Source organism: Cervus elaphus, chromosome 25 (genome assembly GCF_910594005.1).
Source record: "Cervus elaphus chromosome 25, mCerEla1.1, whole genome shotgun sequence".
Taxonomy (NCBI): Eukaryota; Metazoa; Chordata; class Mammalia; order Artiodactyla; family Cervidae; genus Cervus; species Cervus elaphus.
The window spans coordinates 40,842,873-40,914,961 of record NC_057839.1 but is presented as its reverse complement, the minus strand read 5'-3'; positions in this window follow the sequence as shown (position 1 = coordinate 40,914,961).

Genomic DNA, 72,089 nt, shown 5'->3' with positions numbered 1-72,089 from the left:
ATTTTTTAACAATAAAGTATTTTTCAAATTAAGATATGTACATTGTGTTTTAGACATAATGCTTTGTTATTGTTTAGTCAATAAGTTGTGCCTGACCCTTTTGTGACCTTAGGGACTGTAGCCCACCAGGCTCCTCCATCCACAGGATTTCCCAGGAAAGAACACTGGAGTGGGTAGTCATTTCCTTCTCCAGGGGATCTTCCTGACCCAAGGATCAAACCTAGTGGACTATAGTGTAGGGTAAATCACTTTTATATGGACTAGAAAACCAAAAACATTTGTGACTCATTTTATTGCAGTATTTGCTTTATCGCAATGGTCTGGAACTGAACCAACAATATCTCTGAATTCTGTCTTTATATCCTGTTCAAGCTACAGAAAAGAAACTCTTCACTGTAGGCAAACATCTACAGTCCGTGGCCAGCCATTTTCTAGAATATTTCTCCATTAGCCTGTTATGTGGCATTATCTCACCAATGCTGACCTTTTCTAGAGGATTTTTGAGGGAAGGAGGGTAAGGGTAACACACAAACCCGTAGAGAAACTCAAATGCAGGTCTGTGATACTCCAGGTCAGAGACTTCCTCTAACAACAGCAGAATCTGAATGTCCTTCCCTTTGGCATATGTCAAACCAATTGTATTTGTATTTCATTGACATAGTCAAGGACCAGTTTAGCTAGTGGACAACAGAAGCCAAAATGGCCTTCTGTGATGTCCTTGAAACAGCCCTTCTGGAAACTTGGATTGCATCTTGTTCAAGCTGTTACAAGCAAAAGGACAGAGAGGGGAAAACATTTATCACCACAAGAAGATGATTCATTTCATGATCTTTGCGACACAAAACCCTGGCTGTCTCCCAGGCTGATTTACAAAGTCCCAGAATGTCAAAGACACTGTCCTAGGAAATGACTTTTTGGTGAAAGCATATCTGAGTTTACAATGACCCTTTGGCAATAGGATGCTTGAAAGCTTGAGGTTTGTCTGGGTGAGGGAATGGGTCCTGGTGATGAAAGTAACCACTGAGTCTATTTCATATAATGGCATGATGTAGTGGGCTTTGAATGATCACCCACTCAGCAGAAAAATGAAGGTGGAGGAGGACACAGAGCGACCCCTTTTTCCTTGTTTACTGCTTCACTGAGTAACTGAGTTAGGAGACACTCCTGAGAAGGAGTCTGAGCCAAGAATACAGGAAAAGGTATATTAAGAAGAAGAAGGAACAATTCTCCATTCTATCTCTGTCAACTAATTAGTCTACAGAAGTGCTATTTGAAGGAAATACAATTCAAGTCACATATGTAATTTTAAGTTTTCTGCTGATCACATGAAAACAAATTTAAAAAGAAAGATAAAATTAATTTTAGTAACGTACTTCAGCTAAACCACTATGTCTAAAATACTATCATTCTAACGTACAGTCAATATAAAAACTCAAGAGATAGATATGTATTTTTTGGTATTAGGTTTTTGAAATCTGGGGTGTACTTTACGCTTACAGTGCATCTCAAATTTGCACATTTCTAGTGCTCAGTAGCCACATGGGGCGAGTGCTACTGCACTCGGCATGCAGGTTTAGACATGCTAACTGGAAATTGGGACATCAGACAGAAATCACTGCCAGCACTGAGCTACCTAATAAATGCTGGATATTTCTTGCTGCTAGCTCTTTCACTATCCCCGAGAAGAGATGATTTCAAAGGCCACATGCTGTGTTAGCAAAAAGTTTTGGGTTTTGGTGCAGGATAGACTGTGGGATTCAAATACCAGCTTTATAACCTTAGTCTGGTTGGTTACTCTCTGCAAGTCTTGGTTTCTTTAATTATCAAATCAAGACAGAAAAGCTAACTCACCAGACTGCTGAGAAGATTAAAAATTAAGATAGGTATAAAATACACAGAACAGGCTAGACTAGTACAATAGGCATTCAAACAATGATTTTCCCTTTATAAACCTCAACTTGATACCTTAGGGGCCATCTCATTGTATCTGGGGCCAAACTGCTTTATTTATTCACTTTCAGAACTTTCCCTTGAGGTTTCTTCTGCTAAGGCAATTCTTTCCCCAGATTTTCATGGGGCTGGTTTCTTCTTATTATGCAGGTTTAAGTTTAAGGGTGACCTTCTTTTTTTTTTTTTTTTTTTCTTCTTTTTTTTATTTATTTATTTATTTATTTTTTTTGGTCATACATTGATATGAATCAGCCATAGATTTACACGTATTCCCCATCCTGATCCCCCCTCCCACCACCCTCTCCACCCGATTCCTCTGGGTCTTCCCAGTGCACCAGGCCCGAGCACTTGTCTCATGCATCCCACCTGGGCTGGTGATCTGTTTCACCATAAATAGTATACATGCTGTTCTTTTGAAATATCCCACCCTCACCTTCTCCCACAGAGTTCAAAAGTCTGTTCTGTATTTCTGTGTCTCTTTTTCTGTTTTGCATATAGGGTTATCATTACCATCTTTCTAAATTCCATATATATGTGTTAGTATGCTGTAATGTTCTTTAACTTTCTGGCTTACTTCACTCTGTATAAGGGGCTCCAGTTTCATCCATCTCATTAGGACTGATTCAAATGAATTCTTTTTAACGGCTGAGTAATATTCCATGGTGTATATGTACCACAGCTTCCTTATCCATTCATCTGCTGATGGGCATCTAGGTTGCTTCCATGTCCTGGCTATTATAAACAGTGCTGCAATGAACATTGGGGTGCACGTGTCTCTTTCAGATCTGGTTTCCTCAGTGTGTATGCCCAGAAGTGGGATTGCTGGGTCATATGGCAGTTCTATTTCCAGTTTTTTAAGAAATCTCCACACTGTTTTCCATAGCGGCTGTACTAGTTTGCATTCCCACCAACAGTGTAAGAGGGTTCCCTTTTCTCCACACCCTCTCCAGCATTTATTGCTTGTAGACTTTTGGATAGCAGCCATCCTGACTGGCGTGTAATGGTACCTCATTGTGGTTTTGATTTGCATTTCTCTAATAATGAGTGATGTTGAGCATCTTTTCATGTGTTTGTTAGCCATCTGTATGTCTTCTTTGGAGAAATGTCTGTTTAGTTCTTTGGCCCATTTTTTGATTGGGTCATTTATTTTTCTGGAATTGAGCTGCAGGAGTTGCTTGGACCTAATGAAACTTAAAAGCTTTTGCACTACAAAGGAAACTATAAGTAAGGTGAAAAGACAGCCCTCAGATTGGGAGAAAATAATAGCAAATGAAGAAACAGACAAAGGATTAATCTCAAAAATAAGGGTGACCTTCTTAAGGAGATCTTCTCTGTTGTCTTACTTAAATGTGCCCCCAAGCCCTGTTACCCTCTAGGCCCCCAGCCTCTCTTTACTTTCTTTCTAATGTTTATGTACAGATGTGAGAGTTGGATCATAAAGAAGGCTGAGCACAGAATTGATACTTTCTAATTGTGGTGCTGGAGAAGATTCTTCAGAGTCCTTTGGACAGCAAGGAGATCAAACCAGTCCATCCTAAAGGAAATCAGTCCTGAATATTCACTGGAAGGACTGATGCTGAAGCTGAAGCTCCAATACTTTGGCCACCTGATGTGAAGAGCCGACTCATTGAAAAAGAGTCTGATGCTGGGAAAGATTGAGGGCAATAAGAGAAGGAATGACAGAGGATGAGATGGCTGGATAGCATCACTGACTCAATGGATATGAGTTTCAAAAAACTCCGAGAGACAGTGAAGGACAGGGAAGCCTGTGTCCTGGTGTGCTGCAGACCATGGGGTCACAAAGAGTAGGACACGACTTAGCAAATGAGCAACAATAACAAAACATTTATCAATATCTGAAATGATCTGATTTATATATGTGTTCACCTGCCTCTTATACATCTCTGTAGCATAGAAGCTTCACAAGGACTGAGGCCTTGTCTGTCATATTCAGAGCTCAGCAAGTATTCATGGAATGAATGAATGTTTAACACAGGAAGGCAAATGGCAAGGTGTCCTGATTCTAAAGGTAATGAAAACTAAGAATTTCAGAGCTCTTTCTGACATAAACGAATTGCTCAGGTAATCAGTGGCCTAGAGCCAGCGTCGCCTGCTGTGGGTAACTATTGACTTCACAGCTGGATTTGGGAAAGGGTGGGAAAATCACTCTCCATAGGTGATTTCACTGTTGTTGCCTATTGATGTGTTCACACGCAAAGTGTATGTTCATGCCACTGAAATCACCCAGTGGATTTGGTGATTCCTGCCCTTCAAAAGAACTAGGTTGGGACCCAATTAGCATGATGCAACTTTCTGACCCCAAGGAGCTTGGCAGTATGCGTTAGTGGAACAAGAGTGGGTATCAAGATCAGACAGACCTGGGCTTATGTCCCAGTTCAGTTCTACCTTTTACTTGCTGTGGAGACTGGGCAAGTCATGTAAATTTCCTTAATCCTCAGTCTCCTTATCTGTAAAGCTTTGTTTGATAATCCATACCCTGCAGTGAGAAAATTAATTGAAGAGAGAATTCATTGAATTACCATGAGAATTAACAGAAGGAACATAGGCAAGTGCTTAGTATATCTTGAAGGCTCAGTGACTAGTATGTATCAATACCGTCATCTTCGCATTCAAGAATGCCTTGCCAGAATATGCTCATCAGTCTTGGAATGGATACTTAGAGGGAATCCAATTTCCTTTTAAGATTCTGCTATTTCTTTCCCTTACATCTATGTCATTCAATTTCTTGCAACGGAGGGGCCAGGACTGCAGACAGAGGTGGGGGGGAGTGCTTGCTGAGTTTATTAAATCTATTCCAAGCTGTGAAAGATGGAAATGAAGACATTTCTCTTTACAGAGACAGTTTGTGTTGTACCTGAAGATAGATGCAGCCATCAGCCCTCTCCAGTTTCTATACTGAGATTCATGCAGCTACAGGCAAGATCTAGCTGTTTTCTATTCAAGATTATAGGCCAAAAGAGAACTCAGAGAAAGGGTCAAGACTTCATGCTAGTCTGGACACATTTCACTTGCTGGCAACACAGAAAACTGCTTGACAAAGGTGAAGCAATAAACCCAACATTGTATTCTGAACCCACCATTCATCTTCTAGAATAACTAGATCAGGGCTGACTGTACTCATTCTTTTGCTGACATAAGCCCCATAAGAGAGTAAACTGCTCTAAGAAAAGTAGGAGACTATTTAACACTGACTTATAAACTCACATTCATATCAATAATAGCAGTTTATTATAGACTAGGCATTTCATTTTCCTAATAACCGTGCAAGAAAGCAGTATTGTTCCCCATTTCACAACAGGAAAAGTGAGACTCAGAGAAGTTCAGTGACTTGCCTGAAGCAAGGGAGCCAAGATTTGAAGCCTGGTTTGTTGGGCTTCAAAGCTCCCTGTGTCCTCTGCTACACCTTGCTGGCACTGCCAATGGAAGACCCAGGTCCTCCAAGGCACGGGAACCTACTGCCTTAAAGGAAAAGTGCAGAGGTGCACAAGAAGACTATTACTATTCCTACTCAGCACTGGGGAGCAAACAGCACTTCATTTCAAAACCAGACCTCGGTCCCAGTGTCTGACATCCAACTGTGGGACCCGAAGAGCTCTTCTTAAGACAGCGACCCTCTGCAGGTGTTCTCCAATGCTGTCTGTAAGACTGAAAATTCCAGGGCTGAGGATGGTCACCTTAGGAAAGCCATTGCAAGAGCTTGTGAAGAGGGTTTCCCACAAGGCAGAGACCGGTGAAGCTCCTGGGAAACAGTGTCCCAGGAGCTCACTCATAAAAGCCAGGCTCTCTCCTTTGGCAGGGCTGACTCCAGACCCCCAGAGAAGGCTGCAGATGGCTCCCACAGCCAACCCATCGGCCACAGAGGTTTGGCTGGATCATTGATGCAGACCCTAGAGGGGAAGGTAAGGGATGTTCACTAGGGCCTCAGGCAAGGACTTCAGGGCATGTCCACAACCTTCCGGGACTGCTTGCAAAACTTTATGAACATTCCATAAAAATGCTTTCCCCACTTGGGAGAGGACTCACAGCTCATTCTCAAAAGGAGTTAATAAGCACCAATTTTTAAGAACCACTAAAATACACAATTTCATCAGTTTCTTTCTTACATGATTCAGCAGCACTTTTACTCCATTAGTCTTAAATATATTCATATACAAGTAGTAATCTAAATATATATATGTATGGATATGTACTTATAGCATATGTGTATGTATATACACATATGTACACATTTAGGGCAGAATATAGACACACACATATATTCATACATATATATACACACAACACATATATCCTTAAACGTTGCACACACACATGTACACACATGCAAAGTGCAACATGTGCAAAGAAAATCGAGGCCCACGGACCCCAAGAGTCTTGCCCAAGTTTGCACAGCAGGGTGGAATGAGCCACACTCCACTGACCAAGAAGCATGAAACTCAGGTGGGAAATCCTAACCAACCAACTTGATGAAAGAAAACAAGCGAATCCCTATAGTGTCATAATAATGTTTTGCAATCATTTTCAAGTCCAGTTACCGAAAATCCTAAAACGCTTGTTATTAGGGTAAGGTGGGCTGCTTCCGCAGAACACAGGGAGAGGCCATTACAAGGATGTTCTCCCACCCAAAGAGCTGCAACTCTGGCTCTGGTAGCGCCCTGGTTCCCGCCGTTACCTGTTTGCCCGACTGCCCCCTCCTCTCCTCGGTTCTCTCGTCCTCTCTCCTCCAGCGGTTCCCGAAGCTGTCTCTCCAGCTGGAATTCCTTCGCGGAGGTCAAGCCGCCTCCCTTCGGCTGAGCTCCGGGTGACAGCCGGAGGCTGCTTACCTGTCACTATCCCCAGGGCCTCTGAGGGGGCGGGGAGCCACACCTTTCGGGTCGGCGCGGCGATCGCTCAACTTTCCGCCGGATACCCCGAGGCGGCCGCGGCAGACGCTGGGAGAATCCTCAAGCCCGCCGTCCGCACATCACCTGTCTGAGCTCCTTCCCCTCCCCGCTATTTTTTCTTTTCAATTTGACGTGAATAATGTATCTTCTGAGAATCCCCTAGTCACGCCGAAACTCATTCTCAAGATGCTTTTTATAAAGACTGATGTGTGCCGTCGTAAAAGCGGCGAGGGTGGGGGCGGATAGAGAGAGTCTTTTTAGTTCCTCTGGGAGGGGACCTCCGTGCAGTCAGAGTCCCGGCTCTGCCCCAGGCTGCCCCCCGGCGGCTCCGGCGGGTTTCCGGCGTCTTCCGGAGCAGCCCGAGCCCAGCCGCCGGTGCGCGTCTGCCGGCACTTGGCCTCGAACCCGCGGCCCCGGCGCCGCCCCCGCGCCCTCGGCTCCACCCGCGGTGGGTACTCACTTTCCCCGGGGAGCGAGGTCTGCCATCTCAGTCCGTGAGCACTTCCTGCACGAGGATGTGGACCTCCATCGTGCGTAAAGCTGTTTCAGGAACAGCCGGTAGAATCCAGAAAGAGGGAGAGCAGCGAGTTAGACTTAAGAGAAAGGGCGGGGGTGGGGGCGGGGGCGGGGGTGGGAAGCCCAAGACCGGGAGGCTGGTGTCTGGGTATCCCAACCTGGACTCCAGCAGCCGGGCGGCTCTGGGACAAGAAGCCCAGTAAGTGCACTTGTTCACTCTTTTCTTTGTGAGAGGAGGAGTCCAGGTTGCAACATCTGTGTTCCTTGCCCGAGGCGAAACAGTGATTTTCTCAAGCCTGCAAAATGTCCAGAGTCGGCCAGCTTCACCAGGTGAAGGAAGGAGCAGGGGAAGCCGGAATGCAGCAAAGAAGTGGAGAACGAAGAACGGATTCACCCTAGATGGGTTTTATACGATAGATGGGGACCACAGGGCTTCCGATGAGACTGCATCACAAAACAGATTGGCAAAACAATAATAATAATAATAAACATAGCTTCATAAATGGAACGACCTCAAAGCTGGTATTTCTCCTGGCAGCCAAGACGTGGAGTGTCTCCGTGTCAAATTTCTTTCCTTATTTCCGAATAACAGCTTGAACAGCAGCTTGACAGCCCTGGAGTGAGGCTCTGGGGAATTGAATCTCACCTTCGCTTAGAAGAAGGAGGGGTCGGAGTGAAAGGGGCAAAAACAGTCAGTGACCCGAGAGAGCAGACAGAGCGAGAGAGCTGGTTTTGCTTTCTTTTTAGATACCCCTCTGCCTGTCTATTCTCTGCCGCATGAGTGCAACACAGAAGCATTGGTGGTGCTGAAATAATCCACACTTCTGTTCTTTTCCACAAATGCACAATTCATGTTTTCTATTGTCTTTTCTGTATGGGGGGGGGGTCTGACTTTTTTTTCCTCTTTTTCTGGCAAGACAAAACCATGCATAACCACCACCTTTTCTCTCTGGCAAAAGTACTGAAACAAAAGTAGTAGCTGCCTGAATGAAAGGAAATACTTATCCCTCAATTAGTAAGTTGTTAGTGTCTGTTTGCTGCTATTAATTAATATCTTATCTGCTTATTTAATTACCCAGAGGGGCACCATGGAGAATATTTTAAACAAAGACTATACATTCTCAACAAAATATTATTGGAATTCTAGGTGTATTCCCTTTTGAGTGATTGACTCTGGAATTACTGGCAAATGACATTCAGTGGTAGCCGCCTGCTGAGTCTCCAGAAGCCACTGAATATTAGAAGATGGTTTGGTGATCTTTTTGGACTGGAAGCCCAGAGGCACCTGTATAGGCATGACCGCCTGATGCTTCATGTTCAGTAAGGTGATTTTGTACAATTAAACCGTAAACCCCATCTGGTTGTCTTTGTTGTTGTTCGGTGGCGCAGTTGTCTGACTCTTTGCGACCCAGTGGACTGTAGCATGCCAGGCTTTCCTGTCCTTCACCATCCCCCAGAGTTCTCTTAGCTGATGGGAGAAGCTTCTTTCTTGCACACTTACCTTGCTCATGGGGGCGCCGTAAAGGTATGCAACCCCTGTTTATTTTCAAAACCACTGAGTGACCTGGTATTGTCAATGGCAGAGTGTTTCTACATGGCCTTTGCAAAGCAAGGCATCATCAGTTTTTTTTTTTTTTTTGAATGTTCTAATCAGATGATTTTAATAGTTGGTGGCAAAAACCTCACCAAAGTAACCCTAGACTGCCAGGTCTTGGAAGGTAGGGCCCTTGTTCTTCCTCTTTGTAGTTCCCAGTTAGCTACAGACAGCTCAATTCATCAATGCTCCTGGTTGCCAGATTGACAGACGGGTTGTTGAGTGACTAACCCACATCTCGTTGGAAGGGAAGGGCGAGGCTGCCTTTCCACTCTCTTGTGTAGCACATAGGCACCGTCCATGAACCACCAGCGTCAGCTCTCATGGAATTAATTACTTTGCCCTGGCTCTACTGAGATGATGTAGGAAGTCAACTGTGAACCTCAACCCCATTCCAAACTGTCTCCCTGGCCCTTTTCTCTACAGACTCACAAGCCCTGCCCCTTCACTTGTGTTCCCTTCTTACTTGTCTTCTGTCTTGTTTCATCGGGTGTATTCCTCCGTTTTCCTAAGCTACTCCTCCAACTGAATCCTAGACCCCAGCCCTACCCGCTGCCTCCAAGATTCTACTGTACAGCCAATACAGAGGAAAGAGCCCAGTTCTTTGTTGGCTTGGATTTGGATCTTCAGTATTTACTTGGCTTCCCTAAACCTCACTTGCCACATTGTAAATCTGATGCAGTAATATAGGCCTCAAAAATAACAATAGTGATTATTAATTATCAGCAAAAGGAGCCATAATGGTGATAACATAAGTAAAATGCCTGACGAATAACATTCAGTTTCCCTCCTCCACTGCCCCCTTCCTCTTCTCCCTACCTTCAGCTCACAGTTAATGTTTTCTGCCTTATCAGCTTCTTTTTTCAGCCTACAATATCCTTGCATCTTCCTTGACCTTGCTAACCCTTTTGGGACTTTATGATTTAATTCACTCCTTTCTTCATCTGTCAAGCTTGGTGAAAGAATGATCTATACGTCTCAGTTGTCCCTGACTCAGTAAGCTCTCAACGCCTTCTCTCGGTGGTTCTTAACCCTGGCTGTACCCTGGTCATCTGAGGATGGTTTCAAACACACTGTATCTGGGTGTCACTTGCAGAGCTTCTGATTCAGACAGTTTGGGGGGAGGGCCCCGATTTGTCTGTTTCTATGAAGATGCCCCAGCAGAGTGGACAAAAACTGCCTTAATCCCCCTGCACCCTGGCTTCCACTACTACTATTCAGCTGCTTTCTTTCTCAGGGCTGCGCCTTCCCAGGGCTCACAGCACCCCTTCACTCCCTCCTCTTGAGATCCTCATTGCGTTGCTCTCAGGCCCTGACCTCCTCCCCTGACTGTCCTCCTCTGTTGCCTCATGCCATGGCCCCTCTTCTTTCTCCTCCCCCCTGAATGGGAACAGTTTTATCTTTGGCCCATTACACACGCTCCCTCTTTCATCTGATCCCACCTCCAGAGGTGACCACCATTAACTTATTAGTATGTAACTAGCCTTGGCTTCCCAGGTGGTGCTAGTGGTGAAGAATCTGCCTGCCAATGCAGGTGACACAAGAGATGCAGGTTCGATCTCTTGAGCCGGGAAGATCCCCTGGAGGAGGGCATGGCAACCCACTCCAGTATTCTTGCCTGGAGAATCCCGTTTACAGAGGAGCCTGGCAGACTACAGTCCATAGAGTTGCACAGAGTCGGACACAACTGAAGGGGCTTAGCATGCACAACTCTCCTTATCCTACATGTATGTAGCCACATCTCTATATGTACATGCTTCTGTTTTTTTAAATTAAGAACTAAATAATTTCTGTAACTTGTGTTTTGTGTCATGCAATTATATATTCTAGGTTACCAGCTATAGAATTAGCCCATTCTTTTTAATGGCTGCCTCTTCTGTAATTTATTCTACCATTCTTCCCATTGTTAGATATTTGATCATTTTAATTTTTTATTGTTAAAAGTGCTCTCATGATTATCTTTGCCTGTACCTTAGGATGTGTGTGTGCATATGAAGTTGCTTTAGTTGTGTCCGACTCTTTGCAACCCTATGAGCTATAGCCTGCCAGGCTCCTCTGTCCATGGGGTTCTCCAGTCAAGAATACTGGAGTGGGTTGCCATGCCCTCCTCCAGGGGATCTTCCCGGCTCAAGAGATCGAACCCGCATCTCTTGTGTCACCTGCATTGGCAGGCAGATTCTTCAGGCCATGCCCTTCTCCAGGGGATCTTCTTGACCTAGGGATCGAACCCGGTCTCCTGCATTGCAGGCAGATTCTTTATTGCTGAGTCACCCGGGAAGCCCTGTACCTTAGTATAGATACTTAGAAATGGTATTGTTAGGTCAAAGGGAATGAGAACTGAAATTTTGTAAGATCACTGCCAGATTTTTCTCCAAAAAATGTTGTAGAAAAAAGTCCTAGAAATGAGAGCCTTGAGTAGGAACATTAAAAATTCTCATATGTATTGATAACTTTAAATTCTTCCCCAATACTTATCAATACAGATGTGTACCAGTATACACTCCTACCAAGAGTGTTTGCTCACATCCTTGTGAGGACTAAATTTTATCAAAATAATTTTTTTCAGTTCAATAAGCAAACTATTGTGTCTTAGAATTGTTCTAATTCATAGTCCCCCAAATACTTGTGAGGGAAGACATAATTCATTTGTTTATTATCCTTTGCAATTTTTTTCTCTTAGGCTTTTTATTTTCAACCCTATGCCTATTTTTTTTTCTGGTATATTTGTTTATCTAAAAAAATGATTTTTCTTTACTATTGTATATACATTAACATTTTGTTAAATATATTTCAAATGTTTCTTAATATTTGTTGCATTTCCTTTGATTTTATTTATGGGCTGTTTTATTGTACAAAAGTTTTAGATTTTCACCTAGATGAATCTGTTATTATATTCTATTAAGTCTCTGAGTTTTCTCTATTGTTTCTTTGCTTCTAATATTGTTAAAATTTTTGTAAGGTTTTTAATTATCCTAGAAATGGTTTTTAAATGTTACATGAGATAGAGGATTAAGTCAGTTTTCTTCTGAATCCATAATTAATTATTCTATTAGCTTTTATTGAAAAAAATCCAAAATTTTCCCACTGATTTCTAGTGTCAAATATTATGCATTTCCATATATTTATATCTGTTCTGGACAATACTCTGCTTTGTTTGGCATGAGTATTTACATGCCAATAATGAACAATTTTGAGGAACTTCCATACTGTTTTCCACAGCAGCTGCATTGTTTTACATTCCTACCAATAGCACTTGAATGTTCCACTTGCTTCACATCTTCACCAACACTTTTTAAAAATAATTACCACCCCCGCAGGTGTGAGGTGCTACCTGGTTGTGGTTTTCATTCATATTTCCCTGATAATTAATGATGTCAGGTACCTTTTCTTCTACCTGTTGGCCGTTTGTATGTCTTTTGAGAAAAGGAATTTAATCCCTCTGGCCATTTTAAAATCAGATTATTTATGTTGTTATTTTTGTTATTGTTTGCTTTTGAGTTGTAGGAGTTCCTTATACATTTTGGACATTAACTTCTTATTAGAGATGTAGTCTGCAAATATTTTCTTGCATTCCATAGATTATCTTTTCACTTTGTTGATTGTTCCTTTGCATGCAGAAGCTTTTTAGTTTGAGGTAATTGCACTTGTTTATTTTGTTGTTGTTGCCTATTCCTTTGTTGTCATATCCAAAAAGTCATTTCATGACCAATGTTAAGATGTTTTCGCCTCAGCATCTTCTAGAAGTTTTACAGTTTCAAGTCTTACATTTAAGTCTTTAATTTGTTTTGAGTAGATCTTTGTGTATCTGTAAGATAAGGGTCCAGTTTAATTTTTTGCATGTGGATATACAATTTTCCCATCACCATTTGTTGAGAGACTCTTCTCTCCCCATTTTGTATTCTTGGCACCCTTTTCAAAGATCAATTGATAGTAAATGTATGAATGTATTTCTGGTCTCTCAATTCTGTTCTGTTGGTCTATATGTCTGTTTTAGTGACAATACCATACCGTTTTTATTCTGTAACTTTGTCATATAGTTTAAAATCTGAAAGTATGTCTCCACCTTTGTTCTTCTTCCTCAAAACTGATTGATTACTCAAAATCTTTTGTGGTTCCATATGATTTGTAGAACTCTTTTCTTATTCTGTAAAAAATGCCATTGAGATTTTGATAGAGATAGCATCAAATTTTGAATATTTTTTTGGGTAGTGTGGATATTTTAACAGTAGTGAGTCTTTCTATCCACAAACATGAGATATATTTCCATTTATTTGTGTTTTTAAACTTCTTTCAGCACTATGTTATAGTTTTCAGTGGACAAGTCTTTCACCTTCTTAGTTAAGTTTATTCCTGAATATTTTATTCTCTTGATGCTACTGTAAATAAGATTATTATCTTAATTTCATTTTGTATAATTGTTAGTGTATATTGTTAGTATATATAAATGCAACTATTTTTGTATGTTGATTTTGTATCCTGTAATTTTACTGAATTTGTTCATTAGTTCTAATAGTTTGTGTGTGTGTGTGTGTGGAGTCTTTAAGGTTTTCTACATACATGATTATGTCATTTGCGAACATAATTGTGTTTCTTTCTCTCTGATTTAGATGCCTTTTATTTCTTTTTCTTGCCTAATGGCTCTGTTAAGGACTTCCCGTACTATGCTTGATAGAGTGGTGAGAGTGGATGTCCTTGTCTTCATTTTTCATTCTTTATTTATTTATTTTTTCATTCATTCACTTGTCAAAAATGCCAGGTTCATTTTTACATGAACCTGTGCTGGTTTATAGCAGGAAAAACATAATTAGACTCAATCTGAGATCTGGTATTATATGCTGGAGTTTGGAGAAGGAAAGATTAAAAACAAACAAAGAAACAAATTGTATATCAGGTGGTGATATATGCTAAGAAGTAAAACAAAGCAGAGAGGAGATGTGGATTAAGTCAGGGGGTAAACATTGGGCCTCTTTGATAATATAACTTGAGTTGAATCTTGAATAAGGACAATGAAGAACTTTTTTGGAGTAAAGTTCCTCCTGGGAAGGAAGAAGGAAGCCATTGGAGTGTTGAGCAGAGTGCCAGGAGCTGACTTTTATTTTAAATGGGTCACCGTACCTGATGCCATGGAATGCTATTGACAATTGTCATCCCTGTCTCCATCCTTTGTTTCTTTCTGAGATTTTTGCTGTATGAACTTGTCCTGAAAGTTTGCTTTCTTGATGAAATCTTTCAGCTTTGTAAGCTGAAGTCATCTCTTCCTCCGAATGCCTCCTCTCAACTCCCTGGGGAAGAAGGAAACTACTATACAAAGAAGCTTTCTCTAGTGAGCTTTCACCATCTAAACAGCCTTTGGTGACAAGAACCTGTGGCTGGAGGCTACTGCTTCCTTCCTGGTTCAGAGTTAAGACTTCCTTGAACTTTGTCTTTCCTGATGCCTAAATTGTGGGAACTAGGGCAAGTCTTAGGGTCACAAAGAGTCAGACACAACAGGGCAAGTCTTAAGAGTCTTTTGTCAAGCAAGACTGCCTTTCTGTCTTTGCCAAAGTTCATATTCCTGACTCAATTGAGAAATGGGAAAGGTGCTTTTCTACTTTGGGTAACATAAGTGAAAGTTCTATTGATAAACAGTTCTCCCGGGGATTTGGAATTGGGAATTTTATACTCTAGTTCTCCTTCCTCGAATTCCCCCTACCTTCTCCTCTAGGCATTCCATCCACACTCAGGATGAGGTGACATGGTAGAAAGAGCACTGAACTAGGGGCCAGAAGGCCTGAGTCTTAGTTTGAATTCACACTGAACTGGCCATGAGTTTTTTTAGTGGAAATCTTTGGACTTTAATTCAAAATAATGGAGAACTTTGGATAGAAACAAAAATTTCCTGTCTTCCACTCTGGGATGTAATATTTGATAGTCACTAATGGATTTTCTTATTTTAGAGACTAAGAGATTAGAGCCCAGAGAAATAAAGACTTTCATAAGTTCACAAGATGTGACAGATGTGGGTTTGATCCCTGGGTCAGAAAGATCCCCTGGAGAAGCCTGGCAACCGGCTCCAGTATTCTTGCCTGGAGAATCATATGGACAGAGGGGCCTGGAGGGCTACAGTCCATAGGGTCACAAAGAGTCAGACACAACTGAAGTGACTTAGTATGCACACACGACAGAGTAAAGTGGTATGAATAGTATAATCTCCAGAGTCAGACTTGCTAGTCAGAGTGTCTGGCTCTACCACTTATTGGTTATGTATCTTGGACAAATTGCTTAAGTTTTATGTTTTCAGTTGTCCTCATCTATAAAATAGGAATAAAAATTGTACCTATCTTGCCAGACTGCTTGAGTATTAAAAGAGATTCCTGAAGTAAAAGAACTTAGAACAGCATCAGGCATGTAGCAAACTTTATGGTTAGTATGATTGTTGACAAGACAATCATCGAAGTTATGTCTAAGTGCTAGAAACTGCATCATATGTGCAAAGTCCTGTAGACCTGATGATGTTTGGCTGAGTAGAAGGAAGGCAAATCAGTTAGTTTTCTTTAGTCATATAAAGGGTTGTCACCTGAAAGAGGTACTTCTTTGAAGTTTCTTAGAAAGATCTTTGGACGTTAATTCAAAATAATGGAGAACTTTTGATGTAAACAACAGTTTCTTATCTTCCACTCTGTGTTGCAATATTTGACAGTCACTGGTGGATTTTCTTATTTTAGAGACTAGGAGATTAGAGCCCAGAGAAGTAAAAACTTTCCTAAGTTCACAAAATTGGGCCCAGGCAAAGTGGCCTGTGACCTCATGGTACCTCATGAGTCCAGCAACTATTGTTGTTCCGTCATCAAGTTGTATTCAACTCTTTTGCGGCTCTATGGACTGTGGCCCACCAGGCTCCTCTGTCCATGGGATTTCCCAGACAAGAGTACTGGAGTGGGTTGCTCTTTCCTTCTACAAGGGATCTTCCCAATCCAGGGACTGAACTTGGGTCTTCTGCATTGACAGGCAGATTCTTTACCCCTGAGCCACCAGGGAAGCACTTAGAAACTATTAGATGTTGGGAATTTAGTTTATGGGATGGAGGTTGCCAGCCTACGGTCTCCTTCTGAACCAAAAGAAAGCAGATCCTTTGTAAACATCTGGAAAGCCAAGTTGCATACTCTGAGGACCTGGAGTTCTGTAGGTGGCTGAAAGCCTGGCTGGGCTACCAGATGGCTTCAGAAATGGCAACCATCTACCAGATCATGTGTTCTCCATGAAGTAGGATTAGCTGGCTTTGCTGTCTGCATCTCATCATGAACCAGTCTCCCCAAGATTGCCTGGTCTGCCAGCACCCTTCAACACAGTCATAAAAAAATATTGACACCAGGAAGTCTTGTTAAAAAAAGATTTTCTTAAACATTATCTTGATTTAATTGTCTTTTTTTTTCCATCTTGGAAGCAAGAACTTTCTCTGAGCCTGCCTCTCTCCTCACCTGTCCTTTCCTCTCTTCTTTTGTACTTCCTACATGGAACAGAATAAATGGAGGGCACCTTTCCAGCGTCAGCGTTTCAGGGCTGGGGTTCTAAGAGAACAAGCCTTCCAATGGTTGTCATCTAGAAGGTCCTGCATAACTTTGAGTTCTTTGCCGGAGCCAGAGAAAGAGCTGCTGGCAAGGGGGAATAAAGGACTGGGCTGGCACACCAGGGCTTCGCTCTCTGCCTCCTTCCTTTAACCTCAGGTCACAAAGAAACATTTGGGAATCTGGATTCCCAATCAGGACCATAGGCAGAGTGCCTGCCATGTAATTGCATCTCAAGGCACAGTGTGGCTATGAGCAGGGTCTGATTTAAGGGGGAAAAAAGAATCACAAGTTTGCAGGGACCAGAGGGGTCAGGATGGGGCCACTGGGGAATGAAAGCACACTCTTCAAATGCTGTTTTTTGGGTTTTTTTTTTTTCAGATGTTATAAACCCACTCATCTTCAATGTTCATGAGTGAGGAAAGGAGAGAGAGAGGTGGCGGGGAGAGAGATGGGGATAGAGAAATAGAGAAATTGAAGGAGAGTGATAGGGAAAGAGAGAGACAGACAGAAGTGGCAAGGAGGGGAGGAAAGGAGAAATCCAGGGGAGGAAGAACGTATATATGTATTTGTCTTGCCTGTTGCCCTTGCTCCTTGCTCCTTCTCAGCTGCCTTTTTCAGCCTGGGAACACAGATCTGCTTTGTCACATACATGAATGCTCAGTCTCAGCTTATTTACACTATGGCTATCTAACCAGATGGAGTCAGGTGTCCCCTCTGCCAAGGCTTGTCTTCGGGGTGAGAGATGGGGCAGTGGGAGCGGAGTCAGGAAGGGGAATAGAAATGGTTTCAGAGGCTTTGAAATCTTGTCACTCATATGCTGAATTGATCACCAGCCTCACTGGCCACTTAGCTGGAAAGTGAGGGAAGAGATAGGAAATTATCCTGTTACTTTCTGGTTACCTTCCCCTCCACCTTTCTTTTTCTTCTTAATTTTAAAGGGAATGTGGATTCTCTGTCCAGCTGGTGCATGGGACCAGCTGCTTCATTGTGGAGTGAAAAGAGCCACCGCCAGGCTGAGGCACAGCTGGGACACTTGGCAGGCTGGATGCCTCACCAGTTCCTGCCAAAGAAACCGTGGCCAATAGCTTCTCCTGCCATTCTGGGTCCCTCTCCCACACCTGTGGGGTTCCTGTGTTGGCTAAAGGCATGAAACCAACTCTGGCAGCATGTGGGATTCATATCTCAGGATTCACCCCTAGAGAAAGGGGTCAGAGGGGCTGGAGTCAGTGTGGCAGGCCATTGTCCCCTTCACCCTGTCTCCTGCTGCCTGTTGACTAACAGTGCAAGGGAAGGTCAGGCAATTCACAGAAATCCTATGTGCTAGGGCTCCTTTCGTGGGTAGGACATGGCTGCCAAGGCAAACACACCCCACTCTGCTTTGGCTGAAAGGCAAACAACATCAGTCATTGTTTATGTGGTAAGGCAGACCTTAGCACCATCCATGGAAAGCACGGCACCATCCTAAACTGTGTAAAATGATTTGTTCTTTTCGTCATTGGACCATCTGCCCTCCATCAGGCAGTGTTTCAACCAGTATACATGGGTCAGTGCTCAGGCCAGGTGGAAACAGCTCCTTTGCTTGACCCAATTGGCTTATTCTCTTCTGGAGTTAAAAAGCCCACGGGACCTAGATCGCCATGAGATCTTACACTTTTACTGGGAAGTGAGACTGCTCCCAAAATTGTCCTGATGTTTACTCTTCTCATAAATACCTCTCTGAAAAAATACCTCTTCTCATAAATACGGACCTTTTCATCAACCGCACAATGCTTCTGGGAAATAATATATTTCGTAATGTTAAATCTCTAATACTGCCATTGAAATTTTAGCCAACCACGTCCTCAGGTTTCAAGGTCTTACACCATATCATTTCATTCATATATGAAACAGGTCATGCATAGCAGCAGCCTTAGCTTTGAAATTAAATGCAGCTCATTGGCTTTTTTAACCAAAAATCGTGAAATTTTACCATAAAATCCATACGTGCAGCATTTCTTGAAAAACACTGTCTGTCCCCATGGGACGCACATCCCCCCTGTCATTAGCCCACTGTCACTGTGCGTAGCCTCCCTCTTCCGTGGGACCTCCCCTCTGCCTCATCCAGTCTCCTCAGCTTCCTCCTTCTCCTATTGACCCTGAAGCCACCTGTCAGTTACTATGTATTATTTCACTTGCATTGCTTTTCTTATACTAGAAATATAGTTTTTAAATGCCAGGTAGTCATTGAAAGTGAGAGAACAAAATTTGAACTGATGAAGCCTCATGTTTCTAGGGGAATGTATGGGAAGATGGCAGTTGTTAACTGGAAGAGAAGTTGTTTGTACCTAGGCTTGTTTCACGCATTCCTGCTGCCTCCTTGCTGCTGTGTGAATTCTCCTCTGTGACTCCTGTTTCCAACACCATCTCCACACATTTTGAAAAGTTAGCTCACTCACTACAGCTTGTCTTTGGTCTTCCCTCCATCCACTACCTCATTCCTTTTACAGAACCTCCAAGAAACGAATGTCAAATGATGTGAGGCAATAAGAGATCAGTGGGTCAAAGGTAAGATTAGAATCCCCCATGATCATCAGCAAAGGACGAAAGTAAAATTTGGAGATAATAGGAAATGTGGGTTTTTTCTTTTTGCAGGTTGGTTGGAGAAACAGACTATGTTTTGAAAAATCACTGTTGAGGCTCATAAAGAACATATTTTTCATCATGCATAGGTATAATTTGCGTTAATTTTCTTCAGAATACCCATAGAAGATTCTGCAAATGTTCCCAATATGGTAACTATAATAACCATCATTTCTACAAAAGCTTTTCCTTAGAGATTTTAGGAAAGTACTTTGAGGCGAAACAGTTTTCAAAACAAAGCCACAGTATATCAATTTCTTCCTATTGGTGAAAAACCAATAGAAGATGAGTGACCAGAACACAGATATCGTATTGAAAAAGGAGGATCTCCATTAAATGTCTACTCAGTGTCTACTGAAGCTCCAAAAGAATGTTATAAATCCCCAAAGAAGTGTAGCCCACCCCTTGAAGTGAACTCCAGGGATCTATGATCCCTTCTTACCACTCATCCCAGTCAATAGCACCTGAGAGAATAGAGCCCGGCAAAAGTAGGAAAAACTTTCTGTATCAGAAAGGTGTGATTCAGCCAGAATGAAAATGGAAAAAAAAAAATACAGTTTTTAAGACAGAGAAGCTGTGAGAAAATGAACTGTGGAGGCAGTAGGTCCAGAAAGGAGGGAGTTTAGAACCTAGAGGAAGGGATTAATCTGTTTGGGATTTAAAATGAGAGTTATTTTGTAAGAATTTATATACAAGTTGGTGTGTGAGGAAAATAGGGGCCAGGGAAAGATTGGGAGGTAAATAACTGAATGGGGAATGCTTCCTAGATTACAGAGAAAGAAAGAAACCTTCACACACATACATACACAATTATTTGACATTTGCAGTATTTTCTTTATCTCTCATTCTTTGTGTGTAAGTATAAAAATTGTCCCCAAATGTCCTGTATAGCTATGCTTGTATATTTTCCTCAGACCAGAATTCACTGATGCTTTGCATCTGATTTTCCTGTTTCCTTAATTTTTATTCTACGACCATCACCCTGTCTTCCATGACACTGGTATTTGTGATGAGTTTATGTCAGTAGTCTTGGGTCTTCCTGTATTTTTCAACTTATATGTGTGTGTGTGTGTGTGTGTGTGTGTGTGTTTGCTTGCATTAATAGGCAGATCTCATTGTTTAAAAGCACAGACTCAGAAGCCAGGTGGCCTTGGTTGTAACCACAGATCCATTAATGAGCTATGGGATCTTAGGCAAGTTACTTAGCCTCTCTGTGCCTCAATGACATCTAGACAATGACTATAATAGTTACATGGGGCTTTGTAGGTGGCTCAGTGGTAAAGAATCTGCTTGCCAATGTAGGAGAAGTGGGATTGATCCCTGGGTTGGGAAGATCCCCTAGAGAAGGAAATGGCAACTCACTCCAGTATTCTTGCTGGGAAATCCCATGGACAAAAGAGTCTGGTGGGTTACAGTCCACAGGGTCTCAAGAGTCAGACATGACCTGGTGACTAAACAATGGCAACAACATCTTAAATAGTTACATGGATATTTGTCTAGTATTGTTTTTGTTGTTATTATTAGAGAATACACTCCAATTCAATCTTATAGCAGATGGGAGAGTTTTATATGATTTCTGATATTCTTTGGTTGTAAATGACTTGAGAGTAATTTATTTTTAATTTAGAATAATAATGATAATTGTATAATAATAGCTGTAGTAACATATACTGATTTCTCAAGATAAAATTATGTGGCCTCTAATTACTGTATCTAAAAGTCCAGATTTAAGATAATGTCAGCACTATATATCTAATTATGGCATTGGCACACTTCATGATCCATATCTAAAAATTGCATTTGTTAATACCACGAAGGCTTCAAGTTCCGGTGGTGCTGTCAGGCTCACAATGATGATTTTTCTAAATTTCTAATTTTTCTCTGAAAAGCTCAGATTTTATCATTGGCGACAAAACTGTCAGTTGATTTCCTTGATGTGACAGATGTACTTTGTTTCATTCCTGAGATGTCTGTCAAATACCTGAGTCTGAATAGCCAGTTTGTCATTCATTTTTTCTTACAAGTAAAACTGAAGAAAACAAGAAAAAAAGAAGCAGAATCTGGGTTAGGTTGCAAGTCCATCATCTGATTTTTTTCCCTCTTACAACCCTTACACTTGGGTATGAGGAAAGGCATTTCGGTGAACTTCCCTTTTCTCCACACAGTATAAAAGATTTGTACTCAAGGTTTGTGATCTTATAAAATTAGTACACTTTACTGCTTCATTAAAGAAGCTGTTAGGTGAAATTGGCATCTTTGAATTTTCCCAGTGAATGTGTGTCCGTTAAAAAATATATGTAGTGACTGTTAACACAGTGTGAGCCCCGTCCTGATCTATACGCATGCAGCTTTACCCACTGTGTCTTGCACCAAAGTAAACATGAGCACAATTAAAAAAAAAAGAGCAAATAACTCTCATTATTAACCTAATATTATTATGAAAGTAGTTTCGCCTTGTACCCCCAGCTCTAAAAGGGTATTAGATGTCCCTGGCAGTCTGTGAGCTATAATTTCAGAATCATTGTGTTGGAGGATATGGGTCAGTTGAGTTTTGATTCTGCTGGTATTCTTTCTGCTAGTCTTCAAGGAGGAAAGTAAATTATCTGAAACCTAGCCTTGGGGAGCTAAAAATCTGGTGGATAAGGTAGACATACATACCACTAGGTAAAAAACATTGCAAACATCGGGTTTTATGATGATGAGGAGGAAGTAATTATTTTGATTTGAAGAGGTTGGGTACGTCTTGGCAAGTAGATCATGTATCCTGGGACTTGCAAGCCCTGTAGATGTCCACGTTTCAAGCACAGGCATTAGCCCATACATATACGTGTCTGAACACTTAGGGAATGGCAAGGGTCCTGAGTTGGCTGGATAATAGGGTGCCTCAGAGTGGTCTTATGAAACTGGCAAGGTGGGGGGACTAGTTGGAGGAGACACTGAAGGCTTTGAGGACACATAATTTTTCAAGTTACACTGAGCAGTCACATTAATTTGGCCTGGAGTAGTAGTTCACAAGGTGTTGTCCCAGACCAGTATCATTGGTTATCACCTGGGAACCTGCTAGAAATGCAGATTCTCAGGCCCCACCAAGGCCTATTGAACCAGAAACTCAGGGTAAGGCCAGCCATTGATGTGTTAGTAAGTTCTCATTAAGATTCTGATGCCTGCTAAATTTGGAGCACCACAGGCCTAGAGCCTAGAGTATGATTCTTTCCAGAGAAATCCCACCTGCATCAGAATCACCTGGGGACAGGGGGTGTGACACCTGAATGTCCCCAGGCCCTACTTCAGGGCTACAGAATCAGAACATCTGAAACAAAACCCAGGAACCTGGAAGCTGGCAAGTCTGGTTGAAGTACAAGCATCACTGACCTAGCAGAGATAAGGCTGAAGGAAACCTGCTTAATTTTTACCAGAAATTTTATTTTGATAGAAGGAATTTCAGAGGAAGGAATACAAATATGCGTTTCACCCAATTTCCTTTGCAAGTCACTATCTATGTGCATTTTGCCGGTCATAAGAGAAACTTGAATTCTCCGCAGGATCGCCAACATTACTGATCTTTACAACTTACGTGTGGAATTGGAAGGTGGGAGCAAAGTAGGTGACTAATTGTGTAAGTTGTAAAGCACAGTAAGATCTGGCGGAAGATCTGCCGGAATGAAGGCACACACATTATAATTATCTAACAAAAGTCTTACCTCCTTGTGGCTTACTAAGAGCACCTAGATATTGAGTTTTGTTTTCCTTCCAGCTAAGTGACTAATACACATACACATACACACAAGCTTATATTAAGACTTCTGGACACTCACAATTTAATTCCCTTAAAGCACTCTAATCAGATGTGTTATTTTCTCAATCTCTATAGAAAACTTGAGTTAAATATAATGTGCCTGGATGTTTAATGGACAGTAATTTGCTAGGCACTTTAAAATTATAGGGTATCCCACTTAGATCTGTGGGAGAGGAGGGAAAATACATTGAGGGGTTTAGTTGATGTGTGTGAGCCTAGAAAGTAAACACTAATCCAGGATTTTAACCAGCAAGTGCTCTTAGAGAAACCCCATGTAACCCTGTGTGAATGGGACTGGATGGGGGAGAGGGCAGAATCGGAAGAAGGGTGGAGTTTAAGGAGGAGACGCTATTTGAATTTTGCAGCTCGTTTTTTGTTTTCTTCTGCCAAAAGGAAAATTAAAAGCCATTTAATGTACTTTTATGTATAAACCTTATAAATGAAATAAGAAAAGATTTTAAAAAAGAATTTGTATAACAATCTTGTGTACAGCAGAAATTAAGACAATACTGTAAATCAACTATACTTCACACACACACACACAAAACCACAAATGACTAGTTATTCTGCAGTGACTGGCTAGTGTCTTTACTTTGAAAGTGGCTGGAGTTTTATTTTCTGTGTTTTATAATGTACTTTGAGACAAAAATTACACTGAAATCAGAAAAAAAAAAAAGATAGGGCATACTATGTACTCAGTATGTGGGTCTTTCTTCCTCCTCTATTTGCCAGAGATCATCTACATAAAAAGCTTTTTGTGATGAGATATACTTAAAAGCGTTTCCCAGGTGGCACAGTGGTAAAGAATACACCTGGCAACGCAGGAGGTTCAAGAGATATGGGTTCAATCCCTGGGTGGGGAAGATCCCTTGGAGAAGGAAATGGCAACCCTCTCCAGTCTTCTTGCCTGGAGAATCCCATGGATAGAGGAGCCTGGCAGGCTACAGTCCATGGGGTCCCAGAGCCGTATGTGACTGAGTGAGCACACAAATGCACATAAACTTAAAAGAAATCCACTCTGCACTGGAGGGAAATGTCCCATACCCAGAAAGTCTTTTAAAAGTTCCAACAAGTTGACTTTAAAGAGACACAGATGTACAGAACAGACTTTTGGACTCTGTGGGAGAAGGCGAGGGTGGGATGTTTCAAGAGAACAGCATCGAAACATGTTTATTATCTAGGGTGAAACAGATCACCAGCCCAGGTTGGATGCATGAGACAAGTGCTCAGACCTGGTGCACTGGGAAGACCCAGAGGGATGGGATGGGGAGGGAGGTGGGAGGGGGGAGCGGGATGGGGAATACATGTAAATCCATGGCTAATTCATGTCAATGTATGACAAAAACCACTACAATATTGTAAAGTAATTAGCCTCCAACCAATAAAAATAAATGAAAAAACATAAATAAAAGTTCCAACAAGTTGACTTTAATTTAAGAGAAAAGGTGTTGTGGGCTGACAGGTAGAGGATGTAGATTCTCAGACCCCTCCTCAACACACTTTGATCAGAAGTCTGTGCTTCTTATAGATACTCTCTGGTCCCACTTGTGTGGGGACATTAGTTTCTTAGGTGCTTGAAAGAAAATGAAACTCCCCCGCCCTGTGCTCTAATTGATCCACAGGTGTGCAGAGAACCAGGAGCTGGCCCCAGAGCACAGGGATGCTACCCAAGGGACTACAACAGGTCCAAGTGCAGAGCTGGGTCCGAAAACCTAGTTCTTGGCTCTAATCTAAAAGAAAAGTCTGTCTGTGACCATTTAGAGACACACACCCTTTTAAGAAATCATTTGAGAAGAACTTGCCTGTGTATTAACTGAGGAAATAAAGTTCCAGTCTGTTGGGTCTCTGTGGTCTTCTAAGCTATAGAACTGTCCATGTTGGTAATATTAGCTGTGTTTCCCAAGTGGGGAGAAAAACTATTTCTGGTGATAGACAATTGCAATCTAACTGATGTTACTGTCTGTTTGGAAGGAACAGGTTAGGGAAGCATATACCTGAGGTATCTTCTTGCCCAAACCTGCAGGGATTGAATATCACCTTAGTATTTCATATCATTATGAATGCTTTCTCTCAAATTAAGCTAAACTTTATTTTGAGCTTTCCATATGCAAAGCACTCTATGTAATCAATCCAGTGGAAGGCTCCTCTAAAAAGATCTCTGGCTCCCATCTCTTGAGAATCTCTGATTTACAGGAGGATAAAAAAGTGTAAATACTGTTACTACAAAGCAGGTTCTGATAGGTACAGTAATGGAAGTAGAGAAATAGTAGATCCCAAAACATAAACACTTGGAAACTATGCATACACACCCATTCACATGTACACTGAATGAGTTGTATATTTCTAAAGCAAGTCTTGTTAATTCATATTGTATATCTTCAGTATCTTTATCACTATTTAACCAAATGAGAGAGAATGGGTTGTATATTTCTAAAGCAAGTCTTGTTAATTCATATTGTATATCTTCAGTATCTTTATCACTATTTAACCAAATGAGAGAGAAGCACATTCTTCTGTGAATAGTTGCTTATGAAGGTTAGTTATAACATATTTAAGAGATTTATTTATTATTCAGTGACACTAGAGAAATGCCATTTAAAACCTTGAACAAATTTTATCATACAAGCTTATGATCATTTAGAAATATTATTCCCCCAATCCAGATGGGAACTCTTTTTGTCTGCACAGAGGAGAAACATACATGACACAGATGGAATTAAGTAATGTGAAGCATTCAATGAAATGTAAAGTACTGATGAAACCTAACAAGGTCAGCCTTGAGGTGGGAGTGAGATGAACAGGGAAGATGATGCCAGGAGAAGGAGACATTCTCAATGACATCACATAGCATCACTATCTACTCACAGAAACCCCTCCCCCCATTATTGTTGTTGTTCAGTCACTAGGTTGTGTCTGATTCTTTGTGGCCCCATGGACTACAGCATGCCAGGCTCCTCTGTCTTCCACTATCTCCCAGTTTGCTCAAATTCATGTCCATTGACTCAGTGATGCCTAACCATCTCATCCTCTGCTGCCCTCTTCTCCTTTTGCCTTCAGTCTTTTCCAACATTGAGGACTTTTCCAATGAGTTGGTTCTTCACATCAGATGACCAAATTATTGGAGCTTCAGCTTCAGCATCAGTACTTCCAATGAATATTTAAGGCTGATTTCCTTTAGGATTGACTGGTTTGATCTCCTTGCAATCCAAAGGATGATCAAGTGTCTTCTCCACACCACAATTAGAAAGCATCAATTCTTCAACATTCAGCCTTCTTTCTTTGTGGCCCATCTCTCACATCCATACATGACTACTGGAAGAACCACAGCTTTGACTATATGGACATTTGTGGGCATAGTGATGTCTTTGCTTTTTAATATGCAGTCTAGGTTAGTCATAGTTTTCCTTCCAAGGACAAATGTCTTTTAATTTCATGCCAGGAAACTGGGACATTCTCAGTGACAACAAACAGCATCACTGTCTACTCGTGGAAGGCCTCCCATTAGAGTATATATATTGGGAATACAAAAGCAACAAGATATGAAGGGCACATTCCTTCCTGGATTTCCCAATATATTGGGGAAGCATCAAAATGTGACAAAGGACAGATGAATGAGGTAGATAAGAAAAGCCTCAGGAGTCCAAAGTAGGAGAACTTCCCAAGGGCAGGGAGAGGTGAGAGATGTGGTGACTGTGATACTATTTCTGGAAGAAGGTGGGATTTGAGTTGAGCTTTCAGGACCAGGCGGGAGAGAGGTGGCCCACTTTCCAGGCAGAGAAATACTCCAAGTACTTCTCTTCGTGCATGCACATTAGGGCCATATTTTGAGTAACACTTCAGGGGGGGTTATCACCCCCATAATGTCCCATGGACCTTATGGGAGTCTGCAGACCTGAAGCAAAGATATCCTGCTCTAATGCTTGTGAAATTGCAATATAGTGTGCTAGTTGCGCCAAATAACATTCCTTTTTTTTTTTTTCACAGTTACAGTAGGAAGCAGCACACAATACTTGGTGATCGGGAGAAATCACACACAATACTTGGAGATTGGGTGGCACTTCTGCCACCCAAATTCCTCAGCTGTAAAAAATGATTACTCAAAAGCAAACAAAAAGCCCTGTGTGTGTGCCCCGTTTCTGTTCAGTACTCTTTGCTTCTGAATATTCAATTTTGTGTATTTAAAAGCAATGATTGTGATTTGCAAAGCAAAGGTAGAGACACAGGTGTAGAGAACAAACATAGAGACACCAAGGGGGGAGAGTGGGGGTGGGATGGATTGGGAGATTGAGATTGATGTATGTATAATGTTGATACTATGGATAAAATAGATAACTAATGAGAACCTATTATAAATCACAAGGAACTCAACTCAATATTCTGTGGTGACCTAAATGGAAAGGAAATTCAAAAAAAGAGGGGCTATACGCATATGTACAGCTGATTCACTTTGCTGTACAGAAGAAATTAACACAACATTTAAAGCTACTACACTCCAATAAAACTTAATTAAAAAATAAAATAAAGCAATGATTGTGGTTCCACTTCGTGTTATCAGACATCGCTATGTGTTTTTCTTTCTCCTCCTCAACAAATGAAATTACAGGCATTAATAATTAAATTGCAGTATTTTGAAATAAGATATGGTTCAGAGTGAAAGTGAAAGTTGCTCAGTCACGTCCCGACTCTGCGATTCCTTGGACTGTAGACTGCCAGGCTTCGCTGTCCATGGGATGTTCCAGGCAAGAATGCTGGAGTGGGTTGCTGTGCTCTCCTCCAGGGGATCTTCCTGACACAGAGATTGAACCCAGCTCTTCCACATTGCAGGCAGACTCTTTACTGTCTAAGCCATCAGGGAATTTTTAAAAAATTATAGTGTTTCAAACACCTCTACCTGATACTCACTGGGTATTAATAAAAGAATGAAATGAAATTAAGAGATTCATATCCGTATAGAACTATTTTTCTTATAGGTTTAATGTTGGAGTGTTTTTGAAGAGCAAATATCTATATTCTACTTCTCCAAGGTGGCACTAGTGGTAAAGAATCTGTCTGCCAATGCAGTAGACATAAAAGATGAGGGTTTGATCCCTGGGTTGGGAGAATCCCCTGGAGGAGGCCATAGCAACTCACTTCTGTATTCTTGCCTAGAAAATTCCATGGACACAGGAGCCTGGTGGACTGTAGTCTATGGGGTCACAAAGAGTCAGACACAACCGAGTATGCATGCACAACAACAAACAACATACTCTTTTGCCTTCCAGTGGAGGATTATTATTTATTTTTTTGCTAAATAGTTTTTCTTCAGTGATATTCTGGAACACATATTTAGCTTAGCTATCATGAACTTGTATTCACTGAGGTAAAGAAAGCATCATATCTTCATCATTTGTCCAAGGTTATATCAGTCTCATGTTTGCAATGTGAGTTGATTTAGGACATACCGTACAATATAATGCAATATTACAATTAGCAGATACAGGATTCACCAATATGACAGCATCTCCACAATGGGACCCCACATCTCCACTGAAGGAGAATCTGCATTTGAGAATCAGGGACATCACTTGTTTGGAATCAAAAGGAAATCTGTGTCTTAGATGCATAGCCGTCACCTAGAGAAGGGCAAATTCTAGGAACACATTAACATGACAGCAAATGATGCAGTGCAGTAAGAACCAAACCATTCTCCCCCACCCCTAAATCTTTGAATTATGTAAGAGATAGATAATCACACATTCATCAAATAACTCTTCAGAACAGAGAAAGTTCGGCGTGTATATAAGACTAGCTACTTAATTTGCCAACCTAGTAAAAAGTGAAAATGCAGGGCCTCTTGTTCAAAAATTATTGAGAATTTCAAGAGGACAGGAGCCAAGCATTAACCCAAGAAGCCTGGAGCCCTTTTAAGTGCAAAGTCTTATGTGACTGCCTTGTCTGTATATGTAAAACAGTGCAATTGTTAACTAACCAATCTCTAAGGGGTTTCCCAGCTGGTGCTAGTGGTAAAGAACCCTTTTGCCAATGCAAGAGACATTAGAGGCATGGGTTCAATCCCTGGGTTGGGAAGATCTCCTGGAGAAGGAAATGGCAACCTACTCCAGTATTCTTGCCTGGAGAATCCCATGGACAGAGGAGCCTGGAGGACTACAGTCCGTGTGATCACAAAGAGGTGGACACAACTTAGCAACTAAACAATAGATTTATGTATTTATTTGGCTGCATCCTGCGGCATGTGAGATCGTAGTTCCCCAACTGGGGATCGAACTTGCACCCGTTGCATTGGAAGGCAAGAGTCTTAACCACTGGACCACCAGGGAAGTCCCAGGATGTGTTTTCTGGATGTCTCATTCATGTGGCTGGATGCTGATTGTAAGTGAGAGCTCGCATTATCCTCCCCACATGGGCTTCTCCATAGAGCAGCTTGAACGTCAATAAGACATTGAAGCTTATTTCTCCAAAGTGAAGGATTCAATCTTCAGGCTGAAACTACACTTTGAATCATCTAACTTCAGAAGTCACACACTATTCTTTTTACCATATTTTATTTGTTTGAAGTGAGTCATTTAATTTGACCCACATTCAAGGAAGGCAGGATTAGGCTCCACATTAAAGGAAGGAGTGATGAAAATTTTATAAACATATTTGCAAACTATCACATCATCCTTTTCTCTACCTGCTGTAAGCCACCTTATATGTTCCTTCCATATCTACCTTCCTAAATCAAGGCTTTAGTTGATTTCGTTCCCTGATCAGAAAATATAAGTGACTTTAAAGTGTCAAAGACCAAGTAAGAACATCCCTTATTGTTCTCCTCGATGCATCTGTCATCCATTATACTTCTGGACCTTGTCATCCTTTCCATCCACGCCTACTCACTCACCAACCTCAAACACAGCTGGATCCTTCCAGCTGTGGACATCTCACCCCTCCTCCTAGTTCCAATGGCTTCTGCTTCAGCATTTTCTAGTTTCAGAATAAAACCCATTCCAATTTTCTATGGAAAGTCTTCCAGAATTAAGAAACACACAGTGGTTTTCCCTTTACTTTCATTTTTTAAGCCTTTCACTGGGGGTTTATTGGACATCTAAAATAAACTGTGCTAAGAGGTGAGGATATAAAGGTGGAATTGTTCTAAAGTTTGAAGTATCCCTATATAGTGCTCATCAAATTTCCTTTTGGGAGAGATCTTAGGAGTCCTTGTCAGTGAGCCTAGCTTGGTGCTAGGGATCTTCTGGTTGTTCATTAAATATTCAGTGATTGAAGAAGCATGAAAAGGTTATAGTAGGTAAGGCTCAATCTGTAGGTGAGGCTAATTCTATCAAGAAGTAGTATCTTGCTTTTTTCCCTTAAAGAGCTATTTTGAAGATTTTGAGAGAATTAAGCCTATTTTTGCCTTAAGCTGGAATTACAATGTGTATGTATATGCATGCCTGCTTAGTGGCTCAGTCGTGTGCCCGACTCTTTGCAACCCTATGGACTATAGCCTGCCAGGCTTCTCTGTCCATGAAATGTTCCAGGCAAGAATACTGGTATGTGTGTGTGTGTGTGTGTGTGTGTGTGTGTGTGTGTGTGTGTGACTCAGTTGTATCAGACTCTTTGCTGATTGTTTACCATTTGAGCTATCTGGGAAGCCCCAAGAATACTGGAATTTGGGTTGCCAGTTCTCCAGGGGATCTTCCCATCCCAGGGATCAAACCCTTGTCCATTGTAGTCTCCTGCATTGGCAGGGAGACTCTGTATCACTGAGCCACTTGGAAGCCCAAGATTGAGTATGGGGTTTTCCTGGTGGCTCAGTGGTAAAGTATCCACTTGTCCATGCAGAACACACGCGTTCAATCCCTGATCTGGGAGGATTCCACACGAGGAGCAACTAAATCTATGCACCACAACTATTGAGCCTCCTCAAATGTTAATCTGATTATAACAGCAAAAAAGGTAACAGCTGCTTGCTGTTCTGCTACCTTCCTCAGCCCACCCTCTAATCATATATCTGGTTAGAAAATTGTCATCCTGATGATCTATTTTTGATATCTACATCAGTTCTTTGTGAATTCTGAATTGTCACACAATAGAGTCAATATGCCAGTATTCTTGGGCTTCCCCAGTGGCTCAGATGGTAAAAGAATCCGCCTGAAATGCAGGAGACCTGGGTTCAATCCCTGGTTGGGAAGATCCCCTGGGGGAGGGCATGGGAACCCATGCTAGTATTCTTTCCTGGAGAATCCCCATGGACAGAGGAGCCTGGCAGGCTACAGTCCATGGGGTCGCAAAGAGTCAGACACAGCTGAGCAACTAAACACAGTACATACACCCAGTAAGCAGAGTCAATATGATAAGCTTTCAGAAGGGGCTTCTGGAAAGCTTTGTGGGACCCTACCACAACCCTCGATCCAAACACTCCTACTGTCAGATGCCCTAAATGCCTCTTGTTTTGATTCTCTGTAGATACCTGGTGAGACAAAGGAGCAAAATCTTTAGAGTGAAACATTTTAGCTACCAGAGCTCTGCCCATGTAAATGTTCCCTAAAAGCTTAGAAGCTAGTCATCAGTCTGACTCCAGGAAAACCTTCGGCCACATGGGTCTGAATCACTTCTCCTAAGAGACAAAACAAAGTGCCAAAAAAAAAAATTGCCTGGGGCAGAAGGAATGTGATCTGTGATGTCATGCCTCACAAACACAAGGGATCTGCTGTTGGGTAGACTTGGATTTTGCTTTTTAAAATCATACCTAAGATGAGCATCAATAAGTGGGGGAACTTACATTATTTGACCTAAGGGAAGAAATAAAACTAGAATCAGGTGTAGATTTCAGGCAACTGTAGAAGGAATCCTGTTTGACTCACTAGATGAGCGGCTAGATTAACTATTTGAGTCCTTATTACTAAGAGAGAGAAATGTAGAGATCAGGATCATAGATACTTCTGAAATTAAAGTTTGTCCACCAGAGCCAAAGACAACTGCTGTGTTGTCGCATTTCCTCACTGGGAAGTGTTGTGTGGCTGGCTGATCCATACGAAGCTTTATCTTGTTAAGAAATCAACCCTCTAAGAAATGACTTATTATTCTCTTCATATTCTGCCTCCACAAAGACAGTGTGTAGTTGAGTTGCTTGGTTTTCAAATGCATAGTTTCAAGCTTAAGCAGCCTTAGAGTTGGGTACAGAGTAAACTTCTTGGTTGTATATGAGCTGAATATTGGAAAAATTGGAAAATTGGGTTTTAAAGATCTTAAAACTAATAAACTGTAATGGAAAAGTTTAGGAAAAAAGAATATAGATAGATATCTATGTATGTTTAGACATGTGTATATATAACCAAATCACTTTGTTGTACACTTGAAACTAACATGATATTGTAAATCAACTATACTATGAAGATAAAGAAAAAAATCTTAAAAATGAAACAATATAGGGAAGCACTTCATTAAATGGGGAAGGTTACCAGATGGTTCTTTCTGGAGGTTGTGGGAGGCACTCAAAACTTCTTTCAAAATATGCAGAGCATCTGAAAAGTGACCAGCCTTGCTCCATTTGTAAGAATATGTCATAATCCCCATGGATTTTCTTTTTATCCAGAGATGGATTGTCACATGCTGGTTATTTTCTGAGTTGTCTAAATGTTCCAATGACCAGATGACCAACTTTAGCTCATGCTACAGAACTACAGAAAGCACCCTTGCAGCCATTATATAACCAATCTTGTAACCCCAGGACAGCAGGACATTCTAGGCAGCCCTTCCATTCACAGCTAGAGGGGCAGGAGCTGGGTTCTTGAAGGGTATTGCCCACAGTGCCTCTGGGGGACTGGGAAGCTCCAACTTCTTATCTTGGGCTCTAGTCATGGCCTCCTCCTCCCCCCACAATGTTTGACCAGAGAGACAATATTCCCTATGGACACGAGGTGAAGTGCTCAAAACTTTTTCAAACTTTTTTGAACTAATGGATGAGGGGAAAATCACCTGGGGATTCACAGTTAGAATAGATCTATTTTTAATTGGTTGTAGCCCCGAGAGAGTTTGTGAGAAAATGGAGGTGTGGTATAGCTATTACTTCATTCTTCTTCCTCCCACTGATCTGGGTCACAATCACCTTCTTGAGAATCCTCACTAAGGAGTACATCAAGATTTATGTCAAGATCCTAGAGACCTGGGGTGACCTGGGGTGATGCAATGAAGTGGGGTTTTGTGGTTCCCTTGACACTAATAATCATTAAGTACTCATTCACTATAATAATCTTGAAAGGAGTAGTAAAAGAATATTGGAAGAGAAATACACTATGGCCTGCACATCCTGGGGAAGAGATGTCTACTCCCAACTCTGGCATCCGCTGTTTGACACTGGGTCTAATTTAATCTGTGGCTCATTTTCCTCCTTCTTAAAATTAGGGAATGGGCAAGATGACCTCAAAGTCCCTCTCCTATAATCTTATAAATTTGTAAATTCACATAAAGAGTTTTTACTTTTATAGCCTTTGTTTTTCATGATTATTAAAATAATTTTTTAATAAAGAAACTTCCCAATATTAAATTTTAAAATTTCTTAATTTTACCATAAAGCATTCTAACCATTACTTTTCAGTAAGGCTAAAGTGAAAATAAAATGAATCCCATCCCGGTGGAATAAAAGAGGATTAAATAAGGGAATACACATAAAGTGTTTCACACAGTCTCAAGTGCTTAGTAAATTCTCAATAAGTGGAAATAGTTCTTAGTGTTAGTATTATATAAGCATTTATTCATTCAAAAATCATAGCGTGTATACCAGCTCATGGTGATAGATAAATGTTGAACAAGACAGACAAGTTTATAGTCTTCACTTTCACTATTTGCTGAGCCTTATTGATTCCTAAGTTGACCCAAGCCATTTTAGAACTTGATGAACAAATGTTCATGCCAGGAATTTGGTCCTATTCTGTTAATGACTAGGGATGGGGTAGGTCTGGGGGACTACATCAAGAGAAAGAACCCTTTCTTGCTCTGATCTGCCAACTGTTCACACAGATAGTTTCCCATGTTTCTAACTTCACGAAGTCCACTCCAAGCTTACGTCTTTGGTCTTCTTCCCATTACAAGGTACAACAGCACTGTATCACCTAAAGTCATGTGACTACCTTCCCATCAAATCATTTATTTGTGTTTTTAAATTCTCTTTAAGAACTAAACAATAATCAAGAATGCAGCAAATATTGCTGGGAAGTCTTGTGGATTCATCCTGGTTAATCATTCTGTAATTCCTGGATGCAAGTTATATACAAAGTGATCTCTCCACCCTCCTCCCCCAGTAAAACAAACAAACAAACAAAAAACTTTAATTTGGTTACCTCAGGAACTGAAAATTTCACAGGGGCCAATTATAAATGCTCTTAGTGACAAAGTTGCCTAGGTTAACCTGGTTCTCCTGTCTTTGTTCAGTTTTCCACGTAGGTCTTTGAAATTTCAAAGCAGCAAACTTATCCTTTCTTTCCTGGTGAGATATTTATTAAATTTTTTCTTATCATTTAAAATGTATTGACTAACATGCAATAAAACATTATTTTTCAACTTTCCTCCCTTCAACATAGACATGTATTTGGCCACATATGATGGAATTCAGTTCCTGTGTGCATGCTAAGTCACTCAGTCATGTCTGTCTCTTGCAAACCCAGAACCATAGCCTGACAAGCTCCTCTGTCCACGGAATTCTACTGGCAAGAATACTGGAGTGGGTTGCCACGCCCTCTTCCAGGGGATCTTCCCATCCCAGGGATCGAACCTGAGTGTTCTGTGGTTCCTACAGTGCAGGCAGATTCTTTACCTCTGAGCCATCAGGGAAGCCCATTCAGTTCCTAAGAGCAGCCTAATCCAGTTAGAAGACTTTGTGGCTGCATACACGGGCTCCAAGTCATATTGAACATGGTTGTTTTTCTATTCTTACAAGTTATAAACCTGGGAAGAATGGGAAACTGGCAAGGGAGAGCAAGAATTTTTTCCCTTCTTTGCTGCAAATAATGCCAGTGAGAGGTAAGAAAGCCTCTGTGAATGACATTAAGTGATTTTATTAACAGAAAGAAAACAGGAAAAGTTTCTTTTTGTTGTACACAGATACCCACTGAGAAGTTAAATACCTTTCTTTAAAAAGGACAAACATATTAGGTGAATTACGACCATCTAGAAAAAGTATAAAAGTCAGGCTTTTTCATTAGCATGTCCTGACCCCCATCAAAGTATCCTCAGTTACTCAGTCAAAGCTGCATCACACATCATACATCTTACTACAATTGAGTCAAGCCATTCTCATGATTTAGGCTCTGCCCATCTCCCAGACCCCAATATTAATTAACTCTGCTGTTTACTGGACTTGCCTTTTAATACTTTTTCATATAGATTAGTCTTATTAATTTCAAGGAGCAAAGAGGAGAAATGGGGAAATGGGGAAATGATAGAAGAAAAAATGATAGAAGAATGATAGAAGAAAATGATAGAAGAAAAATGATAGAAGAAAAAAAATTCAAAAGATGCAGAGACAAAGGTCCTTGAAGCTGGGCAAATGGTGCTTCTTTTCATGCCCACTTCACTACTATTTTGCCATTGATCATTCATTTATTGAACTTGTGGTTTGCCATAAGCTGTGAAAGATGAAGAAAATTAATCAAGGAGGGTAGATAAAAATGTAAATAATAATATAATATTATTTCAATCACGTATTTATTTACAAACTTCTACTGAATTCTTACTACAAGCTATTTTCTCTGCCAAGTGCTGGCAATATAAAGATGAAAGACATTGTCTTAACTTTCTATCATTAAAAGTATTAAAAATAATACAAAGTGCCCTGGAATCTTAGGAAGGGAGAAGAGTATACATATCAGGGAAAAAAAATTAAAGGCAGGCTGCATACTGATAAGGGAAATAAAATTGTAAAGAGGACAGTGCAAAGATTATATCCAAGCCATACTAGACATAAAATAAATATCTACTGAAAAGAAAAGCAAGAATCATCTTTTTTATGGAAAAATAATTTCACTTATACTTTTTCCTCAGAAGAAGATGGAATTATTTTAAAAATTTACCAGCTATAGAGCAGCTATGGATAATAGCTAAGTGTCTCAACCTAAGTAAACAAAGGACATAATATGTAGAAATGAGAAGGCAACAGAAATACTTGAAAATCTTAACAAATCTCTGTGAAGTATTAAAATATTAAAATAAATTTACATCATGGTTACAAACAGGGGCTTAGTGATGGGAGAAAAAACAGCAACTATATTTGCTTATAATTTAGTCAAATAAACATCCCTCTCTTTTAAACAAATTGTTAATTTAAATGATTAAACCTTTTCTATAGGGGTTGGATGTAAAGAAAACCAAGTAATACAATCAAAGAAGACTGAGAGAAGAGACTCTTAAAACTCTTCCCCAAGTTCCCCATCCCACTCTGCCCTGCATGGAACAACCAGCTCCATTGGACCTATCACAATCTGATCTACTCAATACTAGAAAAAGTCTAATCCTAATACTTTTAGAAAAGATAATTACTTTCTGGTACAATTGTAGCTTTGTTTCTGACTGTCCAAAGATGGACAACAGTCCCACAGGCCTGGTCCTGCCCAGCAGGTTGCATGCTGCGTCTCTGTAAATCCCTTGTCCTCTATAAATGGGAAACTGAGATCCAGCAGACCTCATGGCTCTTGGCCTCTCACTGTCCAGACAGTGAGATTTTTTGGCATCAGCAATGGGAAAAGCTAATTAAGTCATTATCCAACTCTCAGGTAAGAATGGAATTACTCTTTTTGATTACAGCATTGTTATGTGCATTATTACCTCTTTGCACTAGAGAAATAGCATTACAATTATTTTGTTCTAAATCCAGGGTCTCTGTCTTTCTCAAGCATAGGATGTATATGTAGGATACATATGTATAACTTAGTTGTATAAGTTACATGCAACTTATATGTATGATTTAAAAGCATGCTTATACATGTATATTATCTAGGGTGAAACAGATCACCAGCCCACTTGCATGAGACAAGTGCTCGGGCCTGGTGCACTGGGAAGACCCAGAGGAATCAGGTGGAGAGGGAGGTGGGAGGGGGGATCGGGATGGGGAATACATGTAACTCCATGGCTAATTCGTGTCAATGTATGACAAAACCCACTGCAATGTTGTGAAGTAATTAGCCTCCAACTAATAAAAATAAATGGAAAAAAAAGTCAAAATAAATAAATAAATAAATAAAAGCATGCTTATAAGCTCTCTTGCTCCTGGTGTCCTTTTTTCTTTTTTCTCGTGATGAGCAAGAAATGGTTCAAGTGACCACAGGAAGTAAAAAGGAGAGGGAATGAAGAAAAGATAATGGACAAATTGGTATCTGACCCCTGAAATTTTATTTTGACTTTGAAAAATGAATGTAACAATATTCCATCCAACTGGTTTGCAACTCCTAGGCTTAAAGTGGAACTTAAAGCACATATAAGATGGTCTTCCTACCATACACCCAGGATATTTTGGTCACTATGACATTTATAGATTTATATTTGGAAAGATTTTAATTGACCTTTAACAGTGTATTAGTATGGTCTTTGGAACTGACTTTAAATGGGAATTAAGAAAGATCACACTTTTTGTTAAAATTTAATCTTAAAAATATTCAAACTTAAGTATGGGCCCCACTCTCTACTTGCTGTGATAATTTTTTCTATTAAGGTGATGCATCTAAGAGTGTTCCAGAAAACTCTTAAAGCTAACCAATTTAGTAGTTATTCTAATATAAGTCACTTAAAGCAGGTGCTATTTCTGGATTAAAAAACATAAATAAAAAGATTATACATTTTGCAGATGTTTCCACTAAATTATCTTATTAAATACATAAACTCCTCTTATGTGTTATGAAGACTATTCAGACTTTTAGAATAAATCTCTAGTTTAAAACAAGTCTGAAACCAACTAATTAAAAATTCAATTAAATTCTTTATTTTCTCTCTATAGTCTACGTTTATAACAAAGAGTCAAATCACAAGAAAAACCCCCCACTGATTTCAGAGCTTTATTTTTGCACACAGTCATTCACATTTACACATTTATTTACCAGAGCAGATGGTATACGGTCAATTTTCTTCCTTCTTCTGCTTTCCTTCTTCCCTTCCTCTTCTGAGCTCACAAATATTTACTGAATACCAACTGTGTCCCAACCTTTGCCAACTGCCAGAAAAACAATGATGAGCAACAACAATAATGGGCCAGGTTCCAGGCCTGATGGAAGTTACAGTCAGCTGGTAGCATAAAAAAGCAAGCAAGGAATTCCAGTACAGACCTGTGACGGGAATGCCCTGAGTGCTTGGGGACCACAAGGGAGAGAAGCTTTAATCCACTTTGGAGGTTAGAGCAGTGACATCCAAGCTGAGATCTGAGGGGTCAGTAGCAGCTGCCAGTCAAAGAAGGTAGAGCAGTCTTCCACCTGGAGGGCGCAGCACGTGTGGAGGCTCAGGTATAAGCGAGAGAACAGTCAGGGGCCTCCCAGGTGGCTCAGCGGTGAGGGACCCACCTGCTAATGCAGAGCATGCAGATTCAGTCTCTGGGTCAGGAGGATCCCCTGCAGAAAGAGATGGCAACCGACTTCAGTGTTCTTGCCTGGAAAAGTCCCATGGACAGAGGAGCCTGGCAGGTTATAGTCCATAGGGTCGCAAAGAGTGGGGCATGGCTTAGTGACTTAACAACCACAACCAGTGGTGGTGGGAATGGAGCATAGTAGATAATTTCCAAAGCTATTTGAAAGGTAGGGTCAATAGGTGGCTTTGAAGAGTTGTGTGTGTGTGTGTGTGTGTGTGTGATGGGGCTTGCAGGAAGAAGAAGAGGAAGGATGGCCACAGAATTTCTGGTTTTGGCAATTGCAACAGTATGATGATACCTCAGATACAGAACACAAAGAAGAAAGAGTGAATTTAATTTAGTGAGGAATCAGAGTCAAAGTGGGGTTTCCCTGGTGGTTCAGATGGTAAAGAATCAGCCTGCAATGCAAGAGACCCGGGTTTGATCCCTGGGTTGGGAAGATCCTCTGGAGAAGGAAATGGCAACCCACTCCAGTATTCTTGCCTGGAGAGTTCCATGGACAGAGGAGCCCGGCAGACTGCAGTCCATGGGATAGCAAAGAGCTGGACACGACTGAGCGACTAACACTAGAGTCAGGATGACTTACAGACAGCTGGCTATACCATTCTGAGAATGAGAAGAGATCTCACAGTTGTGGATGCAGAACTAATCATGCAGAACATGATTATTAAAGCCACACAAGAAACATCAGAGAATAAGACTCAAATTTAGATGGATATCCATTCTGCTTGCAAGTGAACTACCATCTCAGATACAATGAACAGTTAATATTTTCTCATGGTGGGGGTTGGGGGGGGGTCTCTTCTTATCTGTAGAGATTTCAGATTATGACTTCCCTCAGGACCTCCTATGAGGTATGGTAGGGAGAGTTGCTTGGAAGAACCAGTTTCTGGGTGCCACAGAGGAGAAGATAGTGGTGGGAGAAGTCAAACTATTTGGATTCAAGCTGTTTTAAAAGCTGCCACTTTTCCTATGCATGGTTATACCAGTCACTTTCAGGTATCTGGTTTTAAACTATGGAGAGAAGGTAGGATTACATCTGCCTCCAATCCATGTAGAACAGTCCATCCTTTTCTATTTCCTTCTCATGGTCTGTGAACCTTTAGTACAGAGCACCAGACTTTTCATCTAAAAGTAGACATCAAATTGCTCTTGACAAAACCCCAGTGGCAAAGTTGTATGTGTATGATGGTGGGTCTCTGTGTTTAAGAAGATGCAAAAAGGGAATGGCACTTGCTAAGTATAAAATCAAGCAAGTTATACAGAATAATAAGTAAGATTCAGCTCAGTTCAGTTCAGTTGCTCAGTTGTGTCTGACTCTTTGTGACTGCATGGACTGCAGCATGCCAGGCTTCCCTGTCCATCACCAACTCCCAGAGCTTGCTCAAACTCATGTCCATCAAGTAGGTGATGCCATCCAACCATCTCACCCTCTGTCGTCCCCTTCTCCCCCAGCCTTCAATCTTTCCCAGCATCACAGTCTTGTCCTGTGAGTCAGTTCTTCATATCAGGTGGCCGAAGGATTGGAGTTTCAGCTTCAGCATCAGTCCTTCCAATGAATTGGCTTCCCTTGTAACTCAGGTGGTAAAGCATTGGCCTACAATGTGGGAGGCCCGGGTTTGATCCCTGGGTTGGGAAGATCCACTGGAGAAGGAAATGGCAACCCACTCCAGTACTCTTGCCTGGAAAAATCCCATGGACGGAGGAGCCCAGTAGGCTACAGTTCATGGGGTTCCAAAGAGTCAAATATTCAGGACTGATTTCCTTTAGGATTAACTGGTTTGATCTCCTTGCAGTCCAAGGGACTCTCAAGAGTCTTCTTCAACATCACAGTTCAAAAGCATGAATTCTTTGGCAGTCAGCTTTCTTTATAGTCCAACTCTCACATCCATACACGACTGCTGGAAAAACCAGAGCTTTGACTAGACAGACCTTTGTTGGCAAAGTAATATCTCTGTTTTTTAATATGCTATCTAGGTTTATCATAGCTTTTCTTCCAAGGAGCGATCGTCTTTGAATTTCATGGCTGCAGACACCATCTGCAGTGATTTTGGAGCCCAAGAAAATTAAGTCTCTCACTGTTTCCATTGTTTCCCCATCTATTGGCCATGGAGTGATGGGACCAGATGCCATGATCTTAGTTTTCTGAATGTTGAGTTTTAAGCCAAATTTTTCACTCTCCTCTTTCACTTTCATCAAGAGACTCTTTAGTTCTTCTTTGCTTTCTGCCATAAGGCTGATGTTATCTGCATATCTGAGGTTATTGATATTTCTCCCAGCAATCTTGATTCCAGCTTGTGCTTCATCCAGCCTGGCATTTCACATGATGTACTCTGCATATAAGTTAAATAAGCAGGGTGACAATATACAGCCTTGATGTACTCCTTTCCTGATTTGGAACCCCACATTTATTTCTTGAAAAACCTGTATGCTTTTGGAGAATACTCTATTGAAAGGAAGAGAAAGTTTCATTAGAAACACAACTGAAAATGTCAATCAAAAGAAAGTGTGGTCATCGACATTTCATAAACTTTCTAGACAAATCCCAGGTGAATGTTTCTCTTAGGAGTTTTGTTCAAACTAGAGTTTAGAAATTCGTTTTGGGGGAAATTGCTTGAAAATAATGTGAGGACTATAGCAAAACTGTATAATTTAGGTTGGTAAAATAAGTACTCAGAAAGATACACAGTTAAATAAGTCGAAAGTACAGGCATGTGATGAAATTCTCTCAGGACAACTAAAAGCAAAGAGAAAAAAACCCCAGAAAAACTGATTATGTCAGAAAATGGCCAGAAAACTGGGATTCTGCTTGCATGATAGTGAACATCAATATTTGCATTACCTTGCCTATCGACTTCCTGTCTAACGAGGAAAGAAGTTCACACGTACAATAAAACTCCGTGAGGATTAATGCGCATGCGTTTAAAGCCTTGCAAAGAATCCAGATGAAAGACATTGTACACAAACAAAGCATTTATATCGTTTCATCTAACCATGGCTAAAAGCCCAGCAATACCATAGAAAAACATCTTTCCAGGTGAAGGAACTTGAACTTCAAAGAAAGGGAGAAAAGTGCTCAGTATCACTGACATATCCTAAAGTTTCCTTCTCCAGATTTTCTTGATGGTTGTGATTTTTCTCTTTTATAATTCCCCGAATTCCAAACAATGAAGAATGTGTTTTTTCTTACTGCACTGGTTTCTTCTGAAGTCAGAACAGGGTTCAACTTTCCCCTTCACATCTATGTGATGCAACAGGACACTCATTAGTAACCATGGAGGGAATTCAGGGTGTTGCCCAGATCATCCTAAGGCATATCTAAAGCACTCAGATTCCTATGTGGCGATTATTAAGAGTAAAATACAAAACAGAAGAGTTCAGGACACCTTAACATAGACATAGAACATTAGTGTTATAATAACCAAAAGTTTCAGCATTTTAATTTATAATTTGTCCAAGGTAGGATTTTTTTTCATTGTTTAAAATATCTGTTTGTTTTTAATTGGGGGATCATTGTTTTAAAATATTGTGTTGGTTTCTGCCATATATCAACATGAATCAGCATGGGCATACATATGTCCCCTCCCTCTTAACTTCCTTCCCAGCTCCCACACCATCCCACCCCTCTAGGTAGTCACAGAGCACCAAGGTAGGATTATAATGTGGGATTGATTCCACATTACAATTCCATCCACTTGCTACTTGGGCACAGAGTGATTTATCAGTAATAACATTGACCATTACTGGAACATGTTTATAATACTCTCCAAGGGCAGGTATCAGTCAGTTCAGTTCAGGCGCTCAGTCGTGTCCAACTCTTTGCGACCCCGTGTATTGCAGCACACCAGGCTTCCCTGTCCATCACCAACTCCCAGAGTTTACTCAAACTCATGTCCATCGAGTTGGTGATGCCATCCAGCCATGTCATCCTCTGTTGTCCCCTTCTCCTCCTGCCCCCAATCCCTCCCAGCATCAGGGTCTTTTCCAAGGGAGGTATGAGCACTGGCTAATGTTCTCAGTTCAGGTTCCAAATAGGAAGGGACTCCTTCTAAGTGTAGTTTACCCAGACTAGTGGAGAAATCAAAGATAATATACTGTCAAAAAGAACATGCCTCCAGAAAGGGTGTAGGTAGAAAACATTTAGGCTAGAGAGAGACACAGAACTGAAGAATTACGGATGACTTCAAGATCTCTGAATCAGAAGAGTATGTCCCCACAAGATGGGCTGGTAAACCTTGAGGGAGGTTGAGAATGTCCAAAGGACAGATAAGAACTGTGATACAGAGGAGAAGAGGCATTACTAGATTCTTGGGGGAAGGAAGAAAAAACTGATATAAAACTCCCTTTAAACTTTAAAAATGATCATTTTTAAGTTTAGATCTTGACAGAAAGTGTGGTCCAGATATTCTCATGCACCTATTAAGATAAAAAAACGAAACTTTTTAAATACAAGGACACATGAACTAGGTGGTCACTCCTCAGTTATTTAAAGATTGTGGTGGCCAGTGGAAAGACATTCAGGTGAGAAACACCCTAATGATATACTGTTTAGTGAAGTATTATTATTTTTTAGTCGCTAAGTTGTGTTCAACTCTTTGTGACCCCATGGACTGCAGCACACCAGGCTCCTCTGTCTTTCACTATCTCCTGGAGTTTATTCAAATTCATCTCCACTGAGTCAGTGATGCTGTCTAACCATCTCATCCTCTGCTACCTGCTTCTCTTGCCGTTAATCTTTCTCAGTATCAGGGTCTTTTCCAATGAGTTGACTCTTCACAGCAGGTGGTTAAAGTATTCATTTTGGAGCTTTAGCTTCAGCATCAGTCCTTCCAATGAATATTCAGGGTTGATTTCCTTTAGGATTGATTGGTTTGATGCCCTTGCTTTCCAAGGGACTCTCAAGAGTCTTTTCCAGCACCACAATTCGAAAACATCAGTTCTTATGTGCTCAGTCTTCTTTATGGTCCAACACTCACATCCAAACATGACTACTAGAAAAAACAGAGCTTTGACTGTAAAGACCTCTGTTGGCAAAGTAACGTCTCTGCTTTTTAACATGCTGTCTAGGTTTGGCGTAGCTTGTCTTCCAAGGAACAAGTGTCTTTTAATTTCATGGTTGCAGTCACCATCTACAGTGGTTTTGGAGCCCAAGAAAATAAAATTTGTCACTGTTTCCACTTATTCCCCTTCTGTTTGGCATGAAGTGATGGGACTGGATGCCATGATCTTAGTAGTCTGAATATTGAGTTTCAAGCCAGCTTTTCACTCTAGTTCTTTCACCTTCATCAAGAGGCTCTTTAGTTTCTCTTCCCTTTCTACCATTAGAGTGGTATTATCTGCACATTTGAGGTTGTTAATATTTCTCCTCGCAATATTGATTCCAGCTTGTGATTCATCCAGCCTGGCATTTCACATGATGTCCTCTGCATAGAAGTTAAATAAGTAGGCTGACATTATACAGGTTTGTTGTACTCCTTTCCCAAACTTGAACCAGGCAGTTGTTCCATATTCTTCTAACTGATGCTTCTTTACTTAACATACAGGTTTCTCAGGATACAGGTAAGGTGGTCTGATATTCCCATCTCTTTAATAATTTTCTACAGTTTGTTGTGATCCACACAGTCAAAGGCTTTAGCATAGTCAGTGAAGCAGAATTAAATGTTTTTCTGGAATTCCCTTGCTTTCTCTATCATCCAACAAATATTGGCAATTTGATCTCTGATTCCTCTGCCTTTTCTAAATCCAGCTTGTATATCTGGTTCAAATACTACTGAGGCCTAGCTTGAAGGATTTTGAGCATAAGTTTACTAGCATGTGAAATAAGTGCATTGGACAGCAGTTTGAACATTTTTTGGCATTGTCCTTTTTGGAATTGGACTGAAAACCCACCTCTTCCAGTTCTGTGTCCACTGCTGAGTTTTCCAAGTTTGCTGACATATTGAGTGGATTACTTTAGCAGCAGCATTTTTCAGGATTTGAAATAGCTCAGCTGGAATTCTATCACCGCCACTGGCTTTGTTTGTAGTAATGCTTCCTAAGAACTACTTGACTTTATGCTCCAGGATGTCTGGCTCTAGGTTAGTGACCACACCATTGTGATCATCCAGGTCATTAAGACCATTTTTATATACTTCTTCTGTGTATTCTTGCCACCTCTTCTTAGTATCTTCTACTTCTGTTAGGTCCATACCATTTCTGTCCTTTATTGTGCCCATCCTTGCATGAAATATTCCGTTGATATCTCCAGTTTTCTTGAAGTGATCTCTAGTCTTTCCCATTCTATTTTCTTCTTCTTTCTTTCTTTGTTTTTTTTGCATTGTTTGTTTAAGAAGGCCTTCTTACCTCTCCTTGTTTATTCTCTGGAACTCTGAATTCAGTTGAGTATATCTTTCATTTTCTCCCTTGCCTTTCACTTCTCTTCTTTCCCCAACTATTTGTAAAGCCTCCTCAGATAACCGCTTTGCCTTCTTGCTTTTCTTTTCCTTTGGGATGGTTTTGAATCAAGAGGGAAGGGGGCGGGGCACAACTTTTAAAAGAATGGCATAGCCTAAGGACACAACCTAAACCTATTAGAATCAAATGGGTCCAAAATGGTAGACAAATCAACTTTGACTAGACCTTGATCCTCAATCAGCAAGCTAAATGGCACACTCAGAAGTGCCATGACAGTTCCAAGGCACCATCAAAGTGGTGGTGGCCCAATTGCTGGAAATCTCCACCCTTTCCCCAAAATAGTTAGAATAATCCTCCCACTCATTAGCCTATGAAATTACCCAGTCCATAAAAGCTAACCATGCCACATTTTGAGGCTGCACTTGCCCTCTGTGATGGCCCACACTCTGTCTGTGAGGTGTTTCTCTCTGAATAAATTCACTTTTCACCTATCACTTTATCTCTCACTGGATTCTTTCTGAGATGAGACATCAAGAACCTAAGCTCCATTAGGTCCTGAAGCCAGGTCTGTGATTTTCAGTTGGAAGACTGTGGGTTTTGACTGGGACTGAGTCCCAGCACATAGGTTCAAGTCTCAATCTGAGATAAATGGTTTCCGTTTTGGTCACTGCCTAATAATGTGGTATGCTTATGACCAAAAGACCTCATGTTTCAGAAAGGCTCCACTTCACTTCTCTTTTCTTATTTGTAAAATAGTCCTCACATTGTATAAGGATCATGAAGAACAAAAGAGAAAATACACATTAAGCCTAGCAAAAGGTGAATGCTTAATATATCATTATTCACTGTCACTTCTCACACACAGGAGTGTCTGTGTGCACCCCTTTTCATGGATGCACAAACTCTCACTAGTTTTTAAAAATAAGAGTCCTGAAAATGAAAACAGAGATCAAAATGAAAGTATGCTTTTTTTGAAAGAAGAGAACATTTTTATTCTCCCAACATACAACATACTGCATTCAGCAAAAAATGAATACTTCAGAAATATTGTGGGTTTGTTCTAGACCAGTGCAATAAAGTGAATGTCACAAAAAATTGAGTCACATGAATTTTTGGTTTCCCAATGCATATAAATGTTATAATTATACTATACTATAGTCTGTTAAATACACAATAGCACTATGCTTAAAATAATTAGGTACATACCTTAATTAAAGGCTTCCCTGGTGGCTCAGTGGTAAAGAATCTGCTTGCAATGCGGGAGGTCTGGGTTCGATCTCTGGGTTGGGAAGATCCCCTGGAGAAGGGCATGGCAACCCACTCCAGTATTCTTGCCTGGAGAATCCCCATGGACATAGTTGCCTGATGGGCTACAGTCCATGGGGTCACAAAAAGTCAGACACGAATGAGTGACTAAGCACAGCACATATTAGTTAAATATAATTTGTTGCTAAGTGTTATCTCTCATCTGAGCCTTTAGTTAATTGTCATCTTTTTGCTGCTGGAGGGTCTTGCCTGGATGTTGCTGTCTGCTGACTGATGAGCGTGATGGTTGCTGAAGATTACAGTGTTGTTCAGTTGCTCAGTCGTGTCCGACTCTTTGCGACTCCATGGACTGCAGCACGCCAGGCTTCCGTATCCTCACTATCTCCCAGAGTTAGCTCAAATTCATGTCCATTGAGTCGGTGTTGCCATCCATCCATCTCATCCTCTGTCACCCCCTTTTCCTCCTGCCTTCAATATTTCCCAGCATCAGGGTCTTTTCCAGTGAGTCGACTCTTTGCATCAGATGGCCAAAGTATTGGAACTTTAGCTTCAGCATCAGTCCCTCCAATGAATATTCAGGATTGATTTCCTTTAGGATGGACTGGTTTGATCTCCTTGCAGTTCAAGGAACTCTCAAGAGTCTTCTCCAACACCACAGTTCAAAAGCATCAGTTCTTCGGTACTCAGCCATCTTTATGGTCCAACTCTCACATCTATACATGACTAATGGAAAAACCATGGCTTTGACTAGATGGACCTTTGTTGACAAAGTAATGTCTCTGACTTTTAATATGCTCTCTTTTTTAATCTAGCTTTCTCACTCTCCTCTTCACTTGTATCAAGAGGCTCTTTAGGTCCTCTTACCTTTCTTCCATTAGGGCGGTATCATCTGCACTGAGGTGTTTTTTTTTTTTTTTAAATTTTGAAGAAAAAGTTTCTGCCTTTGAATGATCTCTGACTAAGTTGTGAATAAAAGCATTATTATTTATGTATTTTTCATTTATAGTGAGTTTATCTCTTGGCAAACCTTATAAAGAAGCTAGTAAACATTCCTATAAGACAAGTCAGCTCTAAGATTTATATGCTGGTGATGTTAGCAGTAATAAAATATTTTCCAGAACGTGTTACTCACATCAGACATAACTGTTAAAAGCCTATGCCCAGCTGTAGTGAGAAAACATCGTAGCCATACAAATCAGAATTAGAATGGAAATGTTTTGTATTCTTCAGGCTGTCTCCTGTCTTTCCATTGATGCTAATGACTGTTGGTAAAATCTTTACTTTGTCTTGTTTATTAAGTATGATTCAGTCTTACTTTACCAGTTTTCACTAAGACCACATCTATATCATCAAATCTTTCATCCTCTTCTCTGATTTTCTGCTAAATATAAAGTTGGGTACAATAGAGACTTAGAAACAATTAAAGTCCTCATGCTCCCTACTAAGTGGCTGGGGAAAATGTTTAAGGGTAGGAAGTAGCTGCTTTGTCCTACAAATTGCTTCCTTATTCATTCCTTTCCTAGTAAGAGTTGGTTAGTGGGTTGGTCAGGGCATAGTAAGTTAACAGTGTTAGGACTATTCTTGAAAGCAGAATATATCTACCCAGCATATTCCACCTGTCTTATTCAAATACCCACTGGAAATGAAGAGTTTGAAAGGGTTGCTTGCTGCCGTTCTCAGGTATGAATCAAAAGAACGTTTCCAAACTGGTAATGGGCAATGATTCAAAGTGGATTTTGGTAAAATGCTAAAGCAGTTTCATGTGTACATTTGTGAATGGTCAAATAACTCAAACATTCAACTTGTGTTGAAGACAACAGAGGATGTTTGAGTTTATAGTGTTTGCCTGGTTTTTTGGCTGGGAAGGAATCTGGTCAGCTGACTTAATTAAAGGGAAGCAAGTGGTAAAAAGAAGTTGTTTGGAACCTAACAAAATCAGCATCACCACGAGTGATCATTTATTCAGCCTACAGTCAACCTGTTTGTTGTTTCTCCCTGTGAAATTATGTATTTCACTTAATTTTCTGCATTTCTTGCAAGGGTTCTGCATATTTTTGTAATGTTCAGTTAAAAGAGCATTGCATTCCCATGGTGTATGCACTCATACGTACCCAGGTATAAAGAGAATTTTATTAATAATCATTTTAGTGGAAAAAATTATTTGATTTCACAGAGCCAAATTAAATGGAGGTACACAATAATGGGATGTTTTTGGCTCTCAAGGGAAGACTACTGTCAGCTTCTATTGATAAAGACAAAGATATTCTAGAAACATAACAAAATAATGCAAATAATGAACATTTATTAATTTCTTGCTAAGATTCAGAATCAATGCTAAGCACTTAATGCACTGAATCATTCAGATTTATGACACATCCACCATGAGGGTAGTTTTATTGTCCTCATTGTATAAATGAGGAAACAGGCTGGCAAGAAGTAGAGAAGGAAAACAACGTTAAGTCAGCCTAACTAGAACCTGTGTACATTCAACCACTGGATACTGCCCATACACCCCAAAGAAAGCTCTGGAGGACCATGGAGATGGCACAGATACTCATTCCAGTGTCCAGGGTTGAGTTCTGCTTGGGAACCAGGACAGCTGTTAATAACAATTCAGTATCAGTATTTTCTCAGCACCCAATTGAATCATCATCCCCTTGATCTTATGACTGAGGGAACAGCAATTTATTACTGCTCAGTTTTATAAGTAATAGATAAGTCCACAGAGGGGGAATAATGAAGAAAAAACAGTGACAACTGAGAGTCGTGACAGCTGGATTTTAGACTCACTTTTTCTACTAATTAACTGTGTGCATTTTGCCAAGTTATGCTGCTGTTTTCCACCTCAGCTTATGTTACATTTGTCTGCAAGACAAGGCAAGACTGCTAGCAATTGCCTTTTTCTTGGTAGCAGAAATTACATAAACTTTCTACTTCTAAAAAGGAGGAAATTTAGGGACTTGGGAATTTAGCCAGCTTAACCTGTGGAATTTGTTCAATTCTGGCCACATTAGATGTAAAATGCTCCACAGTGGGGTTTATTCCTGATCAATTATTTTTTGGAAACATATACAAGACAGTCTCTCCTGTAATGTTATTGGATAATGATAGTAGTAAGGTATAGAGGGGTAGAGGGCAATAGAGTATATATGAAACAATAGTTTTAGATGTTGGATAGTAGGCAGTGCATGACAGTAATTCCCAAGAAAAGGGAAACCAATGAGGTGAACCCTGTGATTGCTCTAGCTTACTCCCTACAGAGAATTTTCAGGCTACAATATAGGGTTCAAAGATAGCCCAGCTATCTCCCCAAGTTGAGGAGAAAAAGTGTGAATTCAGGGAGATCAAGATAGCTAGGATTTGCAGGCAAGGTACCAGAGAGGAAACTTTAAGAAGAGGAGCAAGTGGGAGGAGTGGGGAGAGAGAGAACAAACCACTCTGGAGAGTCTTTGATTATTGATCAAGGCACGCAAGTTAAGAAACTAAGAATTGAAAGAGTTACAGAAAAGAAACAGGGAAAGAATAATTGAAATAATTTCACATACAGGTCTGAGAACTGTTTTTCTTCCCAGTAGCCGAAGTGAAATGCCTCCTAGTGTGCAAGGCAACAAGTCATGTCCTGAGAAAGGTATTGCTTCAGTAACAAGATCAAATTAGCTCTAGGCTAAAAGTTCTTTTTGGCACATCTAGCAAAGCTTAAAAGTAAGCATTGAAAGGACAAAACTGTTTCGAAGTAAATAAATGTAAGAGCAAAATATCAAAATCACTTCAGTTCAGTCACTCAGTCATGCCCGACTTTTTGCGACCTATGGCCTGCAGAACGCCAGGCTTCCCTGTCCTTCACCAATTCCTGGAGCTTGCTCAAACTCATGTCCATCGAGTTGGTGATGCTATCCAATCATCTCATCCTATGTTGTCCCCCTTCTCCTCCTGCCTTCGATCTTACCCAGCGTCAGGGTCTTTTCCAATGGGTCAGTTCTTCACATCAGGTGGCCAAAGTATTGGAGTTTCAGCTTCAGCATCAGTCCTTCCAATGAATATTCAGGACTGATTTCCTTGATAAAATATTCAGGACTGATTTCCTGATAAAAAATATTTTTTAGAATATTTTTTTGAATAATCAAAATATTTTAAGCAAAATCTGGCACCAAAAAGTTTAAAATTCACAATGTCTGGTATCTGATGTCAAATCAAAAATTACTCAGCAAACAAGCAGTTGAATACGACCCATAAACATGAGAAAAATTTATCAGTATAAGTATAACCGGAAATGACACAGATGATAGAATTAGTAAGCAAGGACAGACATTGGTCTTAGCAAATTTTTTTCTGGATATGTTTCTTTAGGCAAGGGAAACAAAAGCAAAAGTAAACAAATGGGACTACATCAAACTAAATAGTTTTTGCATAGTGAAAGAAACAATCAATGAAACAAAAAGCCTGCCTACTGAATGGGAGAAGATGTTTGCAAATGAAATCTAATAAGGAATTAATATCCAAAATATGCAAAGAACTCATACAACTCAACATCAAAAAAATCAAATAATTCAATTAAAAAATGGGCCGAGGACCCGAATAGACATTTTCCCAAAGAAAACATACAGATGGCCAACAGGCATGTGAAAAGATGCTCAATATCACTAATTGTCAGGGATGTACACATCAAAACCACGATGTGATATCATCTCACAGGTCTCAGAATGGCTGTTGTAAAAAAGACAACAGGTAAGAAGTGTTGGAGAGGATGTGGAGAAAAGGAAACCCTTGTGCACTGTTGATGGGAGTGTAAATTAATGCAGATACCATGAAAAATAGCTATGGAGATTTCTACAACTGAATTAAAAATAGAGCTAACATTGGATCCAGTAATTCCACTTCTGGGTATTTATCTGAAGAAAACAAAAACACTCATTCACAAAGATGTATGCACCCTTTTGTCCACTGCAGCATTATTTACAATAGCCAAGGTATGGAAACAATCTAAATGTTCATCCATAGATGAATGGATTAAAGAAGATGTAGAATATGTGTACAATGGAATACTACCCAGTGATAACAAAGAATAAAATCTTGCTATTTGCTACAACATGGATGACCTAGAGGATATTATGCTAAGTGGATTAAGTTAGGCAGAGAAAGACAAATACTCTGTATTACAATTTATATATGGAATTAAAAAAAAAACAAATCATAAACATAACAAAACAGAAACAGAGTCATTGATACTGAGAGCAAACATGTGATTGCCAGAGGAAAATGGGTCAGGGGATGAAAGAAATAGGCAAGGGAGATTAAGAGGTATAGACTTTCAGCTACAAAATAAATGAGTCAAGGGAAGGTAATATACCAAGAGAGGAATACAGTAAATAGTAACTTAATATCTTTGTAAGGTGACAGATGATAACTACTACTCACAGTGATCATTTTGGAAAGTAGAGAAATATCAAATCACTATGGTGTGCACCAGAACTAACACAGTTTTGTATATCAATTATGCTTCAAAACAGATGAACAAACTCGTAGAAAAAGAAATCAGATTTGTGGTTACCACAGGTGAGGAGTGGTGGGAGGGTATACTTAATGAAAGTGATCAAAAGATATAAACTTACAGTTACAAGGTAAATAATTGCTAGGGATGTGATGTACTCATAGAATTAATACTGCTCTCTGTTATGAAACATGAAAATGGTTAGGAGAGTAAATTCTAAGTTCTCATTACAAGGAAAATATACTTTTTCCTTCATTTTGTGTCTCCCTAAGATGATGGATGTTCACTTAACTTACTGTAGTAAACATTTTATGGTGTATGTAAGTAAATCATTATGCTATATACCTGAAACTTATGCAGGGCTGTATGTCAATTACATCTCAATAAAAATGGAAGAAAAAACAGCTATTTTAAATATAGTTCATATATCAAGAAGGTAAAATAAGATTGGAACATTATGAAGGAAAAGATAATACAGAAAATACCTGCACTAAACTTGCAGAGAAACACAGGTAGTGCCTGCTCTATCCACATGCTGCATGACTGAGAAATAAACCTGCATTTATTTCAAGCTACTGAGATTTTGAATTATTTACTTTTTCATTTTAACTTAGCATATCCTAAGTGATACTAAGAATGTAAGAGAGATCTAGGAACAATTCCAATAAAAGCATAGAGGCTTGGGGGATTAAGGAGTATTAAGAAGGTCAATGTGATCGGAGTGCAGAAGCATGGAGCAGAATGACATGGAAACAAACTGTGAATGACAGTGAATGCCAAGTTAAAGCATCTCAGCAGTTTTTCTTTTTGACAATGGGAAGCCATTCAAAATTTTAATAGGAGGAACAACATTAAAATAAAAGTTTACTAGTGGTAGTGTTCAGAATGGACCTAAGGGGAAAAGAATGGTGGAATATCATTCTGTAAAGTAAGTTGAAATATACTAGTGGGTTGTGTGTTTGTTCGTTATCATTTCCAGGTTCACAAGAACTTACATAGATATATGCCTGGAGAACCCCAGGGACAGGGGAGCCTGGTGGGCTGTCGTCTATGGGGTCGCACAGAGTCGGACATGACTGATGCGACTTAGCAGCAGCAGCAGCATGCCTTTAATATTCTATATATTTTCTATTCATGCACATATGATAATGCATAAATGTTTTCTATTTTTACATCCTTTGTGTGTATGTGTTGATGATAAAGTTGAGCTTTAAAACCCATTTCTCTCATTTCTCAGAACTGCAGCAAAATTTAATACTTCTCTCTGATATTATCAGTTCAGTTCAGTTCAGTTTCTCAGTCATGTCTGACCCTTTGCATCCCCATGGACTGCAGCACACCAGGCTTTCCTGTCCATTACCAACTCCTGGAGCTTGCTCAGGCTCATGTCCATCAAGTTGGTGATGCCATCCAACCACCTCATCCTCTATAGTCCCCTTTTCCTCCTGCCTTCAATCTTCCCCAGCATTAGGGTCTATTCCTCTGAAAACACAAGTAAATCACTCCAAAGTATTGTCAATGGCTGAAAGTATCACTTGCTGCTAATTGTAAAAGTCAAAAGATATGTGATACACATATTTCTGTATGTATCTACATATTACATATATATCTAGATAGATAGATGATAGATGTACTATATTCATTTATAGTTTCTTCTGAGCAACTCAGCTCTAGATAATTCCTCAGAGATTTGTTGCTGTTCAGTAACTAAGTCGTGTCCAACTCTTTGCGACCCCATGGACTGCAGTACTCCAGGCTCCCCGTCCTTCACTGTCTCCTGGAGTTTGCTCAAATCATATCCATTGAGTTGGTGATGCTATTTAACTGTCTCAGCCTTTGTAGACCCCTTCTCCTCCTGTCCTCAATCTTTTCCAGCATCAGGGTCTTTTCCAATGAGTTGATTCTTCATTATCAGGTAGCCAAAGTATTGGAGCTTCAGTTTCAGCATCAGTCCTTCCAGAGAATATTCAGGGTTGATTTCCTTTAGGATTGACTGATTTGATTTCCTTGCTGTCCAAGGGACTCAAGAGTTTTCTCCAGCAATGCGTTTAAAATGATCAGTGTCTTAGTTGTTTCCTTCAAGAGAGTCACTCAGGGTATCTAGTGTGTTGTATTACTGGAAACAGGAGTCCACTATAAAAATTTAAATTATTTAGTATATTCTTAGCCATATACTACTTAATTCATATCTATAATGGCCCATTAAGTGAAGTCAGGAAGGATTAGCTGTAATCAAGTTAAAATAAAACTTAATGAAGAATATAAAACTGATTATATATCTGCAACTTTACTTCAAGATGCCTTTTAATAGCTCTATCAGTTGTATTCATTTGGTCAATTAGTATATTGACCAAATATTTCTCTAATGTTTCAAAAATTTACATCAAAGAAAGAAAGTATGATAAATAAATGTGTTTTGACTTTTAATTCAATGGTAGCAAATGTTATTTATATCTTTAATGCACTGTCTACAGAAAAGTGGTTGAAATTTTTAACTTTCATCTTGTCATTTGAAATAGATGTATAAAAATAATGCAGTTGATTTTTATTTTTTTTTTTTTTGGTAAAACAAAATGAAATAATTCAAGGTTAAGGTAGAATTTTTTCTTCATTCCAGTGCAATTTGTTCAGTCTGGTCGCTAAGTCCTGTCCGACTGTTTGTGACCCCATAGACAGCAGTACGCCAGGCTTCACTGTCCTTTATTATCTCCTGGAGTTTGCGCAAATTTATGTCCATTGAATTGATGATGCTATCTCACCATCTCATACTCTGCAATCCCCTTCTCTTTTTGCCTTCAATCTTTCCCAGTATCAGAGTCTTTTCATTGCAATTACCACTCAAATTTTCATCTTTATACTCCATACCAAAACCTAATATAATACAACATCCTTTAAAATAAATTTGCTGATAAATCATGCATTTCTCTTAAGTGGCTTAAATCACATAAAACCATAAGCACCTCTAATCATCTCTGAGAAACTCATGTTTAATATCCTTACATATCATAAGATTCATTTGCAATCCTTACTTTTAGAATCTAGAATACTTTCAATCACACTTAATTTTATTGCAAACAGACATATGATTAAAACAATTCTTAGTGTGGTTTGCAGGATTATGAATAACAATGAGAGGAGTCTGGCAACAAAAACTGGATGGAAAAACTGCTGTGCTTGAGACTCCCCACCAGCACCAATGAGAAGAAATCTTTTTTTCTGACAGAGTCAGAAATTGAGCCACAAGGATGTTGAATGGATCTGGTGAGGAGCAGCAAGGTAGCAGGGAGGAGGCTGCTGAGTCATCTGAAAGGTGGGAAGTGAAACTGTCTTCACACCCACAGGGACAAGGTGATAAGGCAGCTGCTAGAACAGCATTGACTGCCCTGTATCTTGATCTATTCTCTTGCCAACCTGGACTTTAGCTCCATACTGGGAAAGGTGGGAACTAGTCAAGCATCTGACATGACTGTCCTCCTTATTTCTACTTTTTGTAGTGGACTCCCATGACTTTATTTTTCCTTTCAGCTTTATTGAGATATGACTGACATACAACAGTGTGTAAGTTTCAAAGCGTGGGAAGTGATGTGTTGATACACTACGTATTACAAAATGATTACCACCATCACATTAGCTAACACCTTATCATGTCATATAATTACCACCTTTTTTTTTTTTTTTTGGTGAGACCATTTAAATTCTACTGTCTTAGCAAGTATCTGACACAGGGCAAGTGTAATCACAATGCAGGGCATTGGATCCTGAGAGCTTATTTATCTTCTAACAGCCCCCAATTCTTCTATCCCCTGTCCCCTGTAACCACTATTCTATTCTTCAAGTAGGCGAGTTTCTGTGAAGTTTGAAATCCACCCATGAGGTCATACAGCACTAGTCTTTTTCTGCCTGACTTATTTAACTTGGCATAATGCCCTCAAGGTCCATCCATATTAGGCCCCATTACTTTAAATTAATTTGGAGAAGACTCTTGAGAGTCCCTTGAACTGCAAGGAGATCAAACCAGTTAATCCTAAAGGAAATCAGTCCTGAGTATTCTTTGGAAGGACTGATGCTGAAGCTAAAACTCCAATACTTTGGCCACCTGATGCGAAGAACTGACTCACTGGAAAAGACCCTGATGCTGGGTAAGATTGAAGGCAGGAGGAGAAGGGGACGACAGAGGATGAGATGGTTGGATGGCATCACCAACTCGATGGACATGAGTTTGAGCAAGCTCTGGGAGCCGGTAAAGGACAGGGAAGCCTGACGTGCTGCAGTCCATGGGTCGCAAAGAGTCAGGCACAACTGAGTGACTGAACTGAACTGACTTTAATTCAACCCAAATGTGACTGAATTTTAAAAATAAACTTAAGAAAAGCTTAACAGAGGTTAAGGGAATAATATCTAAGTAGAAAATTTAAAAGGAGTCCAGAAAATAGAAAAACCGTGAGACAACCAGCCTGCTTGCATCACGCATTGATTAATGGTTTAGTCAAAGGTAGGACTCCAGGATGATAGCCTAGAAGTTTCCACCTAGCCTGGAAATGCGTGACCATGGACAACAGAGTTCTTTTCTTAAGCCAAAATGGTGTTTCAATGAGACCCCCCTAAAAGAAGAGTAAGGCTTATTAAGTTTTCCATCTCAAGAGCATAGCACAGTAACAGTTATTTCTAATTATGTAAATAATGGGCTTCCATGGTGGCTCAGTGGGAAAAGAATCTGCCTGTAATGCAGGAGATGCAGGTTTGATCCCTGGGTCAGGAAGATCCCCTGAGGGAGGGCATGGCAATCCACCCCAGTATTCCTGCCTGGAGAATCCCACAGACAGAGGAACCTGGCAAGCTAAAGTCCATAGGGTGGCAGAGAGTCGGACATGACCGTAGTGACTGATACGTGCATGCACATGTTAATAACACAAATTTACTAAAACTTATCAACTCCATCATGTACACAGAGTCTGGTAAGGGTGCCCACCTGAACTTCTTGTGCCTGTTTACCAATTTTCTACCAAATGTTAAGGTGTGCCAATCTGAAGATAAGCCATGGCTCATTGGGGGATCCCAGTACCCTTTTTAAAGGCCTAATTTGTTCTTTTAGGATTGTCAGAGAAAATAGAGAAGAGAATTTCCTGTTTTAAAATTGTACTAGTATTTAAATATTTTTTTATATTCCTTACATTGTCACATTGAAACAGGAGGGAAGGGGGCAAGGCACGGCCTTAAAAGAAGGATATAGCCATTGAGGCTACAACAAAACTGGTTAGAGTCAATTAGGACCAAGATAACAGAAAAATCGATTTCAAGTAGATCCTGGGACTCTTCACACTCTCGTTGTAATACATTAGCATGTTAAATGACACACCCACAGACACCACGACAGTTCTGAGGCCAACCTTAAAAGGCCAAAATGTACATGGTGGCCCAATTACTGGAAATCTCCACCCCTTCTCCAAAACAGTTGGTATAATTCTCCCATTCATTGACCTATGAAATTACCCAGCCCATAAAAACTAACCAGCTCATATTTCGGGTGCCTTTCACCTTCTGAGATGGCCCATGCTCCTGTTATTTTTCCAGTGTCTCTAAATAGATTTGTAAATTTTTAATAGGTAGAACTGCTTCTTAACAATTGCAATAGATCAACAATTTGGTCAGCAAAGATGTCCCCATGGGGACAGTACACAAAATCCCATTGCCAGGATTGGATGTCTATATTAATCCAAAATAGCTGGGCTTATCAAACAAGAATAAGAACATGTCTAAAGCCAAATTGGCTCTATGCTACCTTTGTGTTGGGTGAGACTCAGGAATCAGGTGTCTGCAGTCTGAGCCTTCTCTTGAAATGGAGTCTCCCTGAAACTGAATTCCTCTGATGAGATTATAATTAGCCTTTCTATTAAAACGTTGCTCCCTCTCTTGTCCTACCCTTGTTCCCCTCAGGACTGACCAGTACCAAAGAAAAGAGAGGATGAAATCAAGTGGGACCCTGCAGGGCCCTCCTGGGTACAGAAGCCCTTTCATTTGCCCCATTTCTTATTTGTAGAAAAAAGCTTTAGTCTCCTAGGCATTCCCAGAGTTCCAAAGAGCAGGCAGAGGTAGTTACTAATTAGGGAAGGGAGGAATACAGAAACAAGGAAAAGCAGTTAAATAAGAAAAGTAATGACGATAGTTCAGCCATAAAAGAGTCCCCACACTTCTTCAAGGGGTACAGGTACAATATAATGGATATCATCCACTTGCTCTTCAGGAGCTAGGACCCCTCTGCACCCCACATCCCCTGCCTGCCCCTTGGTTATACCAGAAGTTTGGCATCTCTGACTTCATATTGTATCTGCCTCTTCTATTTAACCTCTAAGTCATAAGCCTCTGCTTAACCCTGCGTGGATGCATTAATCACTAACAGATTCTGCTTACAGTTTATGATTTATGCAAACAGTCCATGACCAAAACTTGCCTCCTTCAGGCCTTAAAAAATATGACCAAAAGTAATGATTATTTTGTCAAGATTTACAGGAACATTGTGACCAGACTCACACCAACTGAAGTCAACTGACCAAGAATAAAGAGTTTTCACAACCTTCCTTGGACCTTTGCTGGTGTCCAGATAACTATGATTGTCCATCACTTCCTGATCTTAACCCCATCCTGCTTCCCCATTCCCTAGCATAAAAGCAGCTTGAATTTTACCCCAAATTAAAATGTTTCTTAAGGGCATGGTTCACCATCTTCTTGGTTTGCTGACTTTGAGATTAAAGTCACTTTTCTCTGCCCCAGCACTTTGTCCCTTGACTTATTGGCCTGTCCTGTGACAAGTAGTACAAGCTTAAGTCAGTAACACTCTCACCTGGGGAAACAAAAGTTTCTTCTAGGTATTCAAAACCCAGAGTCTAGGCCACTGCTGTTCAATAGAAATATAATATGAATTACATACATTATTTTACATTTCCTAGAATCCTCACATAAAATTAAAAGAAATAGAAATTGATTGTAATATTATGTTGATTTTACTCTACTATATCTAAACATCATTTCCACATGTAATTAATATAAAAATATTAATGAGATATTTTACACTCCATTGTATGCTTATGTACCTTACATTTACAGCCTATCTCAGTTCTAACTAGCCCATTTCAAGTGTTCAGTAGACACACGTGGCTGATGGCAACCATATTAAACAATACAGCCTAAACCCTGAACTCAAGATTTCTCTCCCACAAGTTCCAGGGGAATCCTGATGGTCTCGATTTCCTTCCATCAATGAGACTTCCAGTTCACTACAGGGAACAGTTTGCCCCTCTGAAGTAAGCAGTGAGTGTCCTGCTCAGATGGAGGAAAAGAGCTTTTAAGACAGAGAACCATGAGATGTGGCTAAACCAGTAAGCCTGCACCACTTCAGTATGAAAGGAGTCAAAAGCCCACAGTCAGAGGGCACAATAGACGTTCGCATGTTTCACTTTGGAGCTGTGGTCGCTGAAGCTTTAAGAATTCCCCTGCCCAGCCTCCTCTCTCTACCGTCTGTGCCACCATACTAGATTTCCTATATGACTGACACCGTGTTTATGCCTTCCTTGGGGCTCTCTAATTTGTGTGACTGTCAGATTCAGCCTGCCTTACCTTGATTCCTTACTTCTGGGGGGCTGTAACCCAGCTGACTTGCATTATAACCTCAACTCTTGCTAATTCTTGGCTTTTGGGGACAGATTTCTAGCATCCGGAGGCCATCTCTGAATAATTCCCAAAGAAACTACATTGGGGTTGACCATTCAGCTTTTCTGTCTAGGTTGGTATAACACAAGAGATAAATGTAGATAATCATGTTTATTAGATTTGATAGCGTGAAAGCCTTTAAGCCAAAATGTCCACCAGTGGCTTAAATAAGATAGAAGTTCATTTCCTTCTTGTGTAACTTTTTCACTTCACTTTCACTGTGTAACATTCAGAAGTAGGTGGTTCAGGGTGGGTATAGAGGCTTTAATCTATTAAAGTGTAGGAAACTTTTTTGCTGTTCTGCCATCTCTAGGGTACTAACTTTACCTGATGGCCTAACATGGTTTAGCACCAGGATTACTTTCAAGAGCATCATGAAAACAGGGAGAGCAAATAGGAATGGCTTATCCTTCAAAGACACAAGTTGGAAGTTGCTTCCATAATTGCTTCTCACATTCTTTTGGCCAGATTTTTGTAGCAGAGTTATACCTAGCTACACTGGAAGATGGGATATGTGATCTTCATCCCAAGTGGCCTTGTACCCAACTGGAAATAGGAAATTCTATTATTTCTCAGAGAGAAGAACTGTTGTTAAGGGACAACTAGTAGGCTCTGCATTATGTAAGGACATGTATTCTGTCATATGTTAGCTGCTAATATAGCACACATAGCACTTTTCAAAATTATAGGTCAGCAATATTCTTAGATCCATGAAGAAATCCTTGAAGAGATGCAAGATATTAATGAAAACAGTGTGCTTCCTTATGACCACTGGAGTTTGAATGAGTGGGATAGAGAAAGACCAAAATGAAGGACAAAGAGATTTTAATTTGACATAAGAAAATTCTCATTGACCATGAAGTGTGACACTGCAGTGGGTTTAGAAAGAGTCCAGTCAGTCATGTGTCCTTGGCCTTCTGAGGTAAATTCCTTTTCCTGGTATCCTCCAAAATTCTATTCTAGTACATTCAGGGGGTATTTATGTATTGTTTCATTATCATAATCTTGGTGAAGAGAGCTAAATTATAATAGAAAGAGGTAATTGATGGTGGCAGAAAGAGATAAGAGAGGAAGTTGGTGGTTGTGAATAGCTGAGAGAAAACATGAAATTTTCATCTTAAGAAAAAAAAAGCTGAAACAGACTGTTGAATCAGAGTACTAATATTTTGTGGATCAAGAACTCCAGTTGAACTTTCCTAAATAACAGTCCTATACTGTGTTACTGTCTGTCTCACAGGAGCTTTTCTTGTCCCTCCATTTCCAGCTTCTCAGGGTGAATGAGGAGACAGAAATGAGAGTTGCCCACCCATTAAAGAGAGACCACGGATGCATGCTCTGGTCCTGTCTAGAGCCTATGATCCTTGTGGTTCTGAATATGATTTGTTTTCCTAATGGAAGAGATGCCTGTCTTCCTTAAGGAAGTTACTGCCTTAAAGATGTGTCTTCCGTGGGGATTAGGGTCAGAACAGGTCTTGAGGGCCGCCTCCTGTAGAGTGGGCTCTCCTTGTGGGTCTCCTCTCAGGCTGCCTGAGTGGTCCTCCTTGCTCCCCTCCTACAGCCCTGCGGTTGTCATGGCACCGCTGGACCCTCTCCACTCCTGGTTAGATTAATTCCACAGCAGTGGCAGAGCTAACAGCTTCTATGGCCATCTTGCTGAGGCTGAAACCCTTAAAAAAGGCTCTTCTCTTTTTCTAGATGTAATGAGTTGGAATGATGCCCTAAATCCTCTTTCCCTGGTGCTTAGGGTTTTTTTGTTGTTTTCTTTTTTCCATAAATTGCATTTAGTGGACTTGGAGCCTTTAATATGTTACTCTGCCCTTCTGCTGATCATCTCAGCTTTCACCAATTTGGCTCTCTGATAATGAAAGGAGCCAAAAATAGCAATTGTGAAGCATAGGCTTTTTGATGTTTACTTGTACACGGCAGCAGATTGCAGATTGAATGGAGTCCAACATAAAATGACTGTCTTTTCTATATTACTTAACCACATACTCAGAAGGCAAAATCTACTGTTACATTGTACCTCTGTTCTTGGGGTGTGTTGCATCTGTGGAAAGCAGAACAGTTCAACACATACTTCATCGTAAAAATACATTTTGGATATCAGTCTCCCCCAAATATATCTGAAAGCTTCCTGCATTTTATCTATTAACCTGCAGAAAATCTTTAATATCTACTCTTTTGAGCCTGTTACTCACCATTTAGCAAGATTAAGTCAGTTATTAGCTTAACTCAATTCTATTTAGATATTCCTAATGAATACATTCAGAGGAGTTTTTTGGTTTAGGCTGTATACTATCCCAGTCTGAATATTATGATTCTGCTTAGCACAATTCCATAAAAACAGAGACTTAAAGGTTCAAGGCAGTGCTCCTGAAATCAATTCTACTGTGAATGTGGTTTGTCAGTTTTGGTTGAAGACCACGCATCCTCTAGACTGGCAAATTCAAATATCCCCAGAGAGAGTGGTAGACTGTTTGGATAATCTTACCTCTCCAAGGGACGTAAGTCATCAGGTTTGGCCCATTCTTAAAGAACAGGTTGTCCTGGGATGTCAAAGCTAATACATCATTTAAGTTAATAATAATTCCAATGACTCAGTTGGATGACATTGTTTATTGTCAGGTGGAAAGTTACTCAGTCACCACATCTCTCACTTAAATCATCAGATCGTCAGAAGTCAAACTGAAGCTCTTTTATCTGTCATAAAAGTATTTTATGTTGTTAGCATTGTTTGGCATCACCTCTCTGTATAACAATCTTATTACTTAATAAAAGCATAAATCAATGTAGAGGTTTTATTAAAAACAAGAAACTATACATCCTAACTGATTTTTCATTATGTTTGCATTTTTAGGGGGATCCCAGGTTAATAGTTTTCTACTTTTTTCACATTTTATATTTTGCTCAGCTGAAGATACTGCAGGAAGATAAGAGCTTTAGGCTGCCGATCAGGAGAATGGGGCTTCCCACTGTTGGTATAGAGTAGGACCCTTAGTACCCAGCCTTCCCAGGTTTCAGGGGCAGAAAACATGGTGGGAAGTAGCTGAATTCAGAAACCCCATTACTGCCCTTTACCAGCTTGTGGCCTTGGGGAAATCACTGCATCTCTCTGAGTCTATTTGCTTTTGCATTGACTGTTTCTAGATCAAGTCCAGAAAACAACTGCAAATAAGGCAGGACAGAATGTCAAAACACAAATCAAAGGGGCCAAAGAGTCACATTCATGAACTTCAAATTAGGCAGGAGGGAACAGATAGAAAAAATAATGCAGGTGGGATAAAAGTTACCTCTGAGAAGATCATGTGCCAGAACTGAGGGATCGAAAAAGTGGTGCGAAGCCAGACTGAGGATCTCAGATAGAAATGAAGTCAACCAAAGAGTGAGAGAAACAAAGGCCAGTGTCTGGGCACAGGCCCAGGTACCAGGTAGAAGACACCAGCAACCTGAACAAACATCAGGCTGTCGTAAGACCCGGGCTCTGTATTCGCTTGAAGGAATCTTGGCGAGCTTGTGGGTCTGATTCTACAGAAGATAAGAAAAGACCAGAGAAGGTTAGAGTGACCTTCTGATGAGGCAGTTCCTGACAGCTGTGGAAGAAAAAAATACCTTTCAGATGCTCTCTTCTCAGAAACAAACTCACTTTTAAAGTAGAGGCCAAAGTGGGTATTCCCCATAAAAAATGAATAATAAAATAGCAATAAATTAATATGTGTTGAAAATACAATCCTCTAGCTAAATATTTGGTAATATCAAGGATTTGCCACTTTAAATAAAGTTACATTTCTATAAAGATATGTGAATATCTATGACTTTAATCAGGATTTTTTTCATCAGTATATTATAATGTGGGGATAGCTTTGTCTCCTTTGGGATTGTTCTTAGTAGGCAGATGAGACAAACAGGTTCTAAGTTGTTCGATCAGTGGTCATGAGTTTGGGCAAACTCCAGGAGATAGTAAAGGATAGGGAAGCCTGGCATGCTGCAGCCTGTGGTCGCAGAATCAGACTTGAGTTAGCTACTGAACAACAATAACAAAGTTACTCAGAACCACTGAGCATAGAACAAGCAAATTAGGTTTGGCAAACATTTTATATGTACTTTTACTGTTAACCACTGTTTAAAGAAGGGAATATGAATTTCTCCAAAAGACATTTTTGAATTAAAAACAAAAATAAACAAACGGGATCTAATCAAGTGTAAAAGCTTTTGCACAACAAAGGAAACCATAAACAAAATGAAAAGACAACCTACACACAATGAGAGAAAATATTTGCAAATTATGTGACCAAAAAGGGCTTAACTTCCAAAATATACAAGTGGCTCATACAACTCAATACCAGAAAAACAAACAACTCAATTAAAAAAAAAAAAATGGGCTGAAGACCTAAATAGGGACTTCTCCAAAGAAGACATACAGATGGCCAACAAGCACATAAAAAGATGCTCAGCATTGCTAATTATTAGAGAAATGCAAATCAAAACTATAATAAGGTATCACCAGTCAAAATGGGCATCATCAAAAAGTCTACAAATAATAAATGCTGGAAAGGGTGTGGAGAAAAGAGAACCCTCCCACACTGCTGGTGGGAACATAAATTGGTGCTGTCACTATGGAAAACAGCATGGAGTTTCCTCATTTCTCCAAAGAAGACATACAGATGGCTAACAAACACATGAAAAGATGCTCAACATCACTCATTATCAGAGAAATGCAAATCAAAACCTCAATGAGGTACCATTACACGCCAGTCAGGATGGCTGCTATCTAAAAGTCTACAAGCAATAAATGCTGGAGAGGGTGTGGAGAAAAGGGAACCCTCTTACACTGTTGGTGGGAATGCAAACTAGTACAGCCGCTATGGAGAACAGTGTGGAGATTTCTTAAAAAACTGGAAATAGAACTGCCATATGACCCAGCAATCCCACTTCTGGGCATACACACTGAGGAAACCAGATCTGAAAGAGACACGTGCACCCCAATGTTCATCACAGCACTGTTTATAATAGCCAGGACATGGAAGCAACCTAGATGCCCATCAGCAGACAAATGGATAAGGAAGCTGTGGTACATATACACCATGGAATATTGCTCATTCGTTAAAAAGAATTCATTTGAATCAGTTCTAATGAGATGGATGAAACTGGAGCCCATTATACAGAGTGAAGTAAGCCAGAAAGATAAAGAACATTACAGCATACTAACACATATACATGGAATTTAGAAAGATGGTAATGATAGCCTTATATGCAAAACAGAAAAAGAGACACAGATGTACAGAACAGACTTTTGGACTCTGTGGGAGAAGGCGAGGGTGGGATGTTTCGAAAGAACAGCATGTATATTATCTAGGGTGAAACAGATCACCAGCCCAGGTGGGATGCATGAGACAAGTGCTCAGGGCTGGTGCACTGGGAAGACCCAGAGGAATCGGGTGGAGAGGGAGGTGGGAGGGGGGATCGGGATGGGGAATACGTGTAACTCCATGGCTGATTCATGTCAATGTATGACAAAACCCACTGCAATGTTGTGAAGTAATTAGCCTCCAACTAATAAAAATAAAGGAAAAAAAAAAGCTAAAAATAGAATTGCCAAATGATTTAGCAATTGCACTCCTGGGCATATATCCAGAAAAGATGGAAGCTAGTTTGAAAATGTTTATAACAGTGCTATTTACAATAGCTAAAGACAAGGAAGGCACCTAAGCATCCATCAACAGATGAATGAATAAAAGATGAATTGTATATATATTCAACAGAATATTACTTAACCATAAAAAGAATGAAGTAGTGCTATTTGCAGGAACGTATATGGCCCTAGAGTTTATCATACTAAGTGAAGTAAGTCAGAGAAAGACAAAAATTATACAGTATCATTCATTATGTGAAATCTAAAAAAATTACAGATGAACTTATTTATAAAACTGAAACAGACCCACAGACATAGAAAACAAATTTATGATTACCAAAGGTGAAGTAGGGGGAGGGAATAAATTAGGAATATAGGATTAACAGATACACACTTCTTTATACTTTATATAAAGTAAGCAATTAGTATTTACTAGATAGCACAGAGAGCTATATTCGATATCTTATAATGACCTACAATGGAAAAGAAGAAAAAAATTATATATATATACAAATATACAAACTGAATCACTTTGCTATAAACCTGAAACTAATATAGTACTGTAAACCAAATATTCTTCAATAAAAAAAATACTTCTGTAAAGGAAATGACACCCCACAAAAATCTGATTTGTACATTTGTACACTCACATACCTGGTGAAAGATTACTTGTGAATGCATTCTCACTCAGAACATTTAGTTCTACAGGCAGCATTACAATATTAAACCATGCAAATGATCAGGGTATTGAAATAGGAAGACACATGTCTCTAGTCTTTATAATAAATGTCTTATCTTTTGTACAATAAGTGTTTTATCTTTTTGGAACATTCAAAAACTGTTTGTTTGTTTTATGTTAACTATGTTGTTTTTGTTTTTATCACTAAGTGCCTGAGGGCCCCCGTGGACTGTAGCCAGGCAGGCTCCTCTTCATGGGATTTCCCAGGTAAGAAAACTTGAGTGGATTGCCATTTCCTCTGCAGGGGATCTTCCTGACCCAGGGATTGAAACTACTATGACTGACTCTTGCTGATGTTTGACAGAAAACAACAAAATTCCATAAAGCAATTATCCTTCAATTAAAAAATAAATTGATTAAAATTAAATTAAATTGATTAAAATTAAAAAAATAAATTAAATTAAAATTAAATTGATTAAAAATTTTTATTTACAATATTGTGTTAATTTCAAGTATATAGCAAAGTGATATATATGCACATGTCTATATCTTTTTAAAACTTCTTTTCCATTATAGTTTATTACAAGATGTTGAATATAGTTGCCTGTGTTATACAGTAAGTCCTTGCTGTTTATCTGTTGTATACATGGTGGAGTGTACCCATTAACCTGCTAACCCATACTCCCAGTTTAACCTCTCACCCACCTCCCCTTTGGTAACCATAAATGTTTCCTACATCTGTGAGGCTGTTTATGTTTTGTAAATAATTTGTACTAGTTTTTAGATTCCACATATAAGTGATAATCGTATGATACTTGTCTTTCTCTATCTGAGTTACTACACTTATGATAATGTTTAGGTCCATCCATGTTGCTACAAGTGGCATTATTTAATTCTTTTTTTTATGGTTGAGTGATGTCCCATTGTATATATGTAACACATCTTCATTATCCATTCATCTGTCAATGGATACTTCAATTGCTTCCATGTCTTGGCAACTGTAAACAGTGCAAACACTAGCTACATTTCAAATGCTTGAAGGTCATATATAGGTACTGGCTACTGTACTGCACAGCACAGATATAGAATTTTTCTATCACTGAAGATAATTCTATTGGACAGTGATAGTTTTATGACTCTAGTTTTATGGCCATATGACATCTGAGCACATTTGAGACCTGGAGTCTCATCATTAACATGTGTGCATTTTTGGTGGGCTTTTTCTATTAACAATGCATTTTTTTTTAAACAATGCATTTTTGAAGACTGAATCCATTTGGCTCATTGGTTGGGGGTTCATAAGACTTTGAGGGTAGTTAACTCTTTGAGGAAAAATATATAAAAAATTTAAGATGACTGATGTTCATAAAGTAGATACAAAGTGAAAACTAAGTTTTAGGGAGAAAGTTGTAGAGAGAATCTAAACTTTTATTTGGACTAAAAAAACAACCTACAATTTAAATGATTGAAACTCTGTGGGATAAACCCACTGGTGGTCATTACCCTGAGTTAGGGCTTCCCAGGTGGCACTAGTAGTAAAGAACCCACCTGCCAGTGGAGGTCTAAGAGACTCTGGCTTCATCCCTGGGTCGGGAAGATCCTCTGGAGGAGGACATGGCAACCCACTCCAGTATTCTTGCCTAGAAAATCCCATGGACAAAGGAGATTGGCAGGCTACAGTTCATAGGGTCACAAAGAGCTGGACATGACTGACGTGACTTAACACACATGTGTGACCTGAGTTAGAGACTTGAAATATTGTGCTCTTTCCTCTTTTTTTTTCCTTATACTGACAAAGCATATGGAGGTCATTAATCCATACTGGACATGCATGTCTTCCTCTTAGATACAAATAGATCAGCTCAAATCTGTGGCGTTACTCCTTCATTGACTATTTCACTTGACAAGAAGAAAATGTTGAATTAAGAAATGTTATGGAGTGCAAATTGGCTAACTTATTACAGTTACTGGAATTTTTAATTAACAAAAACAGAATGGTGGGAATAAGCTGCATTTTTCTTGTTTTCTTATTAGTGATGGTCATATATTTTCATTAGAGAATTATTTCACAAAGTCACAAGGAAGTTTAGCAATGATCGTTTATGTATAAAAATGAAGATCAATTTTTCTTTTCAGTAAACAACTTGAAGTCACAGAGAGATCCCACTAGGAGACTCCTCAAAGCCTCTGGTTAAGAGCTATTTTGATGGTAGAGGTGGTGATTTGGTTTGCTTGAGTAGAGGATTAAAAGTTAGAGGCCCAGGGCCACACTTCCTGTCTGAGGATATCTTAGTCTTTGGGAACTTAGTGTTGTCAGCATGTTTGGAAAATATTGCAAGACTTAGCAGCAGGTTTTCGATCACAAAACCTTCTTGGAGAGTCAGTTTATTTAGCTGCAATGAGGATTTACCAGGGAGACATGTCAATGAATAAGTAATGCTCAGTGCTTGTCTCTTAGTTGAGGAGAAAACAGGTACTGAAATGTGCTTAAACACTTCATTTTCAGGTGCTAATAATTTGTGGAGGAGAAAGTACAGTGGTTTTTCTACTTCAAATAGTTAAAACATTAAGATGAGTTGCTTTCTCAGTCCCAGCTTAGCATCTTGGTAAGATTGATGTTAGCGAAAGCAATGTATTAGGCATATAATTACATGTCTGTGTGTGACTCAATACTTAGGGAAAACCCTTGTGGGACAACCTCTATAGGTAAAAAACTAGTGTTTTCTGGTGTGTATCCTGGGAATAAGATCTTATGTTTTATTTGAGTTGGTTAAAAAACTTTTGAAGTTGTACTTTTAGAAAACAAAAGAAGTTACTTTGGAGTATATAGGTTTAGGGAAATAAATGATAAAACAGCAAACTTAAATCATTGAAGATCAGAAGAGAGAGTTGTTTAGTTTATCTATTGCATATAACAAGTTTTCCCCAAACCTCCTCACTAGAAACAACACATACTTACTATCTTATAGGTTTTTATGAGTCAAACATTAGGGAGAAGCTCAGTTGGTTGGTTCTGGTTCAAGATCTCTCATGTTAATGTGATTGAGATACTGACTGTGATTGCAGTCATCCAAGGCTTAACTGGATGAAAGGATCTGTTTCCAAGCTCATTCCTGCAGATGCTGGTAGGACTTCTCAATTCCTCACGGGCTGTTGGCCTCTGTTGCTCTTCACAAATCGGTCTTTCTGTAAGGAAGTTTGAGTGTTTTCAGGAAAGGGAAACTACCTTCTTCCAGAGCAAACAGTCAGAGTCTTTCATAACTGACCTCAGAGGTAACATTCCATCATTCTTGCCATGTCCTATTGGTAATGTAGACCAACCCAGCTAAAACATAGAAGGAAATAAATACACAAAGGTGTAAGTTCCAGGATTTGAGGACCATGGGGGCCATGTTGAAGGCTGGTTACCAGAGAAAGAGTGATCTAAAGAAACCAGCTTTATTTTAATAGGTGTGGGATAATCTAAAATATTCGGCTATAGAACCATGATTTAAGAAATTGAGTCAGATTCTCATTTCATTTTCATATCCCAAAGAACATACTCATGGATTGAAAATTTCCTTATACCTAAACCAACAGATGTGAAAATGTTATCATTCTGTTCCCCTACTTCACGGGAGTTATGTAAAGAAATAATCATTCTAGCAATCGTTGGTGCTATATAGCAGGGAGATATAACACAGTTTTTCTTTTTAAATCTATGTGTAGAACATGTTCAGGTACCCCTCATGACTCGGCACGTGCTGGCTATCAGCAATACCCTAATTAGGGATTTGGTTATTTGCTTCATTTTGAATGACTAGTTCTTTATAGGTCCCTTGAGGATTGAGCACTTGAGTACTTCAGTAGCCTCAAGGATTGAGAATATTAACTTTATATAGCCCTTCAGGTTTTTTTCTGAAAATTCACACAATATGGGGATGACAGTGAATGTTCTAAATCAGAGGATGTGGTCTTGCTCTAAGTGAAGAGTCATGTGAGTTGGTTTCTAAGTGTCTGGCACTGTTTTCATAATTTCCAAAGCTGGAAAATTAGATGGATATAAATTCCAAGCAACATATTATTTTTTTAAAAATGCAAAAATAAATAGAAATACAAAAGTAGGCATCAAAGACTAACCCAGGGCAGTTTACCTTGCTTTGTCACTCATCACTAGCTCATGGGAACACGCTTACTGATCTTCAGTCTTATTCTAAGCTGTCTTGGAAGCATCTAGTGAGATGCCTGGAGTCCACATCTACTTCTCTTCAGGGACACTTTCTGTTTCAACATGGTAGAGTTCTCAAGGCAGAGTCTAGATGTGATCCAGAGGTGATCACAAGCTATCAAACCAGCTCCAAGTTTACCCTAGCCCTCAGAGCACCCTTCTTTTCTCTATGTTTAGGTCAGATTTGCTGAGAATTTGCCTGGGCTCCTCTACTTTCTTTAGCTTTCGTATACTTTCTGAGGCTACTACCCTGTACATGGCAGTGGCAGCTGCTGAATGAAAAACTTTCATTGGAAATCTATTCAATATCCCAAATCTAATGCCTCTGTCCATTTGGGGGTCAAAGAGATGTTTCTGTCTTCAAGTGAGAAATGAAGGCAAAAGAAGTTGGAAGAGCCAGGCTTTCTTGGTTCTGTGGAGGCACCAGAAGGACAGAGAATTAAACCACTGAATTGCTTTTTGGAGGAGGGCAGGTTACCCCCACTTTGCCTCAAGAACAGTGATTTTCACTTTCTAGTTTACTACAGAATTAGCTTCAAGTTGAAACTTTTATAGCTCAAAACAATGAACACCTTCAGAAAACTCACCGAGGGCAAGAGAGTTATCAACAAGCCTAAGAGGAGGAACTGAGAATTCCCCTGACAGTTTCTTTAGACTGTTCTTGGAAAGCCCCAGGTTGATGCTGGTCATATTGCTTTATATTCAGAATCTTAAATGCTGAACCATGAAGGGGACAATTTTGAATTTTTCAGGAGCACTAAGGTGCCAGAAATTGCTGGGGTCAGTAAGTTTGTAGATGGGAAAACCCCACCAAATGCCTAAAACTAAGAAGTCCTATAGAACTGAAAGAAGTATTTGGGAAAATTTGGGTTATAATGTAATTATGTGATTTGGATATTTTCTATACATCCTTCAGATGCTGTGTTGAACAAAAAATTTTTGCCTTTATTCTTTTTTTGACTACTCCCAACTGTGGGAAAAAACCTGACAGCAGATATTCCTCAAAGCTGCATTGAGAGGAGAGCTTTCTCATCAAAGTCCCTCAGCAGGATGTTATTTTAAATGAGAACATTAGCTCTATCTGAAGGCAACATACACTTGAGGAAAATTGCCCATACTTTGTAAGGCCAGCTTATTAAACCGTTCTGCAATGACAAGATGGTATTGTGGAATGAATTTTTAAATTGTTTTTCCAAGTAATTGGCAATGTTTAATTAGGCTTCAGCTAACAGACTTTAAGTTAATTAAGACAAGTGGCTCTGCTGTGGCTAATTGTTAGAATATGCTGATCTGGGAGCATCTGATAATGATGGGAATCTTTCTTGTGTACTTATCCTGAGCATTGCTAAGATGACCCAAACAGGCCTGTCCCTGCTTGGAAATCATTTGTTTGGGGTAAGTTACCTCATCACACTGCTGGAGTTGACCAGAGTTGACCACACTCCAGAGTTTGAGCTAACCTGTTACTGATTGAGAATTTAGAAATTCATTATCAAATGAATCTGTAATAGCAACTTGTATTTATTAGTGGTAAAGAACCCGCCTGCCAGTGCAGGAGATATAACAGGCACAGGTTGGATCCCTGGGTCAGGAAGATTCCCTTGGAGGACATGGCAACCCACTCCAGTATTCTTGCCTGGAGAATCCCACGTACAGAGGAGCCTGGTGGGCTACAGTCCACGGAGTCAGAAAGAATCAACACGACTAAAGGGACTTAGCACGCACAGGCTTACATCCCTTGCGTCAAATTCCTTCCCAGATTCACATTAGGGCCGGAGTGGACCTCAGAGAATCGCTGTGCCAGGGCCTGCAGTCTGATGGAAGCAAAGGACCAGAAAGGAGGAAAGATTTGCCCAAGGCCACCCAGACTTCAGAACAAGGATCTTCTGCTTGTTTCCCTCTTCTGCCCTCTTCCTACTCAATAAATTGTATTCAATTTACCAGTTAGCTCTAACTCTTTCAGGACAGAGGTCAGAAAGGATTTGCGGCTGGAAGGTGGGAGTGAGCATTTCTAACTGGCTGCCATGGCCAGCTTCCCAACCCCTGACAGCACTGGCTGTTGGTGGCCTGTCTTCTATCCTTCTGCTTCCAAGGTTCAGTGCCTGAGAGAGCAGGGCCTGCAGGCTGGCAACAGGGGTCATTTACCATGGGCATCCTGAGGACTGAGAACAACACCTGCCACGTTGAGAGGACAAGGAAAGACTTTATAATACA